General features: G+C 53.7%; 1 protein-coding gene across 1 annotated transcript; it reads left to right on the forward strand.

Moving 5' to 3' along the window:
* Positions 1 to 3,729: 3,729 nt before the first annotated feature.
* PCP4 (Purkinje cell protein 4) lies at positions 3,730 to 60,348 on the forward strand. The gene is made up of 3 exons (XM_056119608.1): positions 3,730 to 3,780; positions 31,338 to 31,389; positions 60,130 to 60,348. The coding sequence occupies exons 1-3, from the start codon at positions 3,772 to 3,774 to the stop codon at positions 60,255 to 60,257; spliced, it is 189 nt and encodes a 62-aa protein (XP_055975583.1). The 5' UTR covers positions 3,730 to 3,771; the 3' UTR covers positions 60,258 to 60,348.
* Positions 60,349 to 70,313: the final 9,965 nt, after the last annotated feature.

The following is a 70,313-nucleotide window of genomic DNA, read 5'->3' on the forward strand; positions in this document are numbered from 1 at the left end:
CAGTTGTCGGGGCTGGGATGAGGCTGTGGTTTCTCGGCTGTCGCCAGGGACTCCCAGCCTTGGGCCAACACAGCGCTCCTGGGCTGGAGGAAGGAACTGTTTGAGATTCTCCGAAGGAACGTGCCAATGGCTAAAACATGAGTGCCCAGTGCTCACTGGTCAGGAGTGGGAGGTGGGCACCCCCAGGGACTGAAGCTAGTGCCCACCTGGGAGCAGAGAGGGCAGAAGTGGGGTGAGGAGAAACTGTGCTCAAGGGTCTGGCCCTGATCTACCACCCGCCTCTGTCCTGATGTCTGCCAGGCCCAGGGTTTGGTCTGGGCAGTGCCCACCTGTGGGAGCTGCCCCGCCCCCAGGCACAAGTAGAGGATGCAGAGTGAGAGGTGGGGTTCTGCCGTAAGTCCCCACACCCCTGAAATCTCACACCAGGATGTGGATGGCAGGCCTGAGCAGACGCCCGAGTGCTTCTCTACAGGCAGAGCCCCCAAGGAGGGTCCCCCAGCCCAACCCGCACCTCCCGGAGGAAGCACACTTCCCACAAGATGGAAAGAATCTCTTGGCATTCTTTGTGTGTTTTTTTTTTTATGAATGCTAGAATCATGTGTCTGCATTTTAATTCAGCAAGACTGCAGTGTCCCCCCCAATCTAAGAGAGGAAGCTGTAGATCCCAATCCCCCGAAGTTCTGAGAAATTTAGCCCCAGCTCATATGCGTAGTGCATGTGTGTTTTTTTTTTTTTTTTGCTTAGGCTGGCAGGGGGAGCTTCTAATTATCTCCGCATTTGCAAAGGAGGAGGAAGATTCCTCATAGGTGAGTGGAAGCCAGCGACTCGGGGCATGGGGGGCCTGGGGACCCCCCTTTCTGCTGGGCTGATCCAAGGAGTGAAGCTGCTTAAATAAGGGTGGACAGAAGGGCCAGCCTGTCCACAGACCCTGGGAGGCGGGGAGGGAGACCAAAGGGAGGCAGGAGGAATGTTGTACATGGACGTGGGGGTCTGTGTCATGCATGTGTGTGGCATGTGTGTGTGTGTGTGTGTGCGCATATGTCTCTGAGATGCACGTGAGTATATGTGAGGCATGGGCATGTGTTGTGTATATGCGATGCATGTGTTCCTATGAATGTAATGTGTGTGTGTGGTTGCATGCATGACTATGCATGGGACTTGGGAGCATGTTGTATGAATGTGATGCGTCTGTTCATATGAATGCAATGTATGTGCATGGTGTATGTGCTCATATGCATGTGCATGCATGGTACGGGTGAGTGTGGTCGTGTGTTGCATGTATGTTGGTGATGTTTATGTGTGATGCATGAGCGTGCACGTATGGTGCATGGGTGCAGGATGTGTGCATGCATGTGCAATGCACATGTTTACATGTATGTGTGATGTTTGGGAGCCGCATGTGCCTGCCTGCATGAGTCCACATGCTGTGTGTGCTTATACATATGTGCATAGGCGTGAAGATGGGTGAAAAGTGTGCTCTACCTTGGATCTTCTGCAACGATCCCTACTCCCACCTTTGTCTTGTTGGGAGCCCAGGGGGACACTTTCTCTCCTCGCCGTGTCCTTCTCCTGGACAGTGAGGCCCCCCCCAGTGTCCTCTCCTGGGCCAGTGAGGAGAGTGGGGGCCGCTGACCCACAATCCACCCAGGGGCGCTGCTTGTCTCCCAGGCTCCTCCTGGGGACCCAGCAGGAGGCTCGCTGAGGTTCTGCCTGTCCGGGAGCAGCTCGGGGGCCAGTGACTGTGGCTCCAAGGTTCTGCAGAGACCCAGGCTCTGAGGACTGTACCCCAGAACCACCGTGGAGGCTGTTCTCTGGCAGTGAGGAAGACTATGCAGGAATGCAAGCTTGTCGTGGCCAAGGAGGTGGGGGGAGGGTGGCCCTGAGAACAGCAAGGCCAAAGAAGGATGTCTTTGAAGGTCAGAGGTCAGGCACAAGGGATGGGGGCTGGGGGGAGGAACAAGGTCGTGGAGGAGCTGGGCACGGGGGGGGTGGGGGGGACCCGACACAGTCACCCTAATTTCTCACCTGGCTACGGCCAGGGACAGCTGCCTGTGCGTCCTCTCTTTGGGGGACAGTTGTCATGTGCAGCCCTGTGACCAGGCCGGGTCCCCGTGGGCATGTGGGGGGAGCCGTGGGAGTGGGGGCTTTGGCCGGGGGGAGGAGATGCCGCATGCTGTGGCCACGCAAACTCATCAAGGCCTTGGAGTCTCTGGCCAGAGGAGGCTCAGGGTGGACAGGCAGGGCAGCCCAGGCTGGGGGTGATCCCTCCCCCTGGGGCAGAGCCAAGGCCATCCTCTGTGACCCCACAGGGGGTGGCTGTCAGGGACCCCTGGCTGCGTGGGGAGTAAGGACCAGCGGGCAGGCGATGGGGTGCAGCAGGAGGTGGGCACAAGGGCAGAAGCGTGGCCCTGAGAGGAGCGGGAGACCATGGTTCCCCAGAAACCAGGGTGGGGCACTCAGTGCCGGCTTCTTCTTCCCCAAGTGCAGGCCCCTGAGCTCTCAATCCCGTCACTGAGTGGACCGTGACACCCCAGATGACGTGTCACTGACTTGGGTGGTTTTCTGTGATTCGAGTCTTATTTTGGCTTCGGGGCATCTAACCCAGTGATGCTCAGGGGCAAGGTGTATCAGCTCAGGCAGATGGTAACTGTTAGGTCCCTCATCCCCAACGAGAGTGCCTTCTTGTGGGGAGTGCTGGAGCAAGCCCCTGGGCCCCTTGTAAATAGGGCTGGCTCTTGCTTTCATGGGGCCAGGATTTTGGTCAACGTCTCAGGCTGGCTGCTGAGACCCTAAGAGCCTCTCAGTATCTGTTGAAAACCATAATGCATGCCCCAAAGTAGAGAGTATGGGGGAAATTGTCTGCCATGGAGGCATGTGGAGGGTGGGAAAGAGGGGGATACTAGGGACATTGGTGGCGGAGAACGTGCACTGGTGGAGGGATGGGTGTTCGATCACTGTATGACTAAAACTCAACCATGAAAGCTTTGTAACTGTATCTCACGGTGATTCAACAACATAATAATAGATATTACTGGGGCTGGAGCCATAGCACAGCAGGTAGGGCGTTTGCCTTGCACGCGGTCAACCCGGGTTCGATTCCTCTGCCCCTCTTGGAGAGCCCGGCAAGCTACCGAGAGTCTCTTGCTTGCACGGCAAAGCCTGGCAAGCTACCTGTGATATATTCGATATGCCCAAAACAGTAACAACAAGTCTCACAATTTGTTGTGAGACGTTACTGGTGCCCGCTCGAGCAAATCGATGAACAACGGGAAGACAGTGCTACGGTGCTACATTATTGATATTAATGAGTCCTAATTAAAAAAAAAACGCACCTTAATTGCTACTTTCTTATGGAAGAAACATGGCTTTACGGTGATGCATAAGGCTCTGGTACCCACGATGGAATGTTAACGCACATCCACGTAGTGTTTGGTTTAGCAGCAGAGGCCTGGCCCCCACCCCAGCCCTCCCCCTTGCTCCCCCAGAGAATCCAGCATTTTCTTCCCTGGCTGCTGGAGGGCGGAGGGCACCCGGCCTGCCCCGCGCCTGGGCTCCACTAGGTGGCCTCGCCGCTCTCAGCTCCGGCAGGCAGCCCGCACACAGGTGAAGGGCTCTCATTGGCTTCCGCGAGGCGTGATGCCACCCGCAGCCCCTTTTAAGAGCAAAGGCAGGAAGGGAGGAGAGAGCCTGAGCCGTGGAGCTGTGCGTGCCGGGCCAGCCAGCAGCCAGCCAGCAAGTGCCGATCCCGGAGCAGCCGTGTGAGAAGCCAACATGAGCGAGGTGAGTGGGCTTCCCCTTCGAGGTGCTGGCCACACGTTCAGTCTCCGCACACCTCCCCATGAAGGGTCTCCAAGGCAAGCCGGGAGTCCTGGAGCCCCGTTGCTCTTTGCTGGGAGAATCGCTCTGCTGCTTCCCCGGGGGTTGGTCCAGCAGGTGCAGACCTGGGCTCAGCTTGCAACTTAAAACAAAACAAAACAAAACAAAAAAACACCCTTCACCAGAGCTGGGGCTTTTGATGTCATTGTGACTTTGGAAAGTGCTCCGGTTGCAGCCATCGGAAAGGAAAGCCTGGTTTGGGAGGTGCTGGTTGGTGGGGACTGGGTTTGCATTGCTTATCTGGGGAGGTCCCTTTGGGGGCCTCTGCAGGCAGGTGTCTGTGGAGAGTCAGTCTGGAAGGGCAGTGTGGTGTGGGGGGGTCGGGGAGGGTGTTCCCCTGCCTGGCGTGTGCAGAGTGGAAGCCCCCCTGCACCAACCCCCTGGGGGAGGGGGCAGGGCTGCACAGCTGAGGGGCCAGCCAAGCCCCCTCAAGCGTGAGTGGGAGTGTGGGGTGAGGCTGGGGCTGCCGGCAGCCTTTGCAAGCTCAGGTTGCTCCGAGTGTGTTTCTGCAGACGAGCGCGCCTTGCACACAGCCCCGACAGCTCCGTTTTACGAGGAGGCTCTCTCTCTCTCTCTGAGACAAGGTGGGGCTTGGGGTGGCTCGCCAGTGCCCGGGAATTTGCCTCGACAATCCAGATGCTTGGCAGAGAGCTTTTATCTCCTCAATCTTCATTTATTATGATTTTTTTTGCACAGATGGGGAGGGGTCCTTTTATTTATTCATTTTGGGAAGCCTGAAGACTTCAGGGTGAATACCGCCCCACTGCTGCCTGGGTCTCTCTGCCTGTGGCTTCTGTCCCAGACTCTGCAGGAAACGGGTGGGGAGGCAGGGGATCTGTGGAATGGGCTCTGTCAGGCGGTCACAGGCTGGTGGCAGGCGGGGTGAGCACGGGGTGACCATGGGTAGGAGGGCACCTCCCAGGGCTAACTCCACGCACGGTGCCGCTAGCTCTCAGCGTTTTTCCCGCGGTCCGATGTGTACCCGTCCTTGCACCTCTCAGCCAGTTGGGACGTCAGCATCTGATTATTCCCAAGGGACAGATGAGACCACCGAGGCAGCGGGAGGGAGGATTCATGGCAGGTGCTTCCAAGTCACTGTGTGGGGAAGGGCAGGGTAGGACTTGAAGGTCTGGCTGCCCGCTGCCTCTTGGTGGCCCTGTGCTGTGGAAGTCCCCTGTGGACAGTGAGAAGGAGCAGAAGGAGGATGTGAAGACCCCCAGAACCCAGATGGGCTCTGAAGGTTGGGGCAGGGGCTTCTAATGCCACTGTGCATGGGAGGGTGACTTCCTGTGGTCTCTGCAGAGCTCTCAGAAGCTTCTGGGAGGCAAGGCTGCCGTGGCTGGCTGGCCAGCCATGTGGGCTGGCTTCGTACCCACGGCTGGAGGGGCTGGAGACCAGCACTGCTCTGAGTGGGTGGGAGCCGGGGACCTTTCCTCAAGCAAATGAACTAGCCCAGGGTTCTGGGGGAGAAGATGGTCTCCCCTCTGCGGCCCCGGCCCCGCCCTGGCTGGCATCTCAGCTTCATCTGCGCTGAGCCCTGGGGGCCCAGCTGGGCACGCCCACTTTACCCTGGGTCCCCCCCTCAGCCTGTTTCTGTTGAGGGCATCACCGGGCATCCTGTGTGCTCCCCTCCCCTCTCCTCCCCCAGCCCAGGGTTCCGTCAGACGCTTGGCAACGGGGCAAATGTGGAGACTCAGCCGTTTCCCCTGGCTAAACCCCCACCGTGCCTGTCTTGCTCCGATGTCCGTACAGACCCCCTCCTATCTCCTTCTCTGCAGCTTCTCACCCCTCACCAGAGAATGGCGGCCCCGCGCTCTGCCCAGTGTGGGAGCCCCTTGGCCCCTTGCAGTCCCCACGCTCCTCAGCTCTTCCCAGGCCACACCTGCCCTTCCAGTGGAACTTCAACCCTCAGGAAGCCTTGAATGAAGCGCCCAGGAGCACCTTTCCCTTCAGGGTGGGGAGCCCAAGCAGGTTTCTCTGTGCACCCCACGCCCTGCTCCTGCCCGGGAGATGCTCCCCGAGTCTCCGGGGCTCCGAGCACTCAGGCGAGAGTGGAGCGCCAGCTGGAGCCTGGGCCAAGCCTCCCTCCAGCTTCAGGGCCCAGTGTGTGTGTTGGGGGGGGGGGGTTTCCCAGGCTCTGAGCTCCCAGGAGGGCCTCTGTCCTTGGGTCTCCAGGGCTGCAAGAGGAGGGAGGGGCGCCCCACTTGCCTCTGCCATTCAGAAGGCGACTTCCTGACGCAGGGGTCCCTGACTGTGTTTTGTTTTTCTTTGGGGGGGGGGGAGCAGGGAGGGAACTGTGTTGGGAAAGAGCAGCTCGCACGGAGCAAGACGAGGAAACGGCCAAATTTAGGGCGAAATGTGAGAGCGTGGAGGTGGCGGGTGGGGGCGTCTCGTTTCCATTTCAGGAGGACAGGGATGTCACATGTGCCTGGAACCTTCCACTGCACGAGCCAAAGGCAGGTCCCCTCGTCCACCCTCGGGAACCCCGACCACGGACCTTGTCTGTCCCCCCCACCCCATCCCCCGAGGCTCCCACCTAAAGTGGCCACACAGTCTCGGGGTCAGTCCTGGTTTGTCTCACGGAGGTGTCTGTCAGAAGTTTCTTTGCCAAGGGACTTGGTTTGAGAGCGGGCAGGGGTTCGTGTGCCATGAAGCCCAGAGCAGCAGTGGGTGTACGAAGGACTCCGACTCAGGGCTCTCTGGGAAGAGTCCTTCCACGCCCTTCGGTTTCATGGTGGGGGTTGGAAGTGACAAATCAGCCCCCCAGGAGTACGCCAGGTTGTGTCTTCCTGTCTCTCATCAGACAGTGCTCCCTGGGAGAAGATGGACTCGGGCATGAGCACCGCTGAGGTCACTCAAGGTCAAACCTGTAAACCCACGAATCTGGCCTTCCCCCAGAACCAGAAGCTGCCGCCGTCCGCAGTTGACCTTTCGAGACAGGGAGAAGCAACGAGTAGCACCTCTTGGCGCAGAGAGGCAAGGGGAGGGACCCCTCGGGAATCTTGGGTGAGGGAATAGAAAAGACATAGTTTCTAAATCACCCGTGGCAGTGACCTGGGGTTGACAGAGCCAGCCAGCGGGGCAAACCTCTGCTGACCTAAGCAGTACAGTGAAAAAATTCTTAGAGGGAACATGAACTTTGAGTGATGTCATTTGGAGCGGAGCAGGTACTAATGAATGGGTGATTACTTGAAATCAGTTAAGCACAGATTTGAAGGACTCGAGGGGTGGCTGAATAAAACGTGGGTTTTTTTTTTTTTGCATCGGGTCCCAAAGACCGAGTGACAGAAGAGAAATGGCAATTCAATTTCTTATGTAATTTTAACTTCATTTGGAGTGTGCCTGAGCAGAGATGCAGGGAGATGCAGCAAAACCATATGCTTTCGCTGGATCACACTCTCTCTGCCGTGACAGGCGCCGAGAGGTGTAGAAAGACCGCCAATTAAGCTGGTGCTTTCAGGCCAACTTTCCCTGACTGGAAAGAGGCCCCGGGTAGGCAGGAAAGTGTCTTTGTGGGGCTGAGGATTGCAGGGGATTGCTTTAACTCTGGTTGCCCAGATCCTGGGTTTCACGAACTAAGGCGGATGGGATTAAGCAGCCTGGCTGGTTTTCCGCCTTTAAATTCTCCGAATGACAGGACACAAGACGGATTGTTGTTTGTTTTTTTTCCAGAAAGCAAAGCTGAATCAAAGTATCAATTGATTTTGCTAAGAGTTCAGCAGAATCTTGTGCTCGATATAAAAAAAAAATAAACAAACTTGTGTTTTTGTGATGCAATGTGTCCCGAATCGGTTCTCCGCTCTCTTCCCAGTTTGTCTCTGTCCCCACCCGGTCGACCACAGGGCTCTCGGTTCCATCAGTTCCACTTTAACACACGAAGAGCAGAGGGCTCTCAGGCCTGGGGCTTGAGACGAATCTTCCAGTATGCGCTTCTTAGGGCTGGAAGGCTGGATGAGATGGATTTGAGATGACGGTCATGTGTGTGTTTCAATCCTGGACTGGTGTTTCTGTAAAACACAAGAGTAAAGAATCGTCTCATGGAGCCCCTGAGATAGCGCAGGGCCTGTGGCCGGTCCCCGTCCAGCCCCTCACTGGGTACCATCAGGAGTGAGCTCTGAGCTCTGCTGGCTGGGGTCCTCTCCGTTGAAGTTCTACTTGCTGTGGGGTGTGCCGACAAGCACCAGCCTCTCCTACGAGGGGGGCTTAAAAGAAAAATATGTCTTCTGTGCCTTGGAGACTGGAAGTCGGGGACCAGCATGGGGGATGGTCCTGTTGAGCGTCTAACCGGTCACTTCCTCCATGGGTGGGTGACACAGGCAATTTCTCTCCTGTCTCTTTATTAGGATGCTAGAGTAGACCTGAGGCTCCACCCTCATCAGTGCATCACCCCCACAAGGCCCTGCCGTTTCCCAACACCCTTTAGATTCAGAAGTTAAAGTCTCGTAATTTGTGGGGGAGGGGGAGACCACGAACTGCCACCCCTAGAAGGTTTATGGGAATGAGACCCCCAAGACCAAACTCTCTGAGGGCAGGAACAGATGCCAGCGTGCTCCCATCCAGACTTTGGCTGGATCCTGGGCTTGGGGTCGATGGTTCCGTAGGCAAAGCACAGGCTTTGCAGAAAGCCCAAGAAAGGCAGAAAGCCTGGCCGCGGGCAGAGCGCCTGGCATTTGGGGAGGTGCCAAGGCCAGCAGGAGTGCTGGGAGGAGCTGGAGCTCCGAGACTCCATCACGCAGGGCTCCAAGGAGGCCCCAAGGCTTACGACACGTTCTCTGGAATTTGGATCAAGGGGCTGCGTGGGAGAAGGGGGTCTCATTGTCCGGGAGAACCAACGTGGTGCTCTCTGGTTCTGCATAGGCACTGTAGCACTGTAGCATTGTCCTCCCATTATTCATCGATTTGCTCGAGCGGGCCCAGTAACGTCTCCATTGTGAGACTTGTTACTGTGTTTGGCATATCGAATACGTCACGGGGAGCTTGCCAGGCTTTGCCGTGCGAGCCAGATACTCTCGGTAGCTTGCCAGGCTCTCAATATTAGTGATGACTTTGTATTGTTTTGTTTGGGGCCCACCCCCGGTGGTGTCCAAGGCTGATTCCCGGCTCTGTGCTCAGGGATCACTCCTGGTGGGCTCAGGGATGGGACCATATCCCTGGAAAACTGCTGAGACGCTTGTAGTCGCAGACCTCAGGCAAATCGGTTTCCTGTTACAATCGAGCAGCCTGTTCTTCTGAGATGCTTCTGGGCTCCTTTGCACAAACCAATCTGCACCCGCGGCACACTGCGGGCATCCCGTGTGCGTGAGGCTTGTCTGTATCTAGTAAACAGCTTGAAGTTTGCTGCAGCGTCTCACAGAGTCTCTTTTCCACTCTCTTGTTCCCCAGAGGGAATGGTTGAGACACTCGGCTACCGTCACCGCTGAAGAGGCCTCTTCTGTGAAATGCCACATTTTTTTTCTATTGGGCAGAGAGCACAGACCTAGTGGTTCTCAGGGTTTACTCCTGGCTTTGAGCTTGGGGTCACTCCTGGCAGAGCTTGGAGGACCTTATGTGGTGCTGACCTACTGTGCTATCTTACCAGTTCTGTGTCTAACTCTTTTTTTTTTTTTTGCTTTTTTGGTCACACTGGTGATGCTCAGGGGTTCCTCCTGGCTCTGCACTCAGGAATTACCGCTGGCAGTGCTTGGGGGACCATATAGGATGCTGGGAATCAAACCCAGGTCGGCCCCATGCAAGGCAAATGCCCTCCCCGCTGTGCTATCGCTCCAGCCCCCAGTGTCTGACTCTTAAATAGCCGCTTGAGATGTAAGAGGAAGGCCAGTCTGGCTCGGAAAGCAGGGGCTCATCCTGCGTGAAAGCTTGCTTGCAGGGCAAGGGAGGGAAAGGAAGCTGGAAGATGAGACTTAAAGGGTAGTGACAAGGTCAGAGTCCCTCTCACAGGGAAGGAGATGGAGTCTGGGAGCTGGTCTCTGCACGTGAGGGGCTAGACTTTCCCAGAAAGAATTCTCTCACGTCCTTCGGCTCACATCCCTTCACCAACCACCGGGAGATGGGCCTGTAATCTTAGTTTTAAAAGGCTGGTTGGGTCAGAGAGTACAGTGGGTAGGACTGGTCCCTACACAGCTGACCCTGGTTCCAACCCTGGCACTGCGTAGGGTCCCCTGAGCACCGTCAGGGGTGATTCCTGAGTGCAGATCCAGGAATAAACCTTGAGCATTGCTGGGTATGACCCAATCCTTCCATACAAAGTCAATACAATACTTGTTTATGACTCTATGAAGCTGTTTGTAGCTGGTGGCCTTGGTGTAATGCTTCCCTAGTCTGATGTCCCATGGGTGTGACTTGGCACCTCCAAGGAAGCGATCATCTGTCCCTTAGAACCCACAAGATAGTGATGAGTTACCTGCAACTTTGTACCTCTCCTGCAGACGGGACTGAGGGACGAGAATGGCTCATTGCATGGCTGTAACCGATGAAGGAGAAGTTCTGATGAGGGGCTGTGTGCTCCCCTGGGGAACGTGTCCCCAAGACCTGATTTTGGATGTTCAGCCACTGTGCTTTTCTGTTCACTGTCACATGGCAAGTTCCAAAATTATGACATGATTTAAGAAATGACACATTTTAGAGAGGTAAGATTCTTAGGCTTGTGGTTTTCCTATTAAGTAATAGCTACCGACTCACTTGGGGCTGTTCAGAAAAAAATGTCAATTTTTTTTCTTTTTCTTTTTGCTTTTTGGGTCACACTCGGCAATGCACAGGGGTTACTCCTGGCTCTGCACACAGGAATTACTCCTGGTGGTGCCTGGAGGGACCATATGGGATGCTGGGAATTGAACCCGGGTCGGCCACATGCAAGACAAATGCTCTACCTGCTGTGCTATTGCTCTAGCCCCCAAATGTCTGTTTTTGTTTGTTTTGTTTGGGTACCACACCAGGCTATGCTCTGGACTTTACTCCTGGTGATGTACTCAGGGATCACTCCTGGAGGGCCTGGGGACTGTGTGTGGCACCAGCAAGAGAACCCGAGTCACATGTATGCGAGGCAAGTGCCCTACCCACTGTACTATTTCTCTGGCCCCTGAATGTCATCTTTTTATTGAATTTAGCAATGTGGCTGACTTTTTTTTTAGATTTTTATTAGTGAAACACCATGAGGTACAGTTGTAGATTTACACATTTTTGTGCTTGGGTTTCAGTTATACAATGATTGAATATCCATCCCTCCACCAGTGCCCATTCTCCACCACCACTGATCCCAGTATTCCTCCCACTCCCTATCCCCCCCATCCCACCCTGCCTTTGTGGTAGGGTATTCCCTTTTGTTCTCTCTCTCTCTCCTTTTGGGTGTTGTGGTTTGCAAAAGAGGCATTGAGTGGCAATCATGTTCGGTCTAAGGTCTTCTCTCAGCACACATCTCCCATCCTGGGAGGATTCTCCCAACACCCTTTATTTGGTCCTCCCTTCTCTATCTGAGCTGCCTTTTCCCCCAGGGTGTGCGGCTGGCCTCCAATGTGGCTGACTTTTTAATTGGTCACCGGTTTACAACACTGTACTGTTTTGGAAGTACGGCTTCTTCACACCTGCAGGCACTTGCTCACCCATGCTCATCTCCTCAGTTCTCCTACCTGCCCTCACCCTCACCCCCCAAGGGACTGTCATCAATCCGAAACCCCATAAGCAAAAATTCAAGGGGCCTTAGCGCCACCATGACGGAGCCCCCTGGCCTCTTCCTGCCTCTTGCAGCCATTCTCATGGTCTGAGTCACTTCCGTTGGGTTCCGGAAGTCCATCTCCCTAGTTGATTTATTCCCCACCTAGGCATGACACCATCGGGGTCTTTCTCCTGCTGATGGACTTCATTCCACAGCACGCCCTCTCGTTCCCTCCACCTTGCGGGCCAGGGCCTGGGTTGCTGGATGCCCTGGGCGTCGTCAATGCGTGTCTTCCAGCTCCTCTGCTCTTCTCATCCTGGCCTGGGCTGTGATCAGCTTGGCGCATCTCTCTCTCCCAGCTAGAGTTGCTGCCTCCTGCGTCTGTGTTTAGTGTTTGGGGTATCTTCACACTGTTTCCCACAGAAACTGAACCTGTCTACGTTCCCATCCGCAGTGCACTGGAGTTTTTATCCCTCCCTCCCTCCACCTGCTTTAATGGTTCCTAGTTCCCTTGAGATCAGAAGAAAGAAAGAACTCTTAAGAACTAGATAATAGTAATAATAATGACAAAACCAACAAAAAACATGGGCAGAAGATCAAGAGGACACTTCTCCAGAGTCTCCCCCTCCCCTTTGTCCCATTCCCCCACAGTAGCTGAATGAGCTGGGATGGCCTGGCCACCGTAGTTAGTGACACGATGAGCTTTGACTTCCAACTGCTCAGTTCCTTGTCCTCAAGGGGTGAGAAGCCTAGGGGTGACACCAGTGTGGACACTCTAACCCACACTGAGAGGGCCAGGGGCTGACGCCCACCTTTAAAAATGAGTCTTCTCATGCTTTTCCAAGAGCTGTAGGCGATCAAAGTAGACAACACCTCAAACTCTTATGTCTGAGGCACCTTCCCAAACAACTCCAGGGAAATTGCCCGATTCTGAGCTCTCTTTCACTCTCCCTCTCTCCTCTCTCCTCTCTCTTCTCTCTCTCTCCTCTCCCCTCTCCCTCTCTCTCCTCTCTCTCCTCCTCTCTCTGTCTTCTGTCTCTCTCCTCTCTCCTCTTTATCTCACTCTCCCTCTTCCTCTCTGTCTCCTTTCTCTCCTCTATCTCTCCCTCTCTCTCCTCTTTCTCCCTCTCTCTCCTCTTCTTTCTCCTCTCTCTCTCTCTCTCTCTCTCTCTCTCTCTCTCTCTCTCTCTCCATCCTCGCTAGCTCTCCCCTCCGGTTTCCATAATGAATATCACTCTATTTTGGGACGCTTGCAAAGGCTGCATTTCGACTCTTTGCGCCCTCCTGCTTCTGATGCCATGAATGTCACCCCTCTGGTATGGTGTGGACATGAAATATCGGCATTAGTCTTTAGAACCTGGCCTGTTTCATGGCCAAGAACGCCCTCCACGTTCTCTCAGCCCATAGATGCCGCTGCTGCTCTGCAGGAATTCAGAAAGCAGCTTCCCTGGGGCGGGAGTGTGGACATTACTGAGAGGGGCATCGGATAATCCACAAATCCTCTTACTGGAGTCCGAGTCCCTGCCCGACCAGCAGGACCATAATCTGAAAGCATCTTACTATTAGGGGGGCACGGGGTGGGGCTGAAGACCCCCAGCTGGGTTTCCTCAGCTTTTCCCTCTCCATATCACAACATTAGCATTAACCAGGTATCAGTGAGTGATGACATTTTTCTTCTATTTTTTTTTTTTTTGCTTTTGGGTCACATCCGGCAATGCACAGGGGTTCCTCCTGGCTCTACACTCAGGAATTACTCCTGCTGGTGCTCAGGGGACCATATGGGATGCTGGGGATCGAACCCAGGTTGGCTGCGTGCAAGGCAAACGCCCTACCTGCTGTGCTATCACTCCAGTCCCATTTTTCTTCTTAACCTTAAATCCTAAGTCCTATGGGCAGAAATTCAAGGGGCCTCAGCACCATTGTGACCGAGCACCCTGGCTGCTCAACTCGGTCTCCTCTACAGTCTGAGCCAGTGGTGTTCCCCAAACTCCTGCTCTACTCTGCTGTGCACTGGACACAGCGGCCACGTCCACCCCCGGGGCCATCAGCCTGCGCCCAGACTCTGACCTCCTGAAAATCTCTCTTTCCTCTGTCATCTTGAAAGGTGGTGAATGAAAGAAGGCTGCGGCAGGTCATTTCATTCAAAATTGTCATTTCAAAATGGAACAGGATGCCCGAAGGCCCGGCCAGCTCTGCGCCACAGCAAGGGCTCACTCACACATTTCCTGTTCCATTAAAAGTCTCATTTTCTGTGACGCCCCGAATCTAGCCTCGTTTCTCTTACACCTGTCCCCGTTCCATTTAGGACATTGACATGAAATATATTCGAAATCATATTGTCCTGGATTTTCTTCCTAGGAGCCTCCAGGGGAAAAAAAAAAAGAACAGTGGCAGAAATCTTGGCACAGCCTCCTTTTCAGTTTGGGGGTACACCCAGCCATGCCAGAAGAAAACTCTTGGCTCAGGGGTTGCCCCTTGGTGGTGTCCAGGGGTCCACGTGGTGCTCTGGATGGAATCTAAGTGGGGTTTCTGGGTGCCTACCCCTGGGAGCCATTGCTTTGGCCCCGACGTGCCATTCTTTCTTCCACAGTATTTCTGAGCTCAGAGTTTCCACTCAGTTGTCCTGGCCAGTGACACTCGTCACACAGGAGAAGTTGGACCATGCTGTCACTGCAGGGGCAGTTCAGGAAATCTTTGCCAACATGCTCTTCTGCCTTTCCTTGCAGACCTCCTTGACTTAGGGTACACACCAATCACTGGCTCCCCTTTCCTCTCCCCCACAATAGTTCTTTTTTCATTTTTTTTTATTTTATAAATTAGTTCACAATATTTCATGACATTTAATACTCAAACACCAACCCCACCACTGTTCCACCTTCCCACTACCATATTTCGGGTGTTTCCATCCTGAACCCCAATCCCTGCCCCAAAGCAGAACAGAAATAATGTAATATTTTTACTCTAAGTTACCCCCATAGTTCTGACCGCCCCACTTCCCATTAAAGCTCACAGAGAACATTGTCTCATGTCATGGAGACCCCAGAAGAAGCATAGGACTGGGAAAGCAAGGGAGAAGCTCCGAGCCACAGCAGCCGCCACCTTTTACTACTCTCTCTCTCTCTCTCTCTCTGCCTGCCAGATGATAGGAAACTTCAGAAGGCAGGACTTGGACTTTTGCCTCTTTTCACACAACTCCCAACGCAATCTGCACTCACGGGTATCCATGCTGTACCAGGGAATGAGCCAGACAAGGTCCCTGCCCTCAACCACTGGGGAGACCCACTTCCACCAAGGTGACTCTACCACAGGGTAGATATTGGGCTCAGTCCCATTCATAATATGCCACAGGGCCAATGCCGTTCCCTAGGACTGGGAAAGCAAGGGAGAAAAAGTTCAGAAGGATGTTACTGGAGAGGTCAGTGTTTACAAAGGCAGGGTGCTCAGGCTGATGGAATGAAGGGGAACCAGCCTGGCGAATGGTTGATCTTTAAAAATTGTACCTGGGGCTGCAACGATAGCACAGCAGGTATGGCGTTTGCCTTGCATGTGGTCAACCGAGGATTCAATTCCCAGCATCCCATATGGTCCCCTGAACACCACCAGGAGTAATTCTTGAGTGCATGAGCCAGGAGTAACCCCTGTGCATCGCCGGATGTGACCCCTTCTCCCCCAAAAAAAAAGAAAGCAAAAAAAAAAATTGTATCTGATAGATCACATTTACATATCTGCATTTGTACTAGAATGCTCTAGAATGCTCCGGTTCATTTCTAACTCCCCGCTTACACGTGTTTTGGAAGGGTCGGACCCTTTCCCATTCTTATCAGTGAACAGGTGGGTTCCACGCCTGCATCTTCCTGGGAAAGCGGTGATCACATTGGCAGCATTACAGGGGGCCAATTGATGTGGGTTTTGGAAAGACATGAGGGGCGTGTGTTTGTAAAGTGCCCTGCTGTGTGTGGGGATACCCTCAGGAAAGCCTGGCTCCTGCTCTTCCTGGATTTCCTGCGTGCCTCAGTGGATGGAGGATCCTTCCTGTGTGAGTTTCACCCGGGTCAGCCGTGGGACTCAGTCTCATGGTGCACAGTCTCCACGGCCCAGAGGCTTCCTAGCCATCATCATTATTATTTTCTCCTCCTTGGAGCTTGTTCAAGGCCGGGGCTCATCCCTATATTTAGAGCTCTGTTCTCACATATGCATAAGTCCTGTCAAAATATCGAGATAATACAGTGCCACATCGCAAATATTATTTCTGGCAATGTTCTATACTTTGGAACTGTGGTTCTTCTACCTCGGCCTGAAGATTGCTTCTTAAAATAGACGTAGCGATTTGTCAAGTGCCTCCACCAAACACCTTCAAGCTCATCATTATCTCTTAAAATCCAGGTTTCATCTTTTTCACCTGCGGGGTGTGTGTGTGTGTGTGTGTGTGTGTGTGTGTGTGTGTGTGTGTGTGTGTGGTGTTGGCTGCCTTCAGGGCTCACCACCCTGTGAGTTTCCATGTCACAGTGTTTTTGCTGGGTTCTCACCAGGAGCCGAGAGGCGGGAACTCACAGGATAGCATCCTCCGCAGTTGAATTTTGGACGAGGATTCTGAATTCTCACAGGACTGAAATATAAATGCTGTGTCATGTGATTCTGGAGCTCCGGAGACACACTCAGGGGCTCCTTCTCTTCTCCTTGCTTGCCCTTTATCTTCTCCCAGGGGAGCGAGGCAGGAGTGCAGGACGGATGAGGGTGCCTCAGAGTCAGAGGCTTCCAGGAGATGGGCCTGGTTTGGGGCAAGGGAGTCATGGACTGTCCCACACCTGGGGGCGGGGGGACAGACAGGTGCGACGGTCGGGGGGGGGGGGACCCAGGGAGGAACACTGTAGCACTGTCTTCCTGTTGTTCATCGAGCGGGCCCAGTAATATCTCTATTGTGAGACTTGTTGTTACTGTGTTCGACATATCAAATACGTCACGGGTAGCTTGCCAGGCTTTGCATTGCTGGTGAGATACTCTCAGTAGCTTTGCCAGACTCTCCGAGAGGGGTAGAAGAATCAAACCCGGATCGGCTTGGTCGCCGGCGTGCAAGGTAAATGCCCTACCCGCTGGGCTATCGCTCCAGCCCTATCCAGCCCTATCGCTCTAGGGAGGAGAGATGAAAAACTGCCTCAGCCACCTTAGGAGTCTCACTCAAGGCACAGAGGTGGTAGATAAAGACTCTTGGTCGGGGAATAAGAAACGCCCAATGCATGAGGCACAGGGCGCATTTTAATAAAGTCAATTCTTCCGATGAAAATGTCAAGAGAGTGACGGGGGAGAAACCGGGAGGGCTCAGGGCATCAAAGTGAGGGATCACCCCAAGTGTGCCTATTGGGTTGGTCTTGGGGGTGGGGAGGGAAGTGTTTTCGGCTGCTCCTAGTGAAAATGCTGAACTCCTCGGACTTGGGAGCTCTCTGCTATCCCTGAACCCCTCTCTGTCTTACGTCTCTCCCTGAATCCTCCAGGTCTGTCTCTCCATCTCTCCCCAAGCCCCCCGGATCTGTCTCTACGTCTCTCCCTGAGAAAGGGGCTCTGGAAACGGCCAGCATCTGGCTAGGGAGTGGTGGTGCACGGGTCTCACCCCAGATCCGATGGGGTGTGCAGCCTGGCTCTGAGGGGGACCAACTGGCCTGACCCAGAAACCACCCAGGGGTGGGGGTGGGGGGCCAGAGCCTTTAAGCCCCATCAGGAGAATGGGACCTTGACATCGGTCCCCAAGCCTGAGGACTGCCTTTGTTTCTAGACCCGAAAGACCCAACCCAAACCCAAACCCAGTGTGCCACCCCCCCACCCACCCCCCAGTCCGCCCAGTTAGGTCTAGCTGTCCTCCCCCAGCATCGGGTGCTTCTCTGGATGGACATCCTGAAAGGTCCCTGGGTGAGGAGCCCTGCTCGCCTTGAGCTTTGCCAGACCCCCAGCTGAGTCAGGGCTAACTAAGGCCAGCCCTACTAGTGTGTCCAGCGGGGGAAGGGGGGCCCGCGTGGGGTTGGGGGGGGCGGTTCCCCTAAGGTGAGCAGAGGCAACCATGGGGGCTGAGTTTGTGCTCGTTCTAAAGGCTCACTCCTTGCCAGGGCACTGTTTGCCAGCAAGGGGCTCTGCGTTGCAGGGGGCTTTGGAAAGGAAGTGGGGGACGGGGGGATGGGGGCAATATCTATCACACAGGGGGCGACAACAGCAGAGTCGGGTGGGGCCATGTGATCAGGGGAGAAATTGCTAGAATTTCCCCCTCCCCGGGGAGGGTCTTGGTTTGCTGTTGGCACTGAGGTGGCTGATGTAGGACAAAGCATTCCCCCGATCTCCCAAAGTATACAACCCCAGACTTCTGCCACCTTCTGAGGCTATTTTTGTTTCAGTTGGGTAGGGGAAAGGGAAAAAAAAAATCCGGCTGCTTCTTATGACCAAAAAAGAAAGTCTCTAGCTTCAGAAGCCTCGGAACACCCTCTCGGAGAAGCACATTTCCCAGTGCTCGCTGCCAAATAAACATCTGCGCCTCGGCCGGGGAAGGCGTGAGCGGTAATGCGAGGGTTCCGCTCTGTGTAAGGATCCTGGTGGACGCCGGCCAGAGGGAGGGTCTGGAGACCCATAGCCGGGGAAGGAGGCAGCCCTGGGGGCCGCCTGGAGGAGGGGCACCATGATTTGGGAGGCGGCTCGCCCCATGTTCCCTGTGACGATGTGGGCCATGCAGGTCCCACATATGTCTGATCTGTGTGAAGGACCTCAGGGATTTCCATGGCCAGGGTGCTGTGGGGGAGCCCTTGAGCCCCTGAGCATGTCACGGAGCCCCTGGTCTTGCACTGGGGGCAGGGGTGGCACCCAAGTCAGAGCTGCTCTCTTCCAAGCCCAGGTCCTCTCCTCGGCCCAAAAAGGGGGCCCAGTGCCCCGAATTCTGAGCCAGTCTGCTCAGGTGACAGCCTGGCGAGGTGTGACGGCCCTCAGTGGCCCCTGCCCGTGTGATTCCCCAGCTCTGCGCCCCCAGCTGGAACCTGTTGGCTGGGCGGGGGTCACTGAGTACCAGCACCCCTCAGCTGGACACGGTGCTGTTGCTTGCATTGTGACAGGAGCACCTAGCAGCGAGCTCTGTGCCCTGGTTGCCTTGGTGAGACCCTCTGGGCTAGTGCCCCCCCCCCCCCTCAGTTGTGCTCGGGCACCTTCGGAAAATGGGTCAGGGAGATGTTCTAGAAAGTTCTGGTCCCCAGCATCTTCACTCTGAGGGCTCTTCGACACCAGCACAGGTAGGAGGCTGAAGCAGGAAGGGCTGCAGACGGGGCCGTTGCTGTGGGTGCAGGTGTGGAAGGGGAGGTCTGAGCTCGTGGATCTTTCTAGCACCTTTTCGACCCACGGGGCTGAGTGGGAGGGAAGAGGGTTTGGCTGATGCTGCACTGACTGCTCTGAGGATGGCGCGGGGGTCCTTCTCCTCACCGTAGACTCGGGGGTTGTCTGCGGCTGCAGCTCCTGCCCTCTCCTTGGAGCTGGGGAAGAACTTTTCTAGCTTCTCCCCACTCACCCTGCCCTGCCCTCCTCATCTGGGGTTTGTCCCAGAGCCTAAGATACACCTACCCAGAGCCACCAGCTGAGGTGAGGGGCCTCCACCACCCCCGCACAGAGGAGGCTGAGGGTCTTCCCAAGACTTACCCTTCTCTTTCTCGCCACCGTTGCCATGCAAGAAATGTGTCTAACCAAATTCCTTTCGGTTCTCCTAGAAGGAAACTGTGAGCAGCTGCTGGACCCGGTGTCCGCCTTGGGGTGATTCCCTGCCCATGGGAACACAGGCATCCCCTCATTCCGGGGCTTTCCCCTGGGCCAAGCCTGGGGCAACTTGAGACAAAGGGAGAGAGGCAGGGCTGCCCCCTCAGCCTGGCATCATCTGGCCACCAGATCCTGTTTATTTTGTTCTGTTTGGGGCCACACCGTTGGTGACCAAGGTGCTCAGGGCTGGGCGCCTGCAGCCCAAGGGCCTCACCCCTGAGCTGTCTCTCTGTCCCTGTGTGGTTTTACCCCGTGGGATTCTCCCGACTCAGGAGCAAGGTACGTTGTTTCCCAGGCAGAGAGACAGGCGAGATGCCGAGGGGTGATGTGTCTGCCCTGAGTCACATGGCTGTCCGGGCACTTGGTGTCCACCCAGGGGCCTCTTTCCCCCGTGTCTCTGCTGGGTCTGTCTGTCACCCGGCGCTGTGCACAGACCCAGAGCCCGTGGTGGCCCCCAGGGGCCTCTGCACGGACAACCCTGCAGACGCTGTCACCCTCACTCCTGGGGCTCGAGCACTTGGCTCTGTGGGCAGCCCCTCGCTCCTCCCCTCACCACAGCAGGTGAGAGTGGTGCTGGCCTTCCGGGAGCATGAGCTGAGTCAGGATGTGGGCATATCCATCCTCTGCAGTGGCAGGGGCAAAGGAGAGAGGAGAGGAGAGGAGAGGAGAGGAGAGGAGAGGAGAGGAGAGGAGAGGAGAGGAGAGGAGAGGAGAGGAGAGGAGAGGAGAGGGGAGGGGAGGGGAGGGGAGGGGAGGGGAGGGGAGGGGAGGGGAGGGGAGGGGAGGGGAGGGGAGAGAGAAGAGGAGAGAGAGAGAAGAGAAAAGAGGACAGGAGAGGAGAGGAGAGGGGAGAAGAGAGGAGGAGAGAGGAAGAAGGGAGGGGAGGGGGCAGAGGAGAGGAGTTGAATGAGAGGAGAAAGAGGAGAGGAGAAGAGAGGGGACTAGAGGAGAGGAAAGGAGGGAGGGGAGAGGAGAGAGGAAGGGGAGGGGAAGGGGAGAGGAGGGAAGGGGAGAGGAGGGGAGGGGAGAGGAGAGGAGAGGAGGAAAGGGGAAGGGAGGGGAGAGGAGAGGAGGGGAGTGAAAGAAGAGGAGGGGAGGGGAGGGGAAGGGAGAGAAGAGAAGGGGAGGGAACAGGAGAGGAGGGGAGGGGAGGGGAGGGAACAGGAGAGGAGAGGAGGGGAGGGGAGGGGAGCGGAGTGGAGGAGAGGGGAGGGGAGGGGAGGGGAAGGGATTGGAGAGAAGGGGAGGGGAGGGGAGGGGAAGGGAAAGAAGGGGAGAGCAAAGGAGGGGAGGGGAGGGGAGGGGAAGGGAAGGGAAGGAAGGGGGGAGAGGAAGGGGGTGGGGAGGGGAGGGGAAGGGAGGGGAGAGGAGGGGAGGGAAGGGGAGAGGAGGGGAGGGAACAGGAGAGGAGGGGAGGGGAGGGAACAGGAGAGGAGAGGAGAGGAGGTGAGGGGAGGGGAATGGAAGAGAGGAGAGGGGAGGTGAGGGAAGGGGAGGGGAAGGTAGGGGAGAGGAGGAGAGGGGATAGGAGGGGAGGGGAGGGGAGGGGAGAGGAGGAGAGGAGAGGGGAGGGGATAGGAGAGAAGAGAAGGGGAGAGAAGAGGGGAGGGGAGAGGGGAGAAGGCATTGGCTAGGTAGGAGAGGGATGTCAGACTGAGGGCAGAGGCCTGGTGCTCTGAGGTCAGTCCCACCCACACAGGGCCCAGTCTGTAGAACATGGTGGCACCCGGGCCATTGTCCAGAGTGGCCATTCTCCTCTCCAGCACTAGCTGAAAGTCAGCGTGATGCCTTGAATCCAGGGCTCTTATCGCTTGCAACATGAGCCATTTTAGGTGCCAGGAAAGGCCAACCAAGAGCAATTCGAAGATTCCTCTGGTCCCGTTTGGGGTCCGTGAGAGGTGGGCCTGTCTCTCTGGGGGTCTCAGCCAGGGGCTAGGAGGAAGGTGGGCGGGTGGCAGCCTCCCCAACCTGCCAGGCTAGGGCTGCCCCTTTGTAGCTGAGTACCCCCTTTTCCTCTCCCGGGGACCCCTTGCAGACACCCCATCTCTGAGAGACAGCTCTTGCCATTTAGCCCTGCACCCTGAAAATGTCAGGGTGGACTCTCCGTCAGCTCACAGATGCTTCAGAACCCTCCACGCCATGCCTTCTGTGGAGAACAGACAGTGACCCTCACTGCCCGGGCACCCAGGGCTGGTTGAGGGCCTGAGAGTGAGCAGAGCAAGGCGACTGTGTGGTCATTACCAGACAATGCAGATTCAGTGTCCTAAGCCCTTAATGCCAAGGGAACTGATGGTTTCTCAGAGCAGCGGCTGGCAGGTGGCCTTTCACGCCCATGGGCTGGAGTGGATTCGAGGACGCACTGCAGGTTCCAAGTCAGGGGCTGCGGCTCCAAGCCAGTGGACAGCAGTGACTGTCCATACATCCGAGATGGGGTTGTGCGGGCCGCACCAGGGTGTTCCAATCAAATGTTATTGATGTCTGCAGGTTCCCGCAGTAAAGGCAGAAGGAGCTCTCTGGGGAGAGCGCCATCCGCTGACTCGGACTCACTGCCTCTCTCTGCGCGCGTCAGCTGTCCAGAACTGTCACTCGGACCACACCCTGCTTTCTAAATAGAAAAGCGTGCCCTTTCACCAGAAAATTGGCAGCAAGAAGGTCTTCTGAGGGTAGAAAATACCAATTAAAAAAAAATGACTGTAGGATAAGGTGTAAAAGTGAATTACAGCGAGGCACATCAGGGTTCCCTCAAAAAAAAAAAAATTCTCCTAACAAGCTTGCCTAAATGGCAGCCACGTTAATTAGTCCTCGGCCCAGAAAGGTCAGAGTAGAGTCGCGGGCAGCTGAACACGGCGTCAGAGACAAAATTGCCCCCCTGTGGATCCCGCAATGGTGAGTTCAGGTACGGGGGGGAGGAATCAGGGCGGGTTGTAAAGGTTAATTTACTTGTCATTAAAGAACCCATCAGATTTTTAAAAAACCCACTTGAAAAAAAAAAAGAGAAAGAAAACCTTCCAGTGGTAGTCCTCTTTTGACATTATTTTCGACACCGTTTGGGATTAAATTAGTGGAGCTTTTAATGCTTGATTTTCAGAATGTCCCTGGGAGGATGGATTTGAAAATACCAGTGCTGAGAAATGGACAACTCCTGTGTCCCGATCACACGTGGCTGGCATCAAAGTCTCCCTTGGTCTTTAAACACAGGGGCTTGGAGCTGCAAGACCCTTGAATGATGTGGAGGCTTTGATGTTTCCGCTCAAAGTCTCTCTCTGTCCTCAGACCCCTGCCGGCTGCCTGGTTGTTGGTCCCCTTTCACTCTGCCCTCATCCAGGCTCTGGATTCATTGCCAACCTGATACTTCCTCGAAGAGACTCTCCTATCTCCATCCACAAAACAGAAGAGATAAGACCTTAGAAACATGCCTTTTTGTTTCTTTATGCCCTTTCTTTATGGGATAATAAATCACCATCCTGTTATTCGTCGATTGCCTCGAGCAGGCCCCAGTAACGTCTCCTTCATCCTAGCCCTGAGATTTTTAAAAAAGTGCTATATTCAAGGCTCTTTAGGAGAATGAGACCCATCATTGTTACTGGTATTTGGCATATTGGGTACGCCACGGGGAGTTTGCCAGACTCTGCCATGTGGGCAGGTTACATTCGGTAGCCTGCCAGTTTGTCCAAAGTAGAAATGAGATAGTAAGATGTCATAATAAGATGGGAGCTGGTTTTTATAGTCTCTGAGTCTTGGCCGTTGATGGGATTACATGGCGCCATGGGGCCAGTTGGTGGGTGTGACCCCCGCCTACTGGAATTCGGAGGATCTGGGTGGAGGATGCTCAGCCCCGATCAGAGTAGGCTGGGATAATAAATAAATAAATAAATAAATAAACAAATAAATAAAGCACAGAACTAAGGCTGGCAGGCCAGGCTGACGTCTTGGATGCATCCCTGTTGGGGGACACCCAGAGGAACGTGTCGTTCCTTGAAAGCATCACATGCCATGTGCCAAGACACACAGCGAGGCTCTTCCTCCTGGGTGTGGTGGCCAGGATGTGTGTGAGATGCTCGCAGGGCTGTGTGACACCCCCCCAAACCATCAGAAATTAGGGCTCTGAGGAGCTGCAGCAGCAGCAGCAGCAGCAGCAGCAGCAGCAAAGGGTGCCAGCCTGGGTGACTCCTGAGAGAAGAGGCAGCCCAGAAGGGAGAAGGCATGAGGGGACCGGGTGCTGCGCCCAGCCAAGAGTCCCTGATGAATCAGCCACCGCAATTTGGCAAAGACTGGAGCAGGGGTGTGAGGAGCAGAGGGCAAGAGGCTCAATGCCTTCTCTCTCCCCCACAGCCGTCTCTCCGCCGCCCTGGGGGAGAGCGTTAGGGAGGAATGCTGGAGGCCCCAGTAGCAGGAGAGAAGGAAGGGGCTGTGGGGAGGGGTATCCTAGCAAGCCACATATGCTGGAGTGCTCTGGCATCCTCCCCTGCTCCCCTCCCCCAGCACCCACCCCCTCCCCGAGGCCCTGGTCCCCATTGTCTCAGGTCCCAGCAGTTCCTGAGATGCTGGGGAGCAGTGTCTGTCATTCCACAATGACCCGATCCAAGTCAGCAGCTAACCCTTCTCTTGGGGCCTCCTGGGTCAAGGGCAGGGGACAGTCAGCAGTGAACCAGGAAGGGGCCTTGGCGGATCTGGGGGGCTCTGTCTGACCTTCTCTTCCCACAATTGTGCAGCGGGCTGTGTTCCCTAACTCTGAGCCCCTGCTTTTTCTTTTTTTAGTGAGACGCCATGAGGTACAGTTGTAGACTTATAAATTTTCGTGCTTGGGTTTCAATTATACAAGGATCAAATACCTATCCCTCCACCAGTGCCCATTTTCCACCACCACGGATCCCAGTATCCCTTCCACCCCCTATCCCCCCATCCCACCCTACTTCTGTGGCAGGGCATTCCCTTTTGTTCTCTCTCTCCTTTTGGGTGCTGTGGTTTGCAAAAGAGGCACTGACTGGCAATCATGTTTGGTCTATAGTCTACTTTCAGCATGCTTCTCCCATCCTGGGAGGATCCTCCCAACACCCTTTATTTGGTGCTCCCTTCTCTATCTGAGCTTCCTTTTCCCCTAGCATGTGTGGCTGGCCTCCAAGCCATGGAGCAAAATTCCTGGTACTAATCTCGGCCACTCTTGGGTGTTAGTCTCCTATTTTGTTACTTTATGTTCCCCAGAAGAATGCAATCTTTCTATGTCTATCCCTCTCTTTCTGACTCATTTCGCTTAACATGAAACTTTCCATGTAGTACCACTTGTATGTGAATTTCATGACTTCGTCTTTTCTAACAGCTACATAGTACTCCATTGTGTAGATGTACCAAAGTTTCTTTAACCAGTAATCTGCTCTCGCTGAGCCCCTGCTTTGGAAAAGACTTTCTGCTTCTTACGTGAGGCGTGTGACCCTCGGCGGTAACCGGAGAAGTCCCTGTGTGGCTCGTTTGCTTTGAGTTCATCTCCCGTCTCTCCCAATGCTTCAGATCATGCCTAAGAGGAGAAGCTTGGAGGGGCCCCTTTATCTGGGTTTCCTGGGATCCCCCTCCAGGGAGATGATCTTCCTTTCTCTGCTGATGCCAAACACAGACCTAAACTTCTGCCCGATATTGGTGATGGCCTGGCAGGTCTCCTGGGTTGGGAGGGGAGCAGGGTGGAGAGCAGAGGGAACGTGGCGATGCCTGGCCTTGGATTGTTCATATACTCTTCCCCCCACCCCCAAGTTGAAAAGGGGCCCTGGAAAGGATGAACTTAGAGTTCCTTCATAGCCACCAAATTCCATTACAAACTGAGTTCCTGGAGCAAATTCCAAAATGCCATCCAGGAATAGAGTGATTCCTATATACTTTTTGGGTTCTTTCTTGTGTCCCCCAGTTTGACCTGCTGGAAACCCCATTTCCTCTTTCATTCTTTCCAACCATGTAGACTGAAAAGTCAATATCTTTTATTTATTTATTTTATTTATTTATTTTTTGGCTTAGTCGTGGCTCTGTACTTAGGGGTCATTTCTGGCAGGGCTTAGGAATAGGGTTCACCTATGGGATGCCTATGGGGATCAAACCCAAGGTTGGCCACAAGAGAGGCAAATGTCTGACCTCTGTCGAGGGGCTCCAGGTCCAAAGTCACTATCTTTTAGTGGGGACTTGCGTTTCATCTTAAAGGCCTCCAGACGGGGAGGCCCAACCAATAGGTGGGTGTGTGACAGGCAGAAACAGTCGATGGTTTTGCAACATGCTGGAAAAATGCCCCTGCTGAATGGAGGTGCTGAGTCAGGCACCCCACCTGTCACTCCTACCACCAAGGTCTGGGGGCAGCAGGTGCCCATTATAACATCGTCCCCAAGCCTCCCTGCCTCCTGCCTGGGGAGATGACAGGTGGAGCCAGGGGTGAGCTGGAGCCGGCAGGAGTGCGGCTTTCCTTCACCGAGGGCTGTCCTCAGACTCAGTTCCCACAGCTCCAAGAGGGCAGAGTGGCAGCCGCTCACCTGCAGTGCCCCCTTCGAGCTGCACCCCGACTCTCTCCGCATCTTCCTCTCTAACAAGGCTGCCTGCATTTCCTCACGGGCGCTCCTCTCCGGAAACCCAAGGAAGCCAAACATATGGGCTGTGCAATGTTCAGGATGCTTCGGATAAAGAAACACTGTCCAGGGCTGGAGCGATAGCACAGTGGGTAGGGTGTTTGCCTTGCACACGGCTGACCTGCGTTTGAATCCCAGCATCCCATGTGGTTCCCTGAGCACCGCCAGGAGTAATTCCTGAGTGCAAAGCCAGAAGTAACCCCTGAGCACCACCGGGTGTGACCCAAAAATCAAAACAACAACAACAACAACAACAAAATAAACACTGTTCGGAGCATTTGCTTGGCAAAGCCTCTCTCTTGAGACCAGCCTGCCTTCTTCCGCATCCCTTTCTCACTCTGCACCCTTTGAAGGGGCGCTGTCCTCATTCTCCATCTAGGTGCCTTCTAACTGGGGCTTCGTTCAATTCAGAAAAGTCCTCTTTTATGCATGAACATTGCCTGGGAGGAAACCCTTCCCTCTCGAGACTGAGACTGTGAGCATGGCTTGGTGGGTGCTGATAGGTTGGAACCCAGAAGAGTTGCTGGGTTCCTGCCCCTCTCCCTGCCTCCCCTCAGCCCCCTCCAGCCTGTGTACACGTAGAGGTGACTTCAATGTGTCGCTCTCACTGCTTGCCTGGCATCCTGCATCCTGGGAGGAACAGTTAGCATTTCCTGCCGGTAAATTGGGGATGAGAGGGAAAGATTTTGGCGGAAAATGTGTCTTTTCCAATGAGTCATGTCCTTTTTTTTTTTTTGTATTTGTCCCAGGAAAGCCAAGTCGGAATAGGAGAAATGAGATTCTGGGAATGCTGACGGGGAGCGTTGCTTGGTGTGTTTGGAGCGGAAATGCCCAGGGCCAAGAGGAGGCTGGCAGGAGCAGTGTAGATGCTGTGTCAGGATGCCAGAGACAAGCAAGGGAGTGGCTGAGGGCCCCTGGGGTGGGATCTCTCTATGGTAGAGAGTTCTAAGCAGCAGCGTCTCATGATCATGAAGGACTTCTGGGGAGGTCGAGGCTGGTGTGGACCAGGAAAGGACGCACGTGGGACAGTCTATACCCGTGTCACGACAAAGGACAGTCGTCAGGAGTCGTGGCGAGAGTCTGCCGGGAGCAGCAGAAGACCCGGGCTAGCAGTTGCTGAAACATGTGCTGGTCTATTTTGTTTTTCCATCTCCCCTTTCCTCCAGACTCAACCCTCCCCCACCCCCATCCCACCTCCTCACAAATAAGCAAAATCTGTGGTTCTCAACCTCTGCTCTTCCTGCTGGCCAGGAAGGCTCTGGAGATACTGCCTGAAAGCAATTTTCTATTAATAAAAAGGTATTGAGTGCCGTGTGCAGGCAGAGATTACACAGATCAGCGCTGTATAGTCTAGATAAGTTTCTCAATGGATTCAACATGCATGCATCAACCTGGTCTTTGTGACTATTTAAACTTGTTCAGTGAGGCTTTTCTTAGCCAGCTCAATATCTTAATATATTGGGTTGATATTTTGATGTATTGATATGGTGGTAATATTCATTTTTTAAAAAGTCATTTCTGAAATTTCTAGGGAAGAGCTGGGAATTCATGAGTGTCTCCCCAGGGTTTGCCCTGGAGGCCAGACTATCAGGTCCCCACTTGTTGGTCCAATTAGAATAGACCCGACTCCCGCATGACTCCCACTACTCAGCTGCAAGGCTTTCGGGACGACATGCTCCAGTGTGAGGTTATGGATGGGGAGACCGAATCCTGTCTCACTGGGCAGTGGGACTGTGTGGGGATTAAAAGCAGCCTCTTTTCTCAGGGAACTTCTGTCATCTCTTGCAAAAGAAACTTCCCCTACTTGACTGTTGGAGTATGATAGCCATCTACCCACCTATCTGCCCATAGTTGACCCATCTGCACACCTACCATCCACCCATCCTCAGACCCACCCAGCCAAACATATACCTCCATCGTGTCTATCCACACCTCCATCCATCCATTCATTCACCCACCCATTGCTGACCCATTCGTACATCCATCTTCCATCTATCCAACCATCCACCCATTCATCCACCCACCTGCCCCCCCACAAACCCCTCACCATGTCTATCCACACACCCATCCCTTTATTCACTCATCTACTGTTAATCCATTCACACATCCACCATCCATCTAGCCACCCATGTACCCCTCTACCATCTGTATATTCACACATCCAACTGTCCATCCACCACCTGAAATCTATCCATCCATCCACCTATCGACCTGGTATCCATCCATCCATCCATCCATCCATCCATCCATCCATCCATCCGTCTGTCTGTCTGTCCGTTCGTCCATTCATCCATCCGCCCGCCCGCCCATCCATCCATTCATCCATCCATCCATCCCCATCCATCCATCCATATGCCCATCCATCCATCCATCCATCCATCCATCCAACCATCCATCCATCCATCCATACGCCCATCCATCCATCCATCCATCCATCCATTCATATGCCCATCCATCCATCCATCCATCCATCCATCCATCCATCCAACCATCCTTCCTTCCTTCCTTCCTTCCTTCCTTCCTTCCTTCCTTCCTTCCTTCCTTCTCAGCAGAGCTTAGTTCTGAGCTCTGGTAGTCCTTAACTTAAAAAGATCTCATAGAATTTACAGAACTGTACCTTGGGGGATTGCTTTGACCTTCCCATCTTCATCCTCAACACGCTCATTCTGTGCAGACTAATAAAGTCACCTTTTTTTTTCCCCCTTTATTTTATTTTATTTTTTTTTACAGTTTTAAATTTACAATTTTTTGTGCTTTGGTTTCAATTATACAATGATCAGATACCCATCCCTCCACCAGTGCCCATTTTCCGCCACCATGGATAATATCCCTCCCACCCCCATCCCCCCATCCCCCCTGTCTCTGTGGCAGGGCAATCCCCTGTGTTCTCTCTCTCCTTTTGGGTGTTGTGGTCTGCAAAAGAGGCATTGAGTGGCAAACATGTTCAGTCCATAGTCTACTTTCGACATGCATCTCCCCTCCTGGGCGGATCCTCCAAACATCCTTTATTTGGTGCTCCCTTCTCTATCTGAACTGCCCTTTCCTCTAGGATACCCGGCTGGCCTCTAAGTTATGGAGTAATCCTTCTGGAAGTCACCTTTGATCTTCACCTAGCACCTTCCCTGCCTCCTCTTCCCTAACCACTGAGGCAGAGCTTCCCAAGGGATCCCCTCCTTTCCTTGTGGGTCTAGATGATGCACAGGCTCGGTGGCAGAAAGGAAAGGCTCTGAGTCCAGGTATCTGGGTTGAGTTCTGCCTCTGCCAAATCCCGGCAGCAGGAGATTGAGCATGCTCCCCGCTGTGTCTGGAGATGACTTTCACAGAACGCTCATGGGAACAGATCTGGGGTCGACATCTGGGGAGTTCTGGAGCACTCTGGCACGTGTGAGCCATGGTTCGCCCACACCGGCCTGGGACTGACCCTCTTGGCTGGGTTGGGGAACTAGCAGCTACTCACTGGGTGAGCTTTGAGCTCAAAGGGTGACTGCCCCCTGGGGAGCCCAGCAGAGGGAAAGCTCCTGGATATGCACCTGGTGCTGGTGCCTAGCCTGCCCTTGCCTATACCACCGGGACTCCACGAGTTCTCACATGAGGCACCTTCAATGACTAGTTCTCTTTTTCTGTCAGGATTCTTTTCTGATGGAGACACATGTTCTTGTGACTCTCCTCAGCTTCACCTGCCTCCATCCAATAAGATGGGATACAAAACCCTGTCTCAGACTCCGAGCGATGAGTCTTTCTCCCCTTGCAGGTGATTTTGTGTTGGTTTTCCTCAGAGGCTCTGAAAAGTGATTTTTCATGGACTGAGGTATTCACGATGTGTGAAATGTGTTGATACTTAACACATTTAAAGACACTGGGGCTGAGAATGCACCTACTTTGCACTTGCATTCCACTTAATTGGACGTAATTCAACCCCATCCTTTTATTCTGTGTGTCAGGTGTGAGGGAGCTCTGGAATCTGAGGGAGGCGTGGAAGGTTTGCGCACTCCTTGAGCAGAGCAGCTTCTCTGCTGTCTTGGTCCTGCACCACGGTGTTGGGTCTCGGTTGAGCTCGAGGAACTTGCTAGTCTTGTGTCGGAAAAGAGACGCCGTGGAAAGACGCACGGGCAAGAAAGCAAGGGCACGTTTTTCCACTCGCTAGTCTGCGTTTGTGTGGGGTGCAATTTGGTTTCATTCAAGATGAGGTAAGAGCTGGGGAGAAGCGGGCATTTCTCATAACTGCGTCGAATGCTCGCAGGAACTAATTATCATCTTGCTATTAATTTTAGCCCAACGTTCTCGGCCCAGCTGTTCCTCATGAATGGGACTCATCCGTAGGGGGTTTCTTCTGGTTTTGAGCTCTGTTTTTTTAGGGTCCCACTTGAGAGTTATGTAACAAGACAATTCCGACACAACGCTCACGGCTGGGTAAGGTTTGCCACCAATTAGCGACAGGGACTTAGGAGAGCAGCCGTGCTGCCTGGCCTCATTTTCTTCCCCTGACACTTGGGGACTTGGCACTCCTTTTCTGTTCTTAGTGTGTTTTCCTGGTAGAGGAGAAATTGCTCTCTCAGTGGGCAGGAATAATCACAGACAGCAGAACAGAGGCAGCAGCGTGAATGGAATGTGTTCCTAGTGTACACGCCAAATCTGTTGTTACACAGCTCCAAACCTTGCACCCCGAGAATCTTGTCCCAATTTCACACCTAACCGTACAACACCGTATAATTCTGGTCAACCCAGTGAAAGAAAAATGCCCAGAAGAGGAATTAACGGGGACAGAAACTCCATGAGCGTGGGAGAAACTCTGAATTCTGAACCTCGATACAGAAGACTTTTTTTTCCCCTCTGAGTGAATTAGAGGTTTGCTCAAAGAATTATCTTTAATTCTTTGAAAGAATTTAAATTTGTTAACTCTAAAAGATTAACTTAAAGATTAAGAATCTGACATTGGGCACAGTGATTGGCAGGAGAATTCAGAAGAGTGATGGTCATCAATTGGCACAAACCCATGTCGGTTTTATCCGCATTTTCTTTCTTTTTCTTTTCTTCTTCTTTTTCTTTCTTTCTTTCTTTGTCCTTCTTTTGCTTTTTGGGTCACACCCGATGATGCTCAGGGGTTCCTTCTGGCTCTGCACTCAGGAATTGCTGCTGGCGGTGCTCAGGGGACCCTATGGGATGCTGGGAATTGAACCCAGGCCGGTCGCATGCAAGGCAAATGACCTCCCTGCTGTGCTATCGCTCCAGTCCCTTTCTTCGCATTTTCTTCTTGTTCATCATTTCCTATCAGAGACCCTTTGGCGATGGTCAAGGGTTCAGTAGATACCGTCTTGGGTTGACACGTTCCTGGTTTCGTGTGCATTGTCCTAGAACCACAGATCTAGTGCAAACGAGTTTTGAAGCAGGAAGGATCAGTCATCCCCAATATGCTTGATAGTAATTTATTTCCTCTTTTATCCCTTCAGCGACAAGGTGCTGGGGCCACCAATGGAAAAGACAAGACGTCTGGTGAAAACGGTAAGACGACATCAGGAATAGTCCAGCTATCTGCGTTTTCCCATCTGAAGCCTTGGGCTAGCAGACTGGTGGATGGAAGCTTCCGGTCCAATGTACACGCTCGGTAGATGTCTGTGCTTTAGTCCAGGGTGGATTTTAGGGACGCAGAGCAAGCACCGTGGTCTGGTTTTTACAAAGAAAATGGAGCTAGCTAAATGCAGTTATGGGAACAGTTTCCTTCCCAAAGGAGGACTCCCATTTCGGGCAACATGATAATTACAATGCAAATATAGTTCTCTGCTTTCTTCATTAGGGTTGGTGAGAATCATCCGAGTTGTTGTGAGGATAAAGTGAGATCAAATGAGATAAGTGCTTGGAAAACTGTGAAGTGCTCAACAACTAAAAGCAGGTTTTAAAAGCGGCTTCCACCCTTTCTAGTACACAGAGCACATTGCTGGCCCCAGGGTGGCACCGTGGCAGAGAGCGTGTCTGCAAGGAAGCCAGCTCCGAGTGAGTCCGGGCCCTCTGCACTGGCAGCACGTTCTGTGTTCTAAGAACACTCAGCAGAGTTTATGGGGGAAGCTGAGACTCAGAGTCGGGGCGGGGACATGCCCACATGTGGGGCGAACTTGGACCCTCTAACCCAGCTCTCCCGTTAGCATTTGGGGCGGAAGATTTAGTAATGCCAACTGCCCAAACATACGAGGGGTAGCATTGATGGTCCCGAGGAGGTTAGACTCCTGGTGTTCTGACCTTAGGTTAGGTATAAAATAAACTCATCTTGGGTGAAAAATTGCTGCCTCCTCCTGCAGGGATATATATTCCTGCTCTGGTGGTTGTCAGCCTCAAATGTCAGATGGAAAAGCTCCTCTGGGCCTTGGGAACTCAGAGCTGTCTCCTGAATTTCAGCTGATGGCCGAGGAAGACTTAGGTACTAGAAGGTTCCTCTGACTGCTGATGGGGCAGGGGCAGTGTGGAGAGAAAGGAAAGGTCAGCATCTCTGTGGCAGGGGGCTGGTACCCAGAACGCCCAGGTGTGCACTGGGCGGGTGGGGGAGGGGGGGAGAGGAAGGACTTCTACCTCCATCTCCTGGGGACAGGAAGGACCTGTCCTCGCTGAGCGCTGCTGAGGGTGGGCAACTCGCAAGGAGATCTGGGAGCAGAAAAAGGGCACAGGAGATTTACTCACCAGAGGAGGCGACTTAGGGGCACAGGGCACCCCAATTCTCCTGGTTATAGGCTTATTTCCATTCATTTATTGTTGGAATCTTCCTTCCTTCCTTCCTTCCTTCCTTCCTTCCTTCCTTCCTTCCTTCCTTCCCTCCCTCCCTCCCTCTCTCTCTTTCTCTTTCTCTTTCTTTCTTTCTTTCTTTCTTTCTTTCTCCATCTCCTTCTTCCTCTCTCTCATTCTTTTATATTCTTTCTCCTTCCTTCCTTCCTTCCTTCCTTCCTTCCTTCCTTCCTTCCTTCCTTCCTTCCCTCCCTCCCTCTTTTTCTTTCTCTCCATCTCCTTCTTCCTCCCTCTCTTTCTTTCCCTCCCTCCCTCCCTCCCTCCCTTCCTTCCTTCCTTCCTTCCTTCCTTCCTTCCTTCCTTCCTTCCTTCCTTCCTTCCTTCCCTTTTCTTTCTCTTTCTCCATATCTTTCTCCTCCCTCCCTCCCTCCCTCCCTCCCTCCCTCCCTCCCTCCCTCCCTTTCTTCCTTTCTTTCTCTCTTTCTCTTTCTTTCTCCCCTCCCCTCCCCTCCCCTCCCCTCCCCTCCCCTCCCCTCCCCTCCCCTCCCCTCCCCTCCCCTCCCCTCCCCTCCCCTCCCCTCCTCTCCTCTCCTCTCCTCTCCTCTCCTCTCCTCTCCTCTCCTCTCCTCTCCTCTCCTCTCCTCTCCTCTCCTTTCCCCCTCCCCTTCTCCCAGAAATTTCTTATTTCATTATCAGGCAACAGTGGTGTTTTATAGATTCAAACTAGCACTGTAGCACTGTAGCACTGTTCTCCCGTTGTTCATCAATTTGTTCGAGCGAGGACCAGTAATGTCTCCATTATGAGACTTGTTACTGTTTTTGGCATATCAAACACGCCACGGGGAGCTTGCCAGGCTCTGCTGTGCGGGTGGGATACTCTCGGTAGCTTACCGGGCTCTCCGAGAGGGGCTGAAGAATCAAACCCGGGTTGACCATGTGCCAGGCAAACGCCCTACCCACTGTGCTACCACTCCAGCCCAGATTCAAAGTAAGGTGAGAAAAATCAAAGTCAATGTCTTCTGTGAAACTAAATACATGTTGACTGAAGGAAGGGCAGTACATGGGTAAGGCACCTGCCTTGCACGTGGCAGACCCAAATTCAGTCCCTGGGCAACCCACACCCCTGAGCCCTGCCAAGATTGACCCCCTGAACACAGAGCAATGAGTAGTCCCTGAGCACTGCTGCACTGCTGGGTATGTGAAAAACAAACAAAATCCCACAAAACAAAAGGCACCCCCCCAAACCAAAACTAAATGTATGAAGTATCTATTCAACTGTTTCAAAATCATCCTTTCTTATGAGACCATGCCTCCTCAGTTTGCTGGTATTGAATTATCTGTGCATTATGCAATGATGTCAGTAAGAGACAGGAGGTAGGAGTCTGGGTATTAGTTTTTTGGGGGAATCGGGTGGGGAGGTTGCCACAGCTAGTGGTGGGCAGAGGCTACTTCTGGAAGATGCTGGGGGTTAAGTCAAGGCCTCCCACACCCAGGGCAGGTGCTTGACCCTGTAGCTGTCTCTCTGGCACAGTAGTTTTAAAAAATTTTTAATTGCTTTTATTTTTCATCTTTTTAAAATACAGATTTTTTCTTTAAAAAATTTTATTTAGGCACCATGATTTTCAAAACTTTTAATAACAGAATTCCATACATTCAATGTCCCAAAGGTGAGAAAAGATCATCACCCAGCATCAACTGCCACCGAAAACTCAAAGTTCATTTCCATGGAACATTCTGACCCCAGAATCATGGGGGTTTATGGCCTAAGGCTTCTCAGACTTCCTGCTCTCAGAACTCCTGTCCGTTGTTCAGAACTCTCCATGATCCCACTGGACACTGAGAACTACGCTGCTTCTCATCTATTCCACATAAACACCGAGACATTGTTGAATATTTCCCTTACAATTTCATTAAAAATAAAGCCACAATCCCACGACACGCTAACACGGATACCAGTTTATAGTGAAAAGCAATTTTCCAAAACACACACAAAAAAAATATTTAGAGAGCAGCATGGCCGTGTTCAGCGTTTCCGTGCATTTTTCTAATGTCTGGTTTCACAGAGACAGCTGTTTCTGTGTTCAATCTTTGAGAACCACACGTCATGAGTCTCTGGAAAATTCCACCAGACTCTCATGAGAGAATGAGCAAAGTCAGTGGTACTGTAGCCCCATAAAGTTAGCTTGGATCTTGGGGCCCCTCAGGAGGGAGAGAGAGACCCCCGAGGATGGAGAAATTGGAGAGATTCTGTGTGACCAAAAGGAGTGCTGTGCTGGGTGCCGGAGGCTGAGACCTGGCCAGCAGGTGCTGGTGGCCGCAGCTGGGCTCCATCCCAGGTGTTTGATGCTGCCACCTGAGTCCCACCAGTCCTTTCCAACTGGGCGGCCTGGTCAGTGTTTTGCACTAAAGGGAATTATGGAATGTTCCAGAAGACACAGCATCCCGCCACTCACAGCCAGGGAGTGACCGCTTTCAGGCAAAAGTCCTTCCATTCTTGTGGAAACTAAACATGTCTTTTCTGGTGAAATAATATGAAAGAAATGGGAAAATCCAAAATTGTATGGATAAAGCTTTTCGTCCTGTCATTCTAGATGTAGAGGATAGTCGTTTTTGAGATGAAAATAGGAATATTTAGAATTAGACATGTCCCAATTGCCATAGAATTATGGCACTTTCTATGTTCAAAACAAATTATGTGTGATCATCTTAATTTCAGATAAAACTGCGTTGTGCGCATAAGTTACTCTAGTAGTAAGTTTTAACTTTGGTATTCTACTAATGAACAAAACCAAAAATCAACAACAATTCAGCCAAGCTTGGTGTAAAGTCTTCTGAAAAATGACCTAAAAGACATCCTCCCTCCCCCAGAAATCTAAGTTGCCTGAATTACTTATTTTAAAATTCATAACATGAGAAGAGCAGCTCAGAATTTATGTTTTAACCTATTATGACATTCCACAGAAATCAAATGCTTTTATTTCATTACCACAGGCATCTGGAGAGATCTTCTCCCTTAATGTACATTTCCCTATGAATACAAATGAAATAGCCCATGTGCGTTCAAAGAGCAGGGCTCGTGAGAATAGAGACATCAAATACAGAACAATCCCAATTGGGACTGAGGTCTGAACGCCAGTCACTTGGTTGTGAAAGGAACACCCCAAATTCATTAGCTGTCTGTCAGTCAGTGCTGTTGCCTCCGATAATATCAATCATGGAGGTCTCCAGTTGACACTCTTCAAGCAGCGAAGACTGTGGGAGGGAATTAGGAGAGTCTTCAAATTGGATTTCAGCACAGATGACACGAGTCAGATACAGTAAAACTCCAGAGGGACCCACATTCCATTGTCTCTGCTGTGATTTTATTATTTGCATTTTTCTCCAGGGCTGTGGACTATGGATTCTTTTCAAGTCAAAGTTGATTGTGTGTGTGTGTGTGTGTGTGTGTGTGTGTGTGTTGTGTGTGTATTATTGCCCCAGTGGTAATTACCTATGTGAAATAGGATCAGCATCCCACTCCATTCCCTCCCTAGAATGCCCCCAAGTTCCCTTCATTCTGCAGGTCACAAAGCTCTGATTGCACAACTTGGCAAATGCAGAGGGTGCTCTTCTCTGCAGTGTGGAGACAGGTTTTTCCAGAAATAGGAGGATGATAATGACTTTTTAATTAAAAATCCCAAATCCATTTGGATCTTCTTATTTAGAGATCTTCGTTCCCCTGTGAACACAGCACCCTCATTGTTAGAGCAGTTCTGGGCAAGGGCTTTAGTGGGTTCTTGGTAGAAACTTTTGTGGTGAAACAAGCGTTCCTTCCTCCATTACAATTTGCTTTCCAGGCGAAATTCCAGCCAGTGTAGATACCCACTTGGCCACGTGAATCTAGATTATTCACTACTCATCCCCGATATGGGAATAGTCCCCAATATTCTTCTTCCATGACAAAAACTTTTGTTGTGTATCTTGATTCATACTTTCATATCTGTTCTCCAGAGAGACTCTGAGAGTTAAATCTTTTTTATCCCACACACATATGCAGGAAAACATGAAAGAGAGAGGAGGGAGAGGAGAGGAGAGAGAGAGAAGAGAGAGGAGAGAGAGAAGAAGAAGCGAGGAGAGAGGAAGAGAGAAGAGAAGAGAGAGGAGAGAGGAGAAAGAGAGAGGAGGGAAGAGGGGAGAGGGAGAGGAGAGGGAGAAGAGAGGGGGAGGGGAGAGGAGAAGAGAGGAGAGGAGAGGAGGAGAGGGGAGGGAAGAGGAGAGGAGAGGAGAGGAGAGGAGGGAGGGGAGGGGAAGGGAGGGGAGGGGTCCAGGACAAAGGGGAGGAGAGGGGGAAGGAGAAGAGAGGAGAGGAGAGGGGAGGGGAGGGGAGGGGGAGGGGAGGGGAGGGGGAGAGGAGGGGAGGGGAAGGGAAGGGAGGGGAGGGGAGGGGAGAAGTTCTGCAGGTCAACTTCTAAGCCAAAAGAAAGATTTCTGAAGAACTGACACTGAGCACCACTGACCGGAGGGTGTGCAGACTTGTCCAAGCTCTATTGAATTTCTGAACGGGTCTGTTGTGTCTCTGCTCGGAGCTGAGGTACATGTCTTTGGAGGAGGCACTTGGCTGGCCCCGCCTGCCTGTGCTGAAGGAACCCTCTTGCACCCCCATTCAAGGCAGGCCCAGAAGCCCAGAGGAGGCTGTTCTCTGCGGAGCCCCTCTCTGCTCTTGCTGTTTCTTTAAGGTTTGAGTACCTGAGCAAACACGAAGGTGCCATCCTCAGATGGGGGAGCTCTAGAGGCTTTGGGAAAGGGATTGCAGCTGGAGAACTTTCTGGTAGTTGTAGCTAGGCTAAGAAACTGCAGGCATTCATTTGCTTTGAAGTGATTCCAGTTTGCTGACCAGGAGTCAGGTCGGATGCTGGTGTGGACACATCCTCCATGTTTGCATGAAACCCCTTGTGTCCCCTTTGTGTGTTAGGACTGTGTGCAATGCACCGGTGCTTTTCTTGTTCCTCTGCTACCCAGTAGGTGGTTAGAGAACCACCGGGAGGGGCCGCTCCCACAGCAGATATTCCTAGCTCCGTCCCACCCCACTGGCTCTCCCCGTCTCCCTCCCCGCTCTCCCCTTACACAGGACAGAGACATGGCCATTATGCAGTTTTCAAAAAAGAAATGAAATTCAAGGCCTCTTACTAGCCTCCAGACCCTCCTCCCCCATGGGTGCCTGGCCCCAGACCACACAGTGGCTGAACCTGGGTGTCCTGATCTCTTAGTACTCACAAGCTGACGCAGACACATCTGCTTTGGCCGCCCGTAAGCCTTCCTGCTTTGGGATGGCCAAGAGGGAGGGCACAGGCTGGACCAGGCAAGAGGGCTGTTGGGTCCAGGACAAAGGGGATTGAAGACTTATGGCAGCGCCCCAGGCAGAAGTCAACATTGGCAGGAAGTTCTGGCCTGGATTTTGGCTCGAGGGCGCCGGAAGGTGGAGTGGGAGTTTGCAGGACAAGGTTGACTGTTGGGCAGTCACAGAGCACCCGAGGCTGGCTGCCCGGGGACTGGCCGTCCTCGCAGGGCAGGTTGAGGCCAGGCTAGAAGGCTGAAGTCTGCAGGATGCTCAGGCTGCCACCGTGGGGATCTGAGTCTGCTCTGCCTGTCTCCCTGGGATGAGAGGGGAATTACCCAGCTATGCTCAGCCTGTTCACAGGGGAACCGAGCCTCCAGGCCCTATTCTGAAAGAGTGAAGGAACCCTGAGGGCTGGGGACCTTAACCTCTTAACTAGCTCTGACCCAAGACCGCTACAGAGAAACTGAAGAAATGGCAATTTATGGGTTTATCCCTTCCTTCCTTCCTTCCTTCCTTCCTTCCTTCCTTCCTTCCTTCCTTCCTTCCTCCCTCCCGTACTCCCTTCCTCCTTCCCTTTCTTCCTCCCTCCCTCTGTTCCTCTCTTCTTTCCATCACTATGTTGAAATAATTGTCATTGAAGGTCCTTTTTAAGCCCCAGAAATAGTTTGTGATACTCTTACTCTATCAAGTAGGGCGTTTACCTTGCATGTGGCCGACCTGGCTGACCCAGGTTCAATTCCTCTGCCCCTCTCAGAGAGCCCAGCAAGCTACTGAGAGTATCTCGCTTGCACAGCAAAGCCTGGCTAGCTACCTGTGACGTACTCGATATTCCAAAGCACAGTAACAAGAAGGTCTCACAGTGGAGACGTTACTGGGCCCGCTTGAGCAAATTGATGAACAATGGGAGGACAGTGCTGCTACTCTATCAGATTGGAGCATTTTGTATTCTATTTTTCCATTATTTGTGTTGAAAAAAATGTGTTTCAAGGGCTGAAACCTCTGCTCCTTTAAGCTGATGAAACACTCTACGTAAGTGTATGTGTAGAATGACTTTGCTGGGCAATCAGGCTTGGGGAAGGGAGACCTCACCTGAATTAAAGCCTGGGCTACGTGATTAGATGATTTCCATGGACAAAACACAGCATGATTCCCTTTAGTGGATCTGTCAGGGATTAGAGAGCCGTGTGGAATGTGAGTACCCTGACTAAGAAAAGAATGTTCTCCACCCTCTGAGTTGTGCAAGCAGAGGAACCCTAGATGTTCCCATGAGCTTCTCCGGGTTCTCTAGAACCTCTAGAAGGTTCTAGAACCTAGCTTTGGAGAGTGCCTGGGGACTATTTGAGTTTATGTAAATTCTATTCCACACGGCATTCTTAATCGGGGTTGAATTGGAGGTCTAGATCGATTCTGATTAATTGTGAAGATTTGGCTTGGCTTGGGTTCTTCCATTAAAAACAGCACCATTTCACGCCAAGTACGGTTTCTCCTTAACTCTGTTCCAAATGGAACACGGCTTGTTTTTAGGAAATGACCCATTTTCACGATCCTTAAGCATCTGAGACCAGATTTGGCTCTGAATCATCCTTTGAAGAGTTATTTGAAAATGGGATGTTAGTTTTTTTTTTTCCGTACTGGAACAAAACCTGGCAGACTGGCCAAGTCACACACACACACCAGTGTGTCTTGAGGCCTGAGTTATTGGAGACGCCAGATCCAAGGGACAAGACCTCAGGTGTCCTCCCCACTTACTCCCTGCCGACCCCCGCCGTTCCTCTGTCTCTAGGATAGCCACATCAGAGAGTGCACATGTGAGGCCTCTCGAGAAAAGAAGGCCGAATCTCCTGACAGAAAGGCTTCAGCAGTGCATAAATCCAACCCCATGTTAGTGTGTGTGTGTGTGTGTGTGAGTGTGTGTGAGTATGTGTGTGTGTGAGTGTATATGTTGTGTGAATGTGTGTGAGTGTATGTGTGTGAGTTTGTGTGTGTGAGTGTGTATGTGTGAGTGTGTGTATGAGTGTGTGTTTGTGTGTGTATGTGTGTGAGTGTGTATATAGGCATGTGTGTGCGTGTGTGAGTGTATGTGTCTATGAGTGTGTGTATGTGTGTATATGTGTGTCTGTGTGTGAGTATGTGTATGTGTGTGTATGTGTGTGAGTATATGTGTACGTGTGTGTATGTGAGTGTATGTGTGTCTGTATGTGTGAGTGTATGTGTGTGTGAGTATATGTGTGCATGTGTGTGTATGTGAGAGTGTGTGTGTGAGTGTCTGTATGTGTGAGTGTCTGTGTGTGTGTGTGTGTCTGTGTGTGTGGGAGGAGGGGGAGGTTCCGTCTGCACGGCCTGGCCCAGAACAGGTACCACAGGCAGATGTCTTCCAAGTGATTGTGTCTTTTTCATTCCACAGTACTCTTTCTTTCCAGCATTTTCCAAGCTGCCATCCCTGTTTATGCAGAGCGGATGAAATAATTGAAAACTTTTTAGTGTGAAAAATTAATTTGGGTCTGATTGATTTTCCAGATCAGGGGCCTGACGCCTTCCCCCTCGTTATATTTCCCTAACCTCTTAATGGACTTGGCCAGAGTCCCTGGACGGCTTTGTGTGTTGGGGATGATTTTCTCTGATTTCTGGTTGGAGACAGACTTTGGGGGAGGGTTGAAGGCTGCTGCCAAGCCTTCCGCCTGCGGAGGCGGAGCCAGAGCCCCTTTCTCTCCCACAGGTGGGTGGGTGGTGATGTTGGCTCACAGCAGTGGGGAGGGGCGCAGTGAGCTGGGGGCTGGGACCCTAAGAAACCAGCAGCTTCCACTTCCTCTCTGGGACATTCCCTCCCCCACCCGCCATGATTTATCTTCTTCTTTTCTTAAAATTTAATTTTATTTGCATAAGGCTGGAGCGATAGCACAGCGGTAGGGTGTTCACCTTACAAGCGGCCAACATGGCCGACCTGAGTTCGATTCCTCCGCCCCTCTCGGAGAGCCTGGCAAGCTACCGAGAGTATTCGATATGCCAGACACAGTAACAACAAAGTCTCCAATGGAGACGTTACTGGGCCCGCTCGAGCAAATCGACGATCAATGGGAGGGAGGAAAAAAAAAAGTTGTTCATGATAATTTATTACATTCAACATTCCATCACCTTCCCACCACCATTACAACTTCCCATCACCATTATTTTGAACGTTACCACCCCACCCAAACCTGCTCCCAAAGCAGGTTGTAAAAAATTTATTTTGTCTGTCTTGTTATGAATAATCTGCCAAAAATGATCCAAAAATAACCTGCCAAAACTTATCCAATAAGTTTCCTTAGAGGGAAGTGTGTGAAGATTGTTGTATCTCACCCTGGAGCCATGAAGCCCTTGTATAAGAGATTACTAACAGTTGTTACAGGTTGAGCCTTGTGTGCTAATATATTCTCTCTCTATCTATCAATCTATCTATCTATCTACCTATCTATCCATCTACCTATTTGATTGAGATCGGTTGCCTTCTACTTTACATTCCATCCAATGTGGTGTGCTACTCTTGGTACATCAGTGGAATATGAGATGCCACATGCCCACAAATGAACCACGGCTCTTCTGGGATGTGTGCTGGGGAGAGCCAGACTCCAGAGAGGTCCAGCTTCTGCGAAACCTGCAGCAAGAAAATGTCCCATCAAGCCTCTCGGGGCAGTTCCTTTGCCAGCTGCCTTCCAGGTGCTGCAGAGCCTTTGGAGAACGCAGCTCAGGGTGGTCACGTGTCTGCACAGGTGCACCGACAGCCCAGGGGCTAGGGATCCCCCAAACCTACAGAACTAGGGGCAAAGAAGAATCCGTCTTTTGGGCCAAGCTGCCGGACTCCGGGGCACTTGGTTCCACGGCTGTAGTTCATCAGGACTGACTTGCTCCTCCCCTCCCTCTTGCCTGCCTTCAGCTCCTTCGTGGGGTGTTGTCTCCTCTTTGCTGGTTGGAATATAACGCCTGTAACGCCTTCAGAATGGAACCCTTTAGGTCCTGAGTAATCAGGAGAGCGATGCAGCAGAACTAGGATGAACTCTTTGCTTTTTTCATTCATTCTTTCATTCAAGAATGATTTGCCAAGCATATGTGCCAGAGATGGCCATCGAACAGGCAATGGAGTGTTTTCCAAGAGCAGAGCTGGGAGATGGGGAAGGGAGGAAGTCCTCACTTGAAGGATGCACTACCCTGGGGCTGGCAGAAGAGAGGGGTCACTCGACCCGCGTCAGCGCAGGAGCAGCTACCAGGGCACCACTGGAGCAGGTGCCCATGGGATTTAGGGAAACCTACCTAGGAAAGTGTCAGATGCCTGAGGTGCACCTGGGGAGGGCGTGCGGGTGTGAGAGAGCTCCGGGGAGCTGCCTGAGACCCCTGTTCTGCTCTGGAGGGACGTGGCTGAGCAGATGCATGGGGAGGACAATTTGAACCAGTGAAAACAGAGAATAGCCAGCTGAATTCCAGTGCCAGCTGGGCCAAAAACATGTTTATTTTATTTTTATTTATTTATTTATTTACTTTTGCTTTTGGGGGTCACACCCAGCGATGCACAGGGGTTACTCCGAGCTCTGCACTCAGGACTTAGGGGAACCATATATGGGATGCTGGGAATCGAAGTCGGGTTGGAGCAATAGCACAGTGGTAGGGCGTTTGCCTTACATGCGGCCAACATGGCCGACCCGAGTTCGATTCCTCCGCCCCTCTCAGAGAGCCCGGCAAGCTACCGAGAGTATTCGATATGCCAGACACAGTAACAACGAAGTCTCCAATGGAGACGTTACTGGGCCCGCTCGAGCAAATCGACGATCAACGGGAGGGCCTTTACTTACTTTTGCTTTTGGGGGTCACACCCAGCGATGCACAGGGGTTACTCTGAGCTCTGCACTCAGGACTTAGGGGAACCATATATGGGATGCTGGGAATCGAAGTCGGGTCAGCCGCATGCAAGGCAAACTCCCTACCCGCTGTGCTATTGCTCCAGCCCCTGTTTAAGTATTTTTAAATGTAAGTGTGTGCCACACAGTAGTTAGGATATCCTTGCACTAAATCACTTTCCCTTATCTTAAATGTGTGTTTAAGTGGGCAATTTGTCTTTTATCTGCCCACATCCACAGTGAAGGAGGCTGGGTTTATAAACCCCACCCACCCTCTCCTGTCTTCTGATGGCCTCTGGAACCGTCCTTAAAAAAAAATATATATATATATATATATATATATATATTAGAAAAAGAAATCTCTTTATTTTAGGCACTGTGGCTTACAATACTGTTGATGGTTGGGTTTCATGAATAAGACATTCCAGCACCCCACCCTCCACCGGTTGGCTTCCCCCCCACCATTGTCCCACCATTGTCCTGGTGTCCCCTGGCACCCAGAATTTCCCCTGTGGTAAACTTCCTCCTGAGGAACAAATCCCTGCCAACACTGGGCGAGTTTGCCCTTTGGGATGTGTGCCAGTCTCACTGGCGTGAGATGATATCTCGTTTTTGATTTGCATTTCCCTGATGATAAGAGATGCAGAACGTATTTTCTTATGCCCTTTGACCACCTTCTGGGAGGAAGCTTTTGTTCATCCCTGCCCCCCCCCCCCCATTTTTCCGTGGGGTTGTTTTTTTTTTTCTTATAAAGTTCTACTGACGCTCTGTGCATCTTAGATGCTAACCCTTTGCCAGAAAAGGTGTGTGTGTGTGCGGGGGGAGATACTTTCTCTTAGTTTGTGGGGTGACTTTCATCATGGTCCTCTCATCCCTTCTGGAGTGCTTGGCTTGATGTAGCCCATCTGTCTACCTTTGCTCCTGTGAGCTTGGCCAGCTGCCCTGGATTATTGAAGATTCAGTGTCCTGAAGGGCTCCATCTATGTTTTCATCAATATGATTTAGATTTCAGGTCAGATATTGAGGTCTTTAATTCATTTTGGAATTTTGTATATAGGTGTTTGAGTTCTTTCTTTTTTTTTTCTTTTTTTTTTTTTTGCGTGTGCTTGACCAGTTTTCCCCCAGCATCACTTGTTGGAAAGGGGTTTTTCTTGCTCCGCTTCATCTTTTCGGCCCTTCCTTGACAGTAACTGTATATCCAAGGATTTGTCTCTGCACTCCCCACAGCGTTCCATTGGGCTGCCGGAGGGTCTTTATGCCGGTACCACACTGTCTGGATTACTACTACAGCTTTCAGGCACTGCACGTGGGTTTGGAAGAGCAGGGCGCATCTCCCCATGAGCAGGAGAGGCCTGAGCTGAGAACTGCATTCTGCCCTGCAGTCCTCCACTGAGCTCAGGCCCAGCTTGGCTGGCCCCTCCCGGGCTCCTTCCCTAATTAAAAACATCCCTGTTCTACTCCCAGCGCTCAAAGACAAAGCAAGTGCCCTTTTCTAAGCTGCCTTTTGTCTTTACTGAAGTGACTAGTCCTGACGTATGTATGGTTCAGGGACGTGCCTTAGTGGCTCTTTCTGTCCGCCCCCCCCCCCCCCTTTGAGCCCCAAGCCAGGAGCTTGGGTCTACCTTCTGGATGGGTTTCAGGAAACAGGACAGAGAAACGGCCTCCGAGATCTGCCAGTGAATTTTATCTGTGTCATGTCGCTGGCTGGCTTCGTATTTTTAAAGGAAGGAAAACTGTCAGATCTATTTTAGAGAGACGATAGATTTGACATTCTTGGAGCAATTAGGCTGTCCCTGGGAAGGTGAGCGAGTGTTCTCACGGCAGCTCAGATCCCAACTCCCCCATGCTGTCAGGCGGCGTGGAGGAAGCAACCAGAGAAGGTCACGGACCCACGGAGGGGCTGGGGGTGGGGCCCACGAGGTGCTCATCTCAGCCGGGCTGAAGGGACCCCCGCACACTGGCCAGCCCGGAAGTGGAGCAGAGAGGGCGGGGGAATTGTCGGCAGTGTCTGGAGATTTGTGGCCCCTAAGAGCCCAAAGGGGGGGCCCTCCAGTAAGCTGGTGCTGGAAAGCCCCCTGCATCCCCCTCAACCCCACACTCCCCACACTCACACACAGACACACAAACACACACCCTACAGACACACCCACACCCACTCACACACACACACACCTCCCCCCACATACCTATACATACCCACCCTCATGCCCCCCCCACAGACACACACACATCCCACAGACACACCCACACCCACTCATACTCACACGTACTCACACCCTCCCACAGAGCCACACCCACATCCCCCCACAGACACACCCACACCTACACCTACACATTGGTCTGCCCGACCGTCTTTATTCCAGTACAACACTGTCTGGTACCACAGTACCACCCCCCACCACCCCCATACTCACGCACAGACACATACAGAGACACACACACCCACACGCACTCATTCACACACACTCACACCCACACAGCCACACAGCCACACAGCCACACACACACCCACACAGCCACACACTCCCCCACAGACACACCCATACCCACACACCCACATACCCACTCCCACTCACACCATACACAAACACCCCCTAACACTTCCACACCCCACACCCCCACACTATTCATACACCCCACACTACACACCCCCACATACCCACGCCCACACCCCAGCACACAGCCACACACACACACATCTACACATACCCCTCCCTGGACTCACACACACACACACACACACACACACACACATATACTCCCTTCCACACCCACAACTCTCCCTCCCACCCCCACACCTATACCCTCAACATACACACATATACCTATACTCCCACATAGATACCCCCACCCCCACAGCCACACATACCCACCCCCACAGCCACACATACCCACCCCCACTCACTCACACACACACACACACACACACACACACCACAGCCCCAGACACATTCCCTCTGCCCCACATGCCCGCCTTCTGGGGACACTCTCTCCCCGCAGGGCCAGAGACTCGAGCTGCCCAGCGGGGTCAGCTGCAGGGAAGGAGGGCATCAGGGGGGTCCCTGCAGCTCTGGGCACCCTTGGTGAGGTGCGAGGCAGAGTGGGCACAGCACCGGGCCCCACCAGGCTCCAGCAGAAAGCTCAGCCCCATCTCCGGCAGCGGCCTGGGGCGTCTGGTCCCCTGACCCTTGGGGTCCAGAGATGGAATTCCAAGTAGCCCAGCTCCGAGGGAGAACCTCCTGCTGCAGCCCAGCACCACGGCCGGGGAGAAACCCCCTCCGGGCCCACAGATGGGGGACGCAGTTACTCAGGAGCTTTGCCGCCCCACAAGCCTTGGCCAGAGCACTGACCGCAGCTAGGGTGTGTTATCGCCCCTGGCTCCTCTGGCCGCCTGTGTCTTCTAGATATCCTCCTTTCCCTTTGCATTGCTGCCATTGTACGCTGCCCGGGGGCTGTGGGTGGGTCAGGCACAGGGAGTGACCTGTGGCATGTGTGTCACCCATCTCAGTGCCGGGCCGGAGGAGCGGAGCGGAGAGAGCCCAGTGGAGAGGGGTTTGTCTTGCACGGCCAACCTGGCTTCTACCTCGGCACTTACAAGGTGCTCCCTTGAGCCCACTGAGACTGACCCCTGAGCACAGAGCCAGGAGTCAATCCCGAGCTCGGCTGGTGTGGGACCCCCCAAACCAAACCACAATAGCAAAAGCAGGACCCTCCCTGAGTCCCCGGGTACCCCGAGGCACCCCACCACCCACCTCTGCTCCTCTGTCAGTGGCCTTTTTTTTTTGAGTCACGCCCAGTGATGGTCAGGGATTGTTCCTGGCTCTGTGCTCAGGGCTGACTCCTGGCTCTGTGCTCAGGGGTTACTCTTGCAGGAATTACTCCTGGCTCTGTGCTCAGGAACTACTCCTGATTCTGTGCTCAGGAATTATGCCTGACTCTGTACTCAGGGCTGACTCCTGGCTCTGTGCTCAGGGACTACTCCTGGCTCTGTGCTCAGGGATCATTCCTGGCAGGGATCCGGGACTCTGTGTAGTTCTGCCGATGAGACTAGGTCAGCCGTGTGCCAGGCAGGTGCCCTACCCGCTGTGTTATCTCTCCAGCCCCAAGTCACTGGCTTTCCTGTTGTTGTTTTTTTCTGCCCTTCTCCACAGTGAGAAGGCTATCCATTTGCATTCCTCTCCTTTTAACATAACAAGACCCCTGAGACTCTGTCTCCCTGCACATCCCCTCCCCTCAGCCCCACACGCTGGCCTGGTAGGATGCTCTAGGCCAGCCTCTCCTTGGGCTTCCGTGTGTCCTGGCCACAGCCGGTCCATCCAATCGCAGCCACCATGGCCTGGCCCGGCCCAGTCTGGACATGGCGTTGAGGAAGCAGCGTCAGCTGAAATAGACTCTTGTGACGATTTGGGAGAAACAGAGGGCAGAGGGCAGAGGGGACCAGGGGGAGCCTCTGGAGGTCTTTAGCCCAATGTTACCCTCCTCCCCTCCTGCCTGCCTCCAGTGACTGGGGAGACCCCCACCCCTGTCCCCTAGCCCAGCATTCTTCAACCTGCCCATGTCTGCTGACCGTCACAGACCTGTGACCCCCTTAGTCTCTCCCCACAGACCCTGCTGGGTCCTGTTAACCCGAGGGTCTCTGGGGCTAATCCCGCCTCACATTGCTTTAGCAGCAATATCCTTGGGGAGGGGGTCTCGAGGTGCTTTCATGGGGAATGGTGCCTACCCAGGCAGGCTGCTCTTGACCCATCTCCCTGGCCAAGGCTCTCTCATCAGCACGGAGACCTTCCCAGGACAGTCCTCTCCACTTGCCCCCCCTTCTCAGATTTGGGGGTGTTCAAGGCTAAAGCAGGCTTTGGGCAATTGTCACTTGCCCATCCCCCGACTCTGCCCCCTACGCCATTTCCCCCTGGTCCATGAAGAGTGATTTTTATAATGTGCTCTGCAATGGGCCAGCTCATCAGAGAGAGGCCAGCCAGTTGCTCCTGTCCATTAGGATGAGTTTTTCTGGCTGAAGAAGTGCTGAGTCCTTCCTGGGGGTCGCCCCCCACACCATCATTTCTTAGACGTTTCAGGAGAAAATGGAGACGTGTTTGTTTGCTGGCTTTATCTGGGGCTGGCCTGTGCCAGCCCACCGATGCCCCTACACTCCATATCCAGTGGGAAGTTTGGGGGTTCATTCTTTAGCCATTTCCTCCCCTGGGTGCATCCTCCAGAGCTGAGTCTAAGCCTCACTTTGCTGCCAGAGTTGGGGAACAAGGGGGACTTCTAGAACTTCTTGGTCCGGCCGTTCTGGGACTCGGTGCATAGGGCCGGGAGCAGGGGTGAGTCACGTCCCTCTGGGTCCTGGTACCCTCACTCGGTCGATGTTGGCTTGAGGCTCTCACCTCATGTGACCTGGTGAGATGCCGTGGCTCTTGGTTTAGGGCCCCCGGGGAGATGAGGCTCTGTTCTGACTGTGTTTTCTGGGGGGAATGGGGCTGCTGTTTGCTGGTGGAGGGAGGAAGGAGCGAGTATGAATAGGATCTGACTGAACCAGGGCGTCCCAGGCGAGGAAACAGATTAACAAGCCGAGCACTGTTGCCATGACTCAGGTGAGCACGGGGACGCAGATACTTCCTTGGGCCAGCGCAGGAGCCAGCGTCTGTGGCCCAGGATGTCTCCATGGAAGCTGCCCGCTGGTTTTCGGGAGCCAAGAAAGGGCAGGTGTGGACGCCCGGGGTGCAAGCACTATGGATCGCACCTGTGCCCGGGCTGCTGTGAGCACGCCTTCACCCCTGCAGTTAAACAACAATTGCAATCCTGCAGCCCAAAGGGATGTTCGCGTCTCCTTGGAAACTCGGCCACATTGCCTGGCGCTGTGTGGCACGAGCACCTGGCACCTGGCAGGAGATGGGAATCCATCATACAGAGGCCCCTCAGCCCGCCCCAGCCCCTGGCAGCTGGAGGGGGGAGGCCACTACGGCAGCGGCCTGTAAACACCTCCCTCGCGTTGGCTCTCAGCCTGCAGCCTGGCCTCGGACACCTGCGGAGGCAGCAGTGTGGGAGGTGGGCTGAAGGAGGGCCAGGAGAAACCGGACGGGCACGCGGCGGGAAGGAGCGGTGTCCGGGCAGACAGTGCAGCTGAGGCCCAGGACCCCTACTGTCCCCACAGCACCGTAAACGCCGGCTCTGGGTGGCCGAGGAGGTCTCTCGTTTTGCAGGGGGAAGAGGGAGCTCTGTTCTCACTCAGGGGGGTACAAGCTGGTTCTGGGTGGACAGAGCTGATGGCCGCCCCTTCTGCCCAACTGCCTTGCTCCTGGGGGGCCCTGGGGATGCCCTCACCCAACAGGGATGCTTGACAAGAAGTGTTTATTTATTTATTTACTTACTTATTTTTGGGTTTTATTTTGGGTCACACCCAGTGATGCTCAGGGGTTCCTCCTGGCTCTGCACTCAGGAATCACTCCAGGCAGTGCTCAGGGGACTGACTATATGGGATGCCGGGGTTTGAACCCGGATCAGCCACATGCAAGGCAGACGCCCTCCCTGCTGTGCTATCGCTCCGGCCCCCAGAGCAGAAATGTTTAATCTGGAGAGAAATCCTTCTCTGCCCTCCTGGCAGATTGTGACCTGGGGCCCAGAGTCTGACCCTGCTGAAGTACAGTTTTTCTCTGAAACGGCGCCAGAGGGGATGCTTTGGGGGTCCCACTGCCCACCACTGGACGATTCTGCTTTGGGGAAGTTTGGACATACAAATACTTTGCGTCTGGTCTAGGGGAACATCAGCAATGTGTGAGTGTGTCTGTGTGGGGCTTGTTTGTGGGTCAGTGTCAGCTGAAGGGGACCCTGGTCGGAGGGAGCAGCCTCGTGACCCCACCCCCAATCCTCCCAGAGAGGATTCTGAGGATTCTGAGCATGGCCACTGCTGCTCAGGCTGTGCGTGCCCCCACCCCCCCACTGCTCCTTGGCATCAGTGCTTAGTGGGTGAGGGCAGCTTCAAACAAGGCCCCGACTCTGCTCTTTGACCTGCCATCGAGCACAGGAAACACACAACTAAATTCCTGGGTGATTTTGACATTTTATTTTCTCTCCTCTTTAGTGGGGTTGGGGCTGGACCACCACCTAGAGGGCTCAGGGCTTCCTCCTGGCTTTGAGCTCAGAGATCTCTCCTGGCACTTTTGAGAGATCCCTGCGGTGCCAAGGCCGGAACCAGGGTCAGCTGCTTACCAGGCCAGGGCCTTACCCCTGGTGCCAACTCTCTGTCTCTCTCACTCTTGCTTGTCTTGGGGCCATGTCCAGCAGTGATGGGGACTTACTCCTAGTTCTGGGCTCAGGAATCCTTCCTGGCAGGGCTTGGGACCACAGGGTGTGCTGGGAATCAAACCCAGGTCCCTGGGGACAAGACCAGCCCCCTGCACACTGTAGTATCTCTCTGTGTCTCTTTTAAAAACTAGCAGGTGAACCCATCTTGCAGGCAAAGAGCATAATAAGATCCAGAGGTTAGAAGCACTCAGCTCTAAAATGCTATTTTTTTTTTTTTTTTTTGCTTTTTGGGTCACACCCGCTGATGCACAGGGGTTACTCCTGGCTCTGCACTCAGTAATTACTCCTGGCCGTGCTCGGGGGGCGGGGAACCATATGGTGGGAATTGAACCCTGGTCGGCCATGTGCAAGGCAAACACCCTACCCACTATGCTATCGCTCCATCCCCTATTTTTGGTTTTTAAAAGGGGAAAAGGTCAAAGTATGAGAGAAGGAGAAGGGGCAGGCACCAGGCAGCCTGAAGGGATGGTGGGCAGCGTTATGGAAAATGCTAGAAAGATTTCTGTAAGATAGCCAGGCAGGTGCTCAAAGCAGAAGACAGCATGCATGGCGAGGAGCAGAAACCGAGGTGGCGATGTGCACGGTGACGCAGATGGGAACCTCTGTCAGCCGCCAGAGCCAGTTCCAATGCATGACGCATGGTCACAGCATCTGTGTCAGTGCAGACAAGCTTTGGCTACAAGAGGTGGAGAGGCTCGGAGAACCATTCCCTGAAGCGCTGGGGAGGCTCATTTCTCCCCGGAGGTAGTGAGTGGGGGCCTTTGGCGGCCTTCACAGAGCTTGGGGCACCTGTCCGGCTGTGCTATCGTCCTCAGCGGACAACTTTCCATTCCCGACCCGAGCTGGCAGCTGGAGCGCCAGCCATGGCTTGTGAGTTACAGCCAGCAGGAACCCAAAAAAGCCCTGAGGAGAGAGTCGATCGAAAGGGTGCGTGCCAGCCTTGCTTCTGGGTTGTTGTGACCGGAGTCTAGCTGTGTGGCCACCCCACAAAAGCCGGACGACCAGAAACTTCTCTGGGCCAGCCTGTACTCAGCCCTTCGTGGGGTTTTCTAAGAAAGAGGAGTGTGGTTGGAGGCCAGGAGGAACCCCACCCCAGCCTGCCCCGTGATTGTTAGGGAGTTTCTTGAGCATTCAGGAGCCTGCTGGGCCTGTGTGGGGCAGGGTGGGTGCCCGTGGGGGTACTGGCTGAAAGTACCAGGTGACTCTTTTTCCTGACCCCCGGCAGCTTGAGATTCATTTCCTCTGCTAGGGTGTAAGGGAGGAGGCTGAGCCGGCCGTTCCTTGTGCGTGTGCTTTGCTGTCAGACGCCAGGGCTGACTCCTGGCAAGTCTTTCCATGCTTCTGTGTGCTTGGAAGGGGAAGGAGATGTTTGGCTCGTTCTCTAGCATCCTGGGAAGCTTCTCATTCGCATCGGTCCGAGTCCCGTGACTTGACTCAAAGTGACCCCTGACGCCCCTCTGTGTGCAGCCATGACCTGACCTCCACTTCTTCTCGGGACACACCTCATCCAGAGCTGGGCTTGGACCCCTTCCTAATGCTGTTTCACTAAATCATGGTGTGTATGTGTGCCTATGTGTGCATGTATGTGTGTGCGTGTGTGTCTGCGTGTATGTGTGTGTGCGCATGTGCGCGTGTGTGGTTGTATGTGTGTGAGTGTGTGATTTTCCTGAAATGGTGAATTGAAAGCCCCTTGACCTGCTCCCCCAAATCATGGAGTCTTCCTTTTCCTGAGAAGTTCCTTCCCGCTCCCCTGGCCGGTTGAAAACACTAGGGGTTCAGGGAGAAGAACCCACTCTGGCCAGGTTCCACAGCAAGGAGACTATTAGAAGGTAAAAGTTTTTTGGGGTGCCCAGAAACCCTGGCTGGACTGTGCACCAATAGGAATGACGAGCTTGAAATCCCTGTGTGCCACGTGGCCCCAGGCAGTGACCCCAAGACCCCCCCCCTCAACCCCCGGAGCCACCTTAGTGCTTGCAAAGGGTGTCTGCTGGGCCTGGCCCTGGGAGAGTTGGTCTTGTCCAGTTTCTCTGCCTCTGGGGGCAGTGGGAAGGAGAGGGTAGGGAATCTGCCAGCTGCACCCCACTGTCTCAGAGAAGGCCTTGGATCTGGGCCTGCCCTCACCGGTCATGCCCATTGCACAGCAGGGAAGGCCTGAGCTCAGGCACGCGGCTCAGGCAGCCTCCAGCCCTCGAACTTGACCTAATCTCCCCTCGTGTGAAGCCGGCACTTGGCAGAACACCTTGCCTGCTGGTGTTGGCAGTAAGGGCTCCTCTAAGTGCCCCTTTCAGCCACTTTGGAGTTGAATGCAAGCAGCAGAAGGGCTTCCTGGCTGTCCCAGGCAGTGCGCAGGGGATCCTGTGATGTCGGGGACTGAACCAGGGCCGGTTGCTCCAGGGCAGGTGTGGGCCCTGTCTCTGCCCGTCTTTGTTTTCTTGGCTTTTGTGGTCTTGGATTGCCCCGGTGCCCAGACCTGGTCCTTGCTCTCCAGTGTGCACGTTGCAGCCAGAGCCCCCCATGATTCAGTGACCCAGTCTTGCAGGGGGAGCCCAGCTCTGGGATGATTCATGTCCTGAGAAGAGTTGGGCATCAGGGGGTCCATGGAACCAGGCCTCTGAGGAACAGCCCTCCCAAGCCCCCCAATGGCCTCTACCATCTAGGACATCCGCCGTCCAGAAGGGACTGAGTCCGTATTTATTGCTCATCCCCCTGGCAGGGGATGCCTGGTGCCCGATCTCCTGGGCATCCCTGGGCAGCCCAGACCCCGGCCTGGCTTTCCAAGAGAAAGTACCTTGTTATCTCTGCAGCTTCTGTTCCTCCTGCACCATCTGGATTGGGGTCTGTCTGGAAGCTTTCTGGGTGCTCACTCTCGCCCGCCCTGCCCAGAGGTTGGTGATGAGTTCGGTGGGCCCCACGGGTGGCTCATGTGAAGCAGGGAGGAGAAAGACGGTCACTTTCTCCTGATCTGCCTCTGCTACCTGGGACCCAGGGTTGCTGGGTTCTTGTCTCGGCTCACAGAAAGGAATTTTAGGAGTAGACGGGCAGTGAAGTAAATGGATTTTATTTGGAGGGTTTTTGAAGGTGTGTGTGTGTGTGTGTGTGTGTGTGTGTGTGTGTGTGTGTGTGTGTGTGTGAGAGAGAGAGAGAGAGAGAGAGAGAGAGAGAGAGAGAGAGAGAGAGAGAGAAAGAGAGAGAGAGAGAGAGAAAGAGAGAGAGAGAGAGAACGCGGGCTTCAAGGACGGAGAGAGCCCTACACACCGCCCAGCATTAGACAGAAGAGCATGAAAGTCCCCATCTCAAGAGGCGAGATGCTCAGGTACCATATGTGCTCGGCCACGTGGGCGCAAGCAGCGCATGGGCCCGGGCAGCATATGTGCATCCTTCCTTTGTTCAAGGTGGCTTTTATAGGCTCTTCTTGGGTTGTCTTAATCTGGAACGTACTGGAGTCTTCTCAGGACTGAATCACTAAAGTTAATGGGATTAAGGGAGAGGTCTGAGGGTTTGAGGAACTTCATGGGGAGGGGTCCAGTCTCCTCAGTGTCTGCTACTGAAGGTCTTATCAGGTCTCTGTTTTCCGTATCCACAGGATGAATCAGCCTTAGAATTTTCCTCCCAGAAGTTTTGTTGACCTAAGCTTCATTGCCAAGGCCTTTTCCTGTCAACCTGCCTACACCATTGGCACTCAATTCTGTAGTCATCGGAGAATCCCTGGGTAGTGCTGGAGGATGGTGGGTGGGAGGAGGCCACTCCCTGCTCTTGTCAGCCTGGCCTGTGGGCCTGTGGGGGGAAGCCTTGGCCCGTCCCCTGGGCACCCAGGTCTGCACTGGCTCGATGCTGCAAAAACCACATAGCTGGGAGCTGGACAATCGTTCTGCATCCAAGTCTTTATTACTGTGTTTATTACTGGGTGGGACCCAGAAACACAGTTATTTGCATCAGAGGACTGCAGAGGCTCGGGGCGAGCCGTCCAGCTCAGTGGTCAAATTCAACTGCCCCCTGCACTGCAGAGTCGCCACAGACACTGAAGATGACGTGACACCCAGTGGCTTCTGCAAGTTTATTTTGGGGTGGGCTGGAGCAATAGTACAGCAGGGAGGATGGTTGCCTTGTGTATAGGCAACCTGCGTTTGATCCACGGCATCCCGTATGGCCCCCCGAGCACTGCCAGGAGCAACCCCCTGGGCACCCCTGGGGGTGGCCCTAAAACAGCAAAACCGTTTTTATACAAAGGATCACTTTTTTTTTTCCCTTGGGAAAAAAACTCAACATACCCAAGAAAGAAGGAACAGGTTCGGGGGGGGGGGGGCGGGGGAAACGTTAAGAGGTCTGGGGGTTGTGTTTTGACAGGAGGGGAAGCGACAAAGAGGTAGAGCCCCTGGACCCCCTCACCCTTCTTGTTCTGGCCATGTCTGCCTTGCTCGTTAATCTCTGTCGCTTAGCTAAGACCTGGAAAATTGCAATTCTCCGCACCAGCAGCCCCCACTCAATAACCACGGGGGTGGTGGTGGGGGGCACTCTGGGACTCTGGAATCTGCCCTCCTGCCTGGCACCCCAGGGCCTGTTTTAATCTAGGAATAACAGGCTGGAGGGGACCCTGCCCCTGGCTGGCTTTGCGTCCAGCTGTTAAAGAATGTGCTGTCTCTCCATTGGCCTTTCATAAACCGGGGCATGCCAGCGTCTGCGTGTGAGAGAGGCTTATGTATTTGTTGTGACTATTTCTTTTTCCCTCGGGAGAAATCGGCCTCTCCCCAACACTGGCTGCCTTGTTCTCAGAATCTATTTTGATCCAAGCTGAGGCTTTCGGGATAAACATGCTGATCCTCACTTGCCCCCTGCCTCGGGGCTCGGGGTTGGGACCTTCCGGAAAAGACCAGCTTTATGCTCTGCGGTGAGGATGTGGTCCTGGAAAGGTCGTCCAGGAAACCAAGACCTTTCATGTCATTGACTTGAGTTGATCACGGGCTTCCCAACGGGCAGATATTAATTCTTCCCAAGTTAATATTACTCGTTGGAGGGGGCAATCAGGAACGGGCCTTCTAAGAAGCGTGGCATTAAAACAGCCCCTGGCGAGGCCTGTGGAGTTAAAGACTGTTATTTCCTTATGGCGTGCTGAAATGTAAGGTCCTTTTATAGTCGCTCTGTGCAGAGACTGCTAATCAGAGCACGCTCCTACTCGGGACAATTAGATCCCAATTTACTGCTCCTGTGAAAATTTCTGATCTGCAGGAGGAGGCCCTCGGAGATCGTTTGTTTCTATCATAAACTTTAAAATATGGAGAGTTAGGAATATGCCAGTGAGAGCCTGTGTGTCAGTGCCGGCGTGCGGGGCTAGACCAGAGTTCTTCACATTGCCCTTGACTCGGAAGAAGACCCCTTGCCGGGAGCCCTGGGTCCAGCACGGGGGCTTCCTGTGGCGTCTGGAGGGTGGTGAGATTCCCACTTCCTTTCCTGACGCTGTTCAGGATCCATGAATAGCTCCGTCGTGGCCCGGATGATTCCAAGTCTGTTAGATTCTGCGGGTTTATGCTAATTGCCTCGTCTGCCACTTGGGCTGAGAATGCATGGGTGGAAGATAATTTTTCCCAGTCTGTTTAGCGTCGACCAAGAGCCTGCCTCAGCCTGCAGGTGGGCTGCAGGTCTCAGGCCTCCCCGCCCACACTTCTGGGGCCTCCTCTGCTTCCGGTCTGGTGTATCTGACCTTGCTTGCCTCCACACTCACTGGCCTCAGGTTTTCTGCATCCCCCAGGGAGAGCAGAGAGCAGGTATGCGGCCACCCCTGTTCCTAGACACCGCAGGCCAGAATACTCCCTTCTCCACGCCCCCCCCCCCAATTCTGCCTTCAAAAGCCTGCTGGACTCGTGTGTGGGTCTAGGTGGGGTGGGGGGCTCTGTTTGATGCAGCTGATGCAAATGCTCTGGGTTCTCCAATCCACAAGTTGATTCTGCAGACTAGCTGGCCGGACTCAGCTTCACTGGACCCAGGAGAGACTCTGTGTGCTCTGAGTCGTCTGGCTGCGCAGACAGAGGCTGTCATTATGGCCTGTTGGGGAACTTCAAAATAGAGCAGTGTTGTTGGATGGAAAGGAGATTAGGGGCAAGGCTTGATCCCCCTGGAGGGCCTGGACTGGGGGTCAGGAGGACTCTGCATCGTCATACCTTGGAGACACTGAGCGTTTCTCCAGAGACTTGCCAGGGGATGCAGTTCTGCAGCAGAACCCGTGCCTTGCATGGGCGAGGCCCTGGGTTCCCTCCCCTGCACCACCAGCCACTTAACAAAATCGGCCCTTTGCTCGCAAAGCGTTGCTCAGAGCCCACGGTGTGGTCCACTGAACGTGACCGGATAAAGAACTCTGGGCTGGGGCTGGAATGATAGCACAGCGGGTAGGGCGTTTGCCTTGCATGAAGCCAACCCGGGTTCGATTCCCAGCATCCCATATGGTCCCTCGAGCACCGCCAGGAGTAATTCCTGAGTGCAGAGCCCAGGAGTAACCCCTGAGCATCACTGGGTATGACCCAAAAAGCAAATAAATAAATAAATAAATAAATAACCAACTCTGGGCTGTTTGAGGCCGTGTTCAAAAGATGAAATGGTACCTTTTAGGGACAAAATGGATAGAAAATGATAATGCACAGAGGAACAGCAACAGTGAGAAGTAGAGCTTGGCTTCATGCCGGCTTCACTCCTGAGTATAATCGATCTGTTAATGAACATATCGATGCTGGCGCGTCCCACCCATGGCTCACGTGCGAATGTGGTTGAATTAACACAAATCGCAGCACTGGTGGTGTGCTAAGGGACACAGGTGTGCAGGAGGCAGCAAATGTCCTCCTGGATTTATTGACTGGGCAGTGGGAGTGATGGGGGTGGGGAGACTGAGGCGAGGGGCCCTGGGGGAGTGGGTGACAGGAAGCTCTGTCGACTGGGCGGGGAAACACTTAGACACACCCCAGGGTGAGGCTGCAGCAGGCTGCAAACAAGACCAGGTCAATTGGACGGAAATCGGGGGGTGTGTGGGGAGGGGGCAGGAGCCAAGTGAGGGGGCGAAGGGGACGGCTGCGTGGAGACGCGGGGGGCCAGGCTGGGTGGGCGCTGCTGGGCCCAGACGGTGCCTTCGCCCCAGTCTGTCTGCTGAGGCCCCACGGCCGAGCCCCTTAGAACCGAGACTGGCTCTTCATTCTCTATGTCTTCTTGTTTGCTTGGGGGCTACACCCATCAGTGCTCAGGGCTGACTCCTGGCTCAGTGCTCAGGGATCACTCCTGTCAATGTTTGGGGGGAACTTTCTGGGATTTCAGGGATCAAACCAGGGTTAGCCGTGTGGAAACCAAGTGCTTTATTGGCTGTGTTATCTCTCCAGCTCCTTTATTTATTTTTTTTGGGGGGGGGCACACCTGATGGTGCTCAGGGGTCAGGGAGTGCCAGAATTGAACCCGGGGCCTCACATGTTCTCTGGCTGGGTCCCAGAGCCATTGAGAGGTGAGAGTTGCCAGGCGCCATCAGGTGGGCTCTGCTCCAGCCCACCTGGGGCCCTCCACAGAGAGGAGGGGGAGGAGGCATAGGATGAAGGGAGGGACCAAGGGAGAGAGAGCCCAGCAGGCCTGGAGCCGGCTGGCAGCCCTGTGGGTGTGACTCAGGCGTCCTGCTGTGGGGGGCTCCCTGAGTGTCCACCCAGAAAAGTGACCCCTTGCTCCGGCACAGACTCAGGGTTCCTCAGTCAGACCCCGTCACGCATGGCTCTGCAGCCGTTTTCACACAGGGGATGCCAAAGCCCTTGCTCCCGCCTTCTCTATGACTGATGATGCATTTCCCATTCTCGTCTGCCTGCCGGAACCATCTGGAAGGCTGCAGGGAACATCTCAGCCTCGCTCCAAGAAGGGCTCGTCTGGCCCTGACAGGGAGATTGGAGGCCGGGCTGGGCCCTCCCTGCCTCAGTTTCCCCGGGAGCGGGCAGCCTGGAGGCCTGATCTGTGAGAAAGCCCTTCCTGCAGCTCCTGCCTGCCCCCGGCCACTCTGCCCATCACGGGGAAGGTATTCAAGTTCCTCCCTCGGTGCTGCAGCTTGGGGGGCAGTGGGGGTGGGACTTCCTGTCACGCGCCCACAGAGCCCTTATTTGACATCATCTCTGTGGCCCTGTCCTGGGGCCTCAGTCCCCAGCTGAGCTGGGCGGAGTCCGAGGCCTTCTGGGGGAGGCCTTGGCCTGCCCAGGTGCCCTGTAGCATCAAGGGGCCCAGCCCAGTAGCAGACCCTTCCGGTTCCGTCAGGAGCCCAGTAGGGCGCTTGATGGCTCGGACCCCTGGTGTGTCCACATGAGCCCCTCGGAGAGAAGCCTTCCCCCCCACCCCCAGAGTCTACTCTGGTACAGGGGGTCAAGCCGGTCCGTTTGCCATGGAGGGTGCTTCTGGGATCAGGGGCATGCGGGAGCCCTGGGCTGCCCTCGGTGGGCGGCTGCAGGGGGTTCCCGGGCTGCTCCTTGGGCTCTGCTCCTCGGCCTGCTGGATTCCCCCTTTTTGGTCCCAGGCCCCCTTGGCAACATTAAAGAAATGTTTGCAAAGGTTTGACTGAGTCTCAGCAAACCCCGGCCCCTCGCTGCAGAAGTTCTCCTGCTGTGGAAGGAGAAGGAACCGTTCCCCAGGGGAGCTGTGGGTGACACTGCTTCAAACAGATACACCTGGACGTTTCCGGGCATGGGGCCCCGGCACCTCTGCCTTCCTCTCGTCGGGAAAATGCCAGTTCCCCCCGTGCGTGGGGGGCAGGGCCCGTGGCCGGCCAGCCCTCCTGGCTGGCATCCATGTCTCTGCCGAAGGAGTCTTGTACACCCCAGGAGCGAGGCGGGAGACAGGAAAGAGCTGAGCCAGCAGGAGGGACCCTCCCTGCTTCCCCGTGGGGACCCCCGTTTCCTCCTGCACTGGGACCCCTGCTGCAGGTGCCAGCCCTGGAGTCAGTGAGCCTCTCGTCCGGTGTGGTCAGTGGTGGTGGTCCCTGGCACTGACTCCAGGGCCCGGAAGATACCTGCTGTCTCTGAGCCCCACCCCTGGAGCCGTTGGGAGAGGCAGAGCCTGTCCCGGTCACTCACCTGCTGTGGCCTGGCTCGCCCTAGCAGAGCCCACACTGTATTGGCATCACGAGGGTGCCCGGGGCTTTGAGGGGGCTCCTGGAATGAGCTCCCTTCTGTGGCCAGAGGCTTCAGTTCCATGGTGGGAGCTCAGTGATGGGCCTGAAGCCGGCGCTCCTAGTGGGGGAAGCACGCGGGGATCCCCGACCTCACCTGTACGCTCTTTGTGGTGGCTTAGACCTGGGTTTCCTCAGTCCACGGGGAGACTCTGAGGGGGACATGGGGAGACACTGAGGGACTCTGAGGGGGACACGGGGAGACTCTGAGGGGGACACGGGGAGACTCTGTGGGGCCCCACAGGAGACTCTGAGGGGGACCATGTGGAGACTCTGAGGAGGACCACAGGGAGACTCTGAGGTGGACACAGAGAGACTCTGAGGGGGACCATGTGGAGACTCTGAGGAGGACCACAGGGAGACTCTGAGGTGGACACAGAGAGACTCTGAGGGGGACACGGGGAGACTCTGAGACGGACACGGGGAGACTCTGAGAGGGATCGCAGGGAGATTCTGTGGAGGATCACAGGGAGACTCTGAGGGGGACCACAAGAGACCCTGAGGGGGACCACGGGGAGACTCTGAGGGGGCACGGGGAGACTCTGAGGGACCCTGAGGGGGGCACAGGAAGACTCTGAGGGGGACACAGGGAGACTTTGTGGGGGATCATGGGGAGACTCTGAGGAGGACCACGGAGAGACTCTGAGGGGTCCACGGGGAGACTCTGACAGGGCCACAGGGAGGCAGAGGGGGATACAGGGAGACTCTGAGGGGGTCAGCGGCCATATCCCTGTAGGCCCCTGTGCTGGGATTCTCGTTGCTCTGCCTGGGATGCCGGGAGGAGGCTGTGCATATGGCCGGCCATGGCTTTGTGTCCTGACTGCCTCCTCCTCTGCCACGCTGGGAGGAGGCCGGGTCTGACGTCTGTGTTTCTCTCGCTGCAGATGGGCAGAAGAAAGTGCAGGAAGAGTTCGACATTGACATGGATGCTCCAGAGACAGAACGGGCGGCCGTGGCCATTCAGTCCCAGTTCAGAAAATTCCAGAAGAAAAAGGCTGGCTCCCAGTCCTAGGGCGGACACCCTGCTTTGCCACCCGCCGCAAGACGCCGAACTCCGCCATCATCTGTCAAGCAACTAAGACACCCCTGAGAGAACACCTGCCCACGACACGCACACACACCCTCTACCCCGCCCCCCCATGCATGCACCCCTGCAGTAGAGCCCCCTAGAGGACGGTGTAGGCACTGCACCCGTGAGTGTCTGCAACTCTGTTATCTCCAGATCGTTCCTCCTGCTACCAGCCATGGTCCTTGATGTTGTAATAAAAAGGAGTTGAGATGCCTGATTCTGGCTCCGCCTCCCTTCCTTCCTCCATGGTGGGCTAGAGGACAGCCGGGAGACTCGAATATTGCACAGAGAACCAGTGGGGGTCCTTTCCTGACCTGGCTTGGAGAGGGTTTCCTCTGACAGGGTCCACTGGCTGCTAGCATGGGCAGCCCCTCTCTTTGGAACTCTCCCTGCAGAGCCAAGACCCCAGGGGTGGGGTTTCTTTCTTCTCCCCCTCCCCTTCAGTAATAACACCCATGTTGGCTGAGGGCTGTGATGATGGAGGGGCCCCTTATTCCTCTTCTATACCTCCTTGACCCCCATCCCAGCATGGGGGCACAACTCCCTTGCTCTGAGTCACGGGAGCGGGGGACAGAGGGAACTGTATGTTTTTGCTTCGCAGGTGAATTTAAGAGAGTGAATTCCAAGTGACAGCCACGACAGGGCCCCTTGGCAAGGGGACAGGCAGTCAGAGGCAGGAGAAGAACTATAGGTTTCAGAGATCGTTGTGGATCCCTGGGCTCCAGGCATTGAAGGGTCTTCTAGATCTTTCTAGATCCCCCGGTTTCCAGCTTTGAAGCATCTTCCAGATCCACAGGTGCTCACACTGTTGGTCCCAGAGGGGAGAGAGCCCAGCCCTGGGCCGCACAACTTCGTGAGTTGGAGCTTCACGAATTCATGCCCATTTATTGAGCTCCCAGGAAGTGTTTGTGCCAGGGTGCTGCTGAAGCCTTCGCTGGTCTGGGTGCTGGCACTTTATCATCGATGATAAAGTGGTGAGAGAGTAGAACAGAGGGGGGCAGCTCTCTGGGCCGGGCTGGTCTCTGTGCTCTGAACAGCTCTCAGAAGTGGGCGCTGCTGGACAAAGACTGCCAGGCAGTGGATCAGTAGACAAGTAACTAGGGCAGCCTGGGAGAAGGAGACTCGCATTTTATCAGACCAGGGCACAAAGCTGGGGGCTATGACTCTGCTTCCCACACTTGGCCAGACCTGGAAATGGGATGCCAAAGCTGGCAATTTGGGACTGGATTCATCTTCAGCTTCCAAGCTGACCACAGGAGTCCAAGTCAGCCAACTTTGAGATGCGACAGGTTCCTAACCATCAGGGTGGTGACGGAAGGTCTTATAACAGGATGAGCGGGACCGAGTGAGGAATATAGAATGAGACACTCTAGGAGAGTGAGAGGCATGAGAAACGGCAGAAGGGCAGCAAGGACTCACTATTGTCAGCTCAAGCCCACCCATGGGACTCTGCTTGCCAAGGCGACCATCTGTTGGGTACCAGGAGTAGGGCGGCACCACCCACAGGAGCTGGGCTCTCCAACCAGAAATTTCCCCTTGAGAATAAGAATGAATAGTGACGACCACAGAGCCAGGTCATGGGAAGGAAACCAGAGGCTGAACTTGAAGCCTCTCTCCTGGCCAGAAAAGGCTGCTGACACAGTTCTTCTTCTAAGAAGGAGTCCTTTTGCAGAGACATGTAAAAGGCGGTCACAGTCATGGTCTTCCCGTTGTTCATTGATTTGCTCGAGCGGGCCCAGTAACGTCTCCATCATGAGACTTGTTGTTACTGTGTTTGGCATATCGAATACGTCACGGGTAGCTTGCCAGGCTTTGCCGTGCGGGCGAGATACTCTCGGTAGCTTGTCGGGCTCTCTGAGAGGGGCGGACGAATCGAACCCGGCTGAGCTGGGCCAGCTGCACGCAAGGCAAATGCCCTACCGCTGTGCTATTGCTCCAGCCCCTCATAAAAGGCAACACACGAGAATTCAAGACCTAAGATTGAGGGGCCCCGTGAGTGACAAGGGGAGCCCAGGTTGAGTTCATCATTTGGTTTTAATGAGTAGAAACCCACTTTAGCATGAGCTAAAAACAGACAAAATATTCAGGTCTCACAGACACCCCAGAATAGAACCCCAAGACATCCAAGCAAGGAATAGAATACCATGGACAGGCAGAAACACATTAAACTTATAAATAAACAGCACTGTGGGGGAGGCGGTAAGCGTTCATAGGATCGCCTTCTCAGTGTGTGATGGCTTTCTGGAAAGTTTTAGTTTCTCCATGGAGGTCTTTCTCTTCTATTTCTGATGAGGCATTTCGTGGATTGCTCTTGTGTTTCTGAGTAGAATCTCTCCTGCTGCCCCCCAACCAAAATGTTCCTTAGCTGGTTTTGCTGTTTCTAGGAAAACTGCTGAGGCTCGTAAGCTTAACCCTTTACTCATCTCCCCAAATGACAGAATATATGCACTATTTTTTTAAATTCTCATTCCCAGAGATTCTGAACATTTCCAGCACACAGCCTTATCAACTACAAATGACTTTCTCTTCCATTCTTGTTTCTTTCCATTGATTTGAACCTCCTTCACTTTTCTGTTTTCTTCACAGTTTATCTTTGAATTTTGTAGGACATGCAAGGGAGTTTCTTTTTCACTGGCTATTTTCTTTGAATTAGCTGATCTTTTTTAAATGCTTATTCCATCTTTAATATAAAACTGTAAACGTTTATTTACACAAAGCAAGTGTGTGTAACAAAAGTCCTTTGAGTCTTGGCTCCTGGAAGGTGGGGTATCGTGTGTCCCCCTGGCCACCCGACACACCAGGTTCATAAATAAAGCCATGGGCAGCTCCGGGGGAGGGACCCCTCCCCCAACATCACACTGTATTGCTTTGACCTGGCGGCCCTGGACTAAGGCAGGGTGGTCCCGCTCACCTCCCCGGAGTGGGGGGAGGGGCAAGAGCTGGGGAGGTCACCAGCCTTCACCCCGTTATTTTTGGTAGAAAACTCGCTGAAATCACCCTTATGCTCCGGTGGATTGGGGAACCACTGTCTCCCCCCCGCCCCCCCCCCCCCCCACCGGGTGAAGTGTCCACTGGCCTGATTTGGATTAGCTGATTTTAAATACAGAGGGTAATCTTTTTTTTCCAGTCTTGAAGCCTTAGTTTTTAAACTTTTTTTTCTTTTGGTGGGGGCGTTGGTGCCTCCCAAGTGATGCTTGGAGGCCCCAGACTCCCTCCTGGCCATTCTCAGTCAACCAGACCCAATCAATGCAAGGATATGGGTCCACTTGGACCAAGGGATGCTTAAAATTACCTGGGCCACCTTTGCGGTGGTGCTTAGGAAGCTCCAGGGCTGTATGCAGTGGTATCCTAGGAACGTGAGAGATCAGGATCAAACACAAAGGGAGTCACAAGTCTTACATGTGCCTTAAGCCCTGTACTATCTCTCTGCTTCTTGGAAGTTTCTTACTGGGTCTCTGTGTGCACAGAGCATATGTTCTCTTAGATCCATCAGCTTCATTCCCTGAAACCCACCAACATCATTCCCTGAGACATACCAGCTTCCTGCCTGAGATCCATCAGCATCTTCCCCTAAGATCCACCAGCATCCTTCCTGAGATCTATCAGCATCATCCGCTGAGATCCATCAGCATCGTTACTTTAGATTCATTAGGGAATCATGGAGGGTAGGTGGGTGGGGGAGGCAGTCAGGATTGCAGTTTATTTAGGATTTGCCCTGAAGATGGGGATGACCTTGAATGAGTGCTGAGCAGATTTCCCAGGCAACGATGGGGTGCTTGGTTCAGAGGACACTGGACAGAGTGACTCCCAGGAGACCTGCCAGCACAGATGGCCAGTGGCCAGGGGCTGTTAGCCATGTGATCCTCACAGCTGCAGGAGCCGGAAGCTTGAGGTCCATGTGCCAAAGACTTGCCTAACTGGGGCCCACTCCCACCTCGGGCAGCAGACAGGTCCTTCCTGGGGGTCTTGGTGAGGGCTGGGAGCTCTGGGGTCTCTTCTTATGGGGTTCACTTGCGGGACCTCGGTGCAACCCAGAGCCCCCACTTTGGAGGTGAGGGTTTGTAAGTATGAATTGCAGGTTTTCAGGCTGTGACCCCACCTGGATACTGGATGAGGCTGCCAGGGCCCTTGGACATCACCCCTCTGATGCCATCCTCTGAAGAGACTGCTGCGTTGGTCTCCTGCCTGCCTGACAGATGGTCTGCCTCGGGGTGAACATACAGCACCCTTCTCCCCGAGATCAAGGACCTCACTCTCTGCCCCATTACTCTGGGGTGTGGTCTGTTCTGCACACAACTGACTCAGGGGCAGAGGAAGATAGAGTGCCTTGCTGTGTCAAGAAGCTGCCCCAGAGGTGAAGTGGGTCCTGCAGAGTAGCATGGATAGGGCGTGGACAGGGCACTCAGGCGTGTGGCACTCAGGCGTAGCTGCCAGTGGGGGTGGGGGCGACCTCTTCTCCAAAAGTGCCCCTGCTCAGCTCCTCCCATCCCTGCCCAGCTGACCTAAAAGTGGGGCTTTAAAACAGAATCCCAGTGAATTCCATTACAGTTGGTTATGAAGAAGTTTCAGGCATACAACATTCCAACACCAATCCCCTCACCTGAGAACTTGAAGACTTTGAACCCCCAACGCTGCCATTTTTAATACTTCTAGGTGACGAGACCACAGTACCCCTGACCACCTTTCCCCCAGAAATGATGCCAACAGATGCCCCCACCTGTGATGGCCCCCAGGAGGACCGTTCCCCAACTCTGGCTTGTCTTGTTTCGACCTGTACTTCCTTCCTCAGACTTCTTGGCCATACTTTCAGCCTCTGTTCCCTTGGAAAAGAACCACATTGACCATGGGGTCCCCAGAGCTGGGCTGTATCCTGCCACCATTCCCACTACAGATGCTGTCCCAGACACCAGCTTCTGCTGGCCTCGATGTCCCCTTATCAAGGGTGCCCCGAAGGCTCTAGTGTTAGTTCTCGTTGGAGCGATCGGTTGGGAGCGCAGAGATAAGCGAGGCATGCAGAAGATTGAAGCATTGATGGCTAAAGCTCATTGGAGTTAGCATTGATTGGCTATAGCAGCCTCTTTTTACTGGGTTAACAATCAAAACATCTAGTATACCTCAGAGATCAAAATAAGATCAAAATACATAAGGTCAAAATGCCGTAAAGTACATTTTTTTTTCTTTTTGGGTCACATCCAGCGATGCACAGGGATTACTCCTGGCTTTACACTCAGGAATTACTCCTAGCAGTGTTCGGGGGACTGATACGGGATGCTGGGATTCGAACCCGGGTCGGCCGCGTGCAAGGCAAACACCTTACCCACTGTGCTATTGCTCCAGCCCCAGTACATATTATTTTGTAGCATAAGGACACACAAAATTCCTGATGAAGTAAATCAGACCACCTTGTAAATCTTTACCTCCCACTTCCCATATATTCCACATCAAAATCTATGCAAGCTCCACACAATAGCCCGGTAAGGTTATTTGTTTCACTTTCATCCTATCATAGCACAGTTCATCTATAATAGAAAACTGCTGCATTGGGACATGCTGACCCCAGCCCAGTTCACTCAGAGATCCTAGCTGTTTGCAGCTCTGACACGGCCTTGTTTGCAAGGCTGCGTGCCCGGAACTTCCTCATGACTCTAATCAGGCTCCAACATCCAGCGTGTGTCTCCACTTGTGACTGGGTGGAACCTCTCTCTCCCTGGCAGGTGGGAGGCTGGCCGGGGCCGGCTGGCTACAGGCAGAGACTTGCTCCTGGTTCACCTGAAGTTCCACAGTGCGGGGCTCAGGGTCAGCTGAGGAAGTCAAGGCCAGGGGTGTGGTAGGAAGGGAGCGTTGCCCTTTGCAGGGCTTTGGGCAGAAATTGTAAGGGCAAATCCGATGCCATGACAAGTGGCAGGAATCAGCAAAATCAGCTAGGCCTCAGGTTCAGTTCCTTGGCTGAAACAGTCTCTGTTTCCCAGCAATGAAACAATGTGCAACTGGTCAACCTGAACCCACCTGGGAAAGCTCCTGGGCCCAGCAAAAGTGGGCTCAATCAATCACTATGCCCCAGTCAAAATGCCCCAGAAATGGCCTTTTGTTAACCCTAAAAGAATTAGTAGTCTATGTAACCATAAACTGCTGGTGGAAACTATCCTTTAAAACTATTGCCTGGCCACAGTTACCCTAGACACTCGCCAAAGCACCTTTGTTTGGTAACCAAGTGAGAATTCTTTCTGAAACAATGAGGCATGTACTGCTCCTGTAATCAAACTCTATAACCACTTGTTGCCTGAAGCCGGGGTCACTATCAAGAGACCACTCTGTGGGTGAGATAGTTGACCCCAGTTTATCCCGTTGTTCATCTATTTGTTCAAGCGTGCCTAGTAACGTCTCCATTGTGAGACTTTGTTAACCCCAGTTTATTGGGATAAAACTCCTACTGTTTTTTTTTTCTTTTTTGCTGTTTGGGTCACACCTGGCGATGCTCAGGGGTTACTCCTGGTTCTGCACTCAGGAATCACTCCTGCCAGTACTTGGGGGACCCTATGGGATGCTGGAAATCTAACAGGGTTGGCCGCATCCAAGGCAAATGCCCTACCCGCTGTGCTATCACTCCAGCCCCCCAAACTCCTACTGCTTTTGCGTTATTGAGTTTGTGTCTGTGTCGTCTCTCTGCTTGGGAACCCAGAATCCCAGGCTTAACAGAGGGAGCAGGGCTGGCCTGTGGCATCTGTCAAGACCCTGCAAGTGAACGAAAGGAGTGTTGAACACCCCAGGGGTCTGTCAGCAGCCAGCAAGACAGATTCTGGGAGGGGTGTTCTTGTTCACCCAGAGTCAGCCAGTAGGCAGGTGACCGGGAGGGAAGCACAGCACTGAGGCGCTGGCCACATGCTGGATCTGAGGTGATTTTCAGCCTCCCTGCCTGGAATTCACCTTCCTTTTTCTCCTTCCTCTTCATGGCCAAAGCCTCCAGCTGTAGGGACCTAGCCTCCCGCCTCTGTAAACCAGATCCGCAGCCTGTGAGGTGGCCAGGGACTTGTCCTAACCCTCCACCCCGACAGAGGTCTAGGGCCCTGGGGTCTGCGTTTATCTGGAAGCTCGGCCCTGTTTGTGGATGCAGCCACCCCCTCGCCTTCCCAAGAGACCCCTCCTGGCCCCGTTGGCAGAACTGCTTGCTGAGCGAGCCCATAGTGGGAACACCCCATGGGTCTCCTTGGGGCTCCCTGGGTTTACCTGTAAAGGAAGGCAGTCAAAGAGAGGCAGCACATTCTCCCGATCCAGCCCTTCACCCCGCGAGCGGGCAGTCTTCATCTGTCGCCTCAACTCTGTCAGAATGGTGGGTGCCATGGTGCAAATGTAGAAAAAATTCTGCTCCTGAGGATGGTGGCCTGTCTGTGCCATGGCCAAGGCTCCCAGGAGGAGGACACGTCCCTTCCCCCTCAATGCTGCCCATGCCTTAGGCTCCTGTCCGCTCCATCCCTCTGCAGTGGGTCACCACAGTGGCTAACTAGGTGCAGAAAGGGGGCTCTGGGGGGCTGGTGAGGAGGATGGGGCAAGTGTCTGTCTTGCTGGGCATCTGCCAGGATCCAATAGAGGCCTGAGCACAGCCCAGGCTCCCTGCGAGAGGAGTATTGGCAGCTGTCTCCTTGTCTCAGTGAGTATGGCCTGGCTGTGGGGTTGGTCAACTGAGCAGATGTTCTCTGTGTCCAGCTGTGTGTCCATGCCCTGGGGACTCCCCAGGCCCTCCTCCAGGTGATGTAGGCAGGCAGGCAGATAGGGAAGGCCCCTCCCCAGGCGATGGCAGCAAATTTCCTGGGAAGTCGTAGCTCTGAAATTGCAAAGGCCAACCTTGCAGAAAACAGGAATTAAGGCCTGATAAGGCCCCCACCTGGTGCCAGCAATGGACTCTGAGGGGATTGGACCCCTCCCATGAAGGTAGCATTGTCCTTCTGTTGTTCATCGATTTGCTCAAGCGGGCACCAGTAACATCTCCATTGGGAGAGTTGTTATCACTGTTTTTGGCATATCGAATACATCACAGGGAGCTTTCCAGGCTCTGTTATGCGGGCAGGATACTCTTGGTAGCTTGCCAGCCTCTCCGAGAGGGATGGAGGAATCGAATCCAGGCCAGCTGCATGCAAGGCAAACACCCTACCCGCTGTGTTATTGCTTCAACCCCATGAAGAAAATTCCTCAAATATCTTGAATCTCTCCCTTAACCCAATTAACTTTAGTAATTCAGCCCAGAGAAGAGTCTAGAATGTTCTGGATCAAGATTACCCAAGAAGAGCCTATAAAAGCCACCTTGAACAAAGGAAGGGAGCACATATGCTGCCCCAGCCCTTGTGCTGCTTGCATCCATGTGGCCAGGCACATGTGGTGCCCGAGCACATGTGTCTTCCGCATCTCCCCTCTTGAGACTTTCATGCTTTCCTTCCTGTCTAATGCTGGGGTGTGTGTAGGGCTCTCTCTGCCCTTGGAGAAACCTGGGTTCTCTCTTGAGCGTGTGACTCTTCACTCTCTCCCATTCTCTCTCCCTCCTCCCCTTAAAAGCCCCCAAATAAAAACTGTGTAATTTCACTGCCCGTCTGCTCCTGAAATTCCTTTCTGTGAGCAAGACAAGAACCCAGTAACCCTGGGTGGCAGAAGCAGATGGGGAGAAAGAGACCGACTTTCTCCTCCCTTCTTCACGTAAGTCACCTGTGGGGCCCACTGACATCAGGGGCATGTACAAAGGGTCGGAAATGGAAGTCAGAGGGCTCAGTATGCCCTGCCTGGTGGAACTGGAGCCATACCCCCAGGCCTGTTTTCTCCTCAGGCGGGAGAGATGGCAGTTCTATTTCCCTGGGGCTCTCCAGCTGGGGTAGGGGTGCCCCTTCCTCTGTTTCAGCCCAGAGATCTGACCCCTGTCTCAGATGCCCCAGGAATGGTACTCTCTCCATACGAACCCCACCCCCAACCCCGGCGTCCCACGGGGCATGGTCTGCCGCCCTCTTGGCTCTTTTTGTTCCTTTAGATGGTCACTGACCTTTGCTGAGGCCCCCCCTCCCCCTGTCCCCCAGGCCTTCTCAGAATGGACTTCCCCATCCCTCCCCAGCTCCCTTGAATGACCTTCGGGTAAAATACTTCCACACAGATCCTTGGCCTCGAGGTTTGCTCCTGGGGAACCAAACCCCAGACACCAGGAGAAGGAGACGTGTGTGGGCATTTTTAGCTAAAACCCCAGGTTCCAAGAATGCGGGACCATATGGAACATATGTTTTGTTTACATCATATTTTTCCACCACCTGCTTTTATTAAGAAAATCTGCCTCTTGAGATGAAACTGGGTAAGAACTGACTTTCTTGTCCCCACCCAGAGTTATTTCCTTCCCTTCTTTGCAGAGAAGGGCACAGGAAGTTGAAGTGTGTAGCCAGGTGGGACTGAGATGTTCGTCTCTCTCTTTCTCTCTCTCCCTCTCTCTCCCTCCCTCTCTTTCTCTCCCTCTGGCTCCCTCTCTCTCCCTCTCTCTCTCCATCTATCTCCTTCTCTCTCCCTCTTTCCATCTCTCCCTCCCTCTCTCCCTCCTCCCTCTCTCTCCCTCCCTTTCCTTCTCTCTCCCTCTCTCCCTCCCTTTCTCTCCTCTCCCTCCCTCTCTCTCCCTCTCTCTCCCTCTATTTCCTTCTCTCTCCCTCTTTCCATCTCCCTCCCTCTCTCCTTCCTCCCTCCCTTTCTCTCCTCTCCCTCCCTCTCTCTCCCTCTCTCCCTCCCTCTCCCTCCCTCTCTCCCTCCCTCTCTCTCCCTCTACTTCCTTCTCTCTCCCTCTTTCCATCTCTCCCTCCCTCTCTCCTTCCTCCCTCCCTTTCTCTCCTTCTCTCCCTCCCTTTCTCTCCTTCTCTCCCTCCCTTTCTCTCCTTCTCTCCCTCCCTTTCTCTCCTTCTCTCCCTCCCTTTCTCTCCTTCTCTCCCTCCCTCTCCCTCCCTCTCTCCCTCCTTCTCCCTCTCTCTGCTTTTCTCTTCCTCCCTTTCC

This window comes from Sorex fumeus, unplaced genomic scaffold (genome assembly GCF_029834395.1).
Source record: "Sorex fumeus unplaced genomic scaffold, SorFum_2.1 ptg000041l, whole genome shotgun sequence".
Lineage (NCBI taxonomy): Eukaryota > Metazoa > Chordata > Mammalia > Eulipotyphla > Soricidae > Sorex > Sorex fumeus.

What these genes read in the sequence shown, in the direction of transcription:
- PCP4 (XM_056119608.1), top strand. An exon ending in CAAGACGTCTGGTGAAAACG is followed by an intron (nt 31,390 to 60,129) that starts GTAAGACGACAT and finishes CTCTCGCTGCAG; the next exon opens with ATGGGCAGAAGAAAGTGCAG.